Genomic DNA, 72,089 nt, shown 5'->3' on the forward strand with positions numbered 1-72,089 from the left:
TTGGTAACTTTTGGTTGAAAGTTGATTTTATTCAATATTAGAATGGCTAATCCAGCTTGTTTCTTGGGACCATTTGCTTGGAAAATTGCTTTCCCGCCTTTTACTCTGAGGTAGTGTCTGCCTTTGTCACTGAGGTGCGTTTCTTGTATCTAGCAAAATGTTGGGTCCTGATTATGTATCCAGTCTGTTAGTCTATGTCTTTTTGGGGGAATTGAGTCCATTGATGTTGAAAGATATTAAGGAAAAGTGCTTGTTACTTCCTGTTATTTTTGTTGTTAGAGGTGGAATTATGTTCGTGTGGCTATCTTTTTTTTTTGGAGTTGTTGAAAGATCACTTTCTTGCTTTTTCTAGGGTGTAAATTCCCTCCATGTTTTGGTGTTTTCCATCTATTATCCTTTGTAGGGCTGGATTTATGAAAAGATATTTTATAAATTTGGTTTTGTCATGGAATATCTTGGTTTCTTCATCTATGGTAATTGAGAGTTTTGTTGGGTATAGTAGCCTGGGCTGGCATTTGTGTTCTCTTAGGGTCTGTATGACATCTGCCCAGGATTTTCTAGCTTTCATAGTCTCTGGTGAGAAGTCTTGTGTAATTCTGATAGGTCTGCCTTTATATGTTACTTGATCTTCTTCCCTTACTCCTTTTAATATTCTTTCTTTGTTTAGTACATTTGGTGTTTTGATTATTATGTAATGGGAGGAATTTCTTTTCTGGGCCTAAGAGATGCCGCTTGTGGTAACCAAATGTGATGCTTATAAAGAATTGAAGATAATTAGGCACAGGTAACCCAAAATTTTGAAACCAAATGGAGAAACGCTTGGTTTTGGTAATGAGGACACCATACATTTTAGAAACAAGTTCCTACAATATAAAGAACAGAAAAAAATGTTATTTTTTAAAATGTAGGAAATAAATAAGGGAGAAGAGGTGAAGAATCTCTGCACTGAGGCTGAGATAATGAGCCTGGGGCCTGGAGCAGTAGAAGGTGAATCTTGATTTCTGCTTTATTCCTGTTGGGATTTAAAAAAAAAAAAAAATCACATAACAAGGCTGGGGTGAGGAGCCAGTAAGCAGAACTGAAGTGGGGAGATAGCTCAGTGCGTAAGGTGCTCACCTCACAAACACGAGGACCTGAGTTCATCCTAGAATACACGAGAAACAAAATAGAGCGTACAAGTAACAAACACAAGTCCAGGAATGGTGACTAATCATTCTCCCAGTGCTGGGAGGCAGGCAAGGGCAGGGGGGCTTGCTGGCTCATCTAGCCTGGTTGGTGAGCTCCAAGCTAATGAGAAACTCTGTCTCAAAGAAGAAGCATGGCATTTCTAAAGGCTGTGCTCTAGTCTCCAAATGCACACACACACACACACACACACACACACACACACACAAACACAAACTGTCTCTACCCTAGTCATCTAAGTGTTAAGTCTGCACAAACCAGGCTATACCCTTCCCTTCTCCCTATGGGATTTTTGCATTGCTCGATCCTGAGAAAGATCTTTCTGTTTCTGGAATCATCTCCTCCAGGAAACATGTATAAATGAATGAACTCCATCAATTTCTCCAGTGGCCACCCCAGTAGGAGGATTCCTTCTTGTGCCTCCATTTATTCTTGAAGCACATGATAGCAATGGGACAGATGTCTACAATCATACAGATGCAAATGCCCAGCGTGTTCCACAGCAGTAGGGAACACTTCACAGTTGGTAGTCAGACAGAATTGACTAGAGATGATTCTAAAGCTGGAGTGATAAAGTGAACCCTGGGGCCTCACAGGGTGGGTAGCCAGACAGGGCTCTCTGATCTTAGGAGACACTTGGAATTCCTAGGGGGAGGTAGAAGGATGTAGAGAAAGGATCAGCAGGGTTGAGAGGATAGAAGAGAACGAGGGAGGGGGAGGAGGGGCAGAGGAGGAGAAGGAACACACAAAACATCAAAATGCAGACAGTATCGACAAGTCAATTTTCTTATGATGGAAACCTACAGTGTACTATTTTTTTTTTAAAATACTTGACTAGCCCCACAGAAGGACAAGAATCGGGATCTTTGTTTACAGGAAATTCAAGAACATTGGCTTCTCAGTTTACAGGCAATGTAAAGTTCAGATTAACGTACCAATCCCAGAGTTGAGCCTCACAGGAACACTAGTAGAATTCTTGCCATTTATCAAGTCTCGAGGAAAGATTTGTGTTCATAATTCGGAATTATTAGATGTTCTCTGCTGACACTGAGGGTAAGACTGAAGTTTCAAAATGTATGCTATTTTAATATGCAGATGAATCTATATATTAACATAATATATGGATTAACATTTCCATCTAACATTGCAAATCACTTTATAGAACATTGCATTGAGAAATTAGTCTAGGCAGCATATTATACACAGAGATCAATAATTTTGTGGCTCATTGCTTAATCTTTCTAATATAGGCAATTCTATACCTAAGCCATCAATGATAGTAATGGGTTTCACTGCCTAAGCCAGGGGTGCTTGACCCCAGGGACAGTTTAATTGCATAGGGACAGTTGAGATTAAAAGCTATCGATAGCTTCCAAAACGGTCCTGTCAACCTGTCAAAAGAATTGTCAAATCCACAACAGTGCATCTTTTTTTGTTTTTTGTTTTTTATTTTTTTGTTTTTTGCTTTTTGCTTTTTACAGCAGAGGGGTGAGGAAGGAGGTCATGCCCAAACTTAAAATTGCCTCCTCTGAATCTCATCTTACACAGCTTCCTCAATATCCCTTTTTCATATTTAGAGATGTCAAGAGTTGACAGGCCCTGGAGAGACAGCTGGGGTCTGAGCATGCCCAGTAGACAGCCTCTCTTTTTGTGTGTGTGCACACCGAGAGCTTCCTTTGGCACAGCAGCTAGCACTAGACCTGAAGGCAGCAGGCTTGTGCGCAGCTGCTGCTCCTTGCCGGGAAGCCGATCACTGCACCAGGATCAGCTTTGGATCCTCCTCAGCAGCAGCAGCTGAGCAGCCAGGGGTCGCGGGCATGCACCAGCTGAAACTTGCGCAGGCTGCCTGCTAACGGGTCTTCCTCCTCTGGTGCCCACGGGCCCGCACAGTCCTTAAAACAGCTGCCCTGCTGATGGAGCAGAAATAACAGGCTCCGGATCTCGGCTCACCTGAGGGGGCCGGTGAGAGGCACAGAGAAGGGGTTATAGCGCCTGGAGGAAAGCGACTGTCACGGACCTCTTATGACCATGCTTTCTCGTGATCACGTTTCCCCATTTCTTGGGACTCTGAGGTACCCCCCGCTCTGGACCTGAGGAAGTAGTTGCAGCAGTGACTAGGTTTGTGCATTGCTTTTACGGCAGGTAAGGGGAGCGTCTCTGCCGGTTTCGTTAACTTAAGAGGGTTGTCAGATCTCAGAGGGATGGTTAAAGAGCTTTTATCTATTGAGATCTTCACCGCAGCGTTAATAGTTTCTTCTTAAAGGAGACTGGGGAAGGGATCTCTTGGGGGATTGATTAAAAAAAAAAATTCTGACAGAGATTAAACACAGCATTCTTATTCCCTCTGACTTCTACCTCTTTGGACTCCAAAACTGGCCACCTTGGTAGAATTTTGCCTTGATCCTGCCATTTAACGTTCCATTGGCAAGATCAGGTTAAAGATAATTTATTATATTTAGAAATGAAGCTCCCTGCTTTTTTTTCCCATTAAGTAAAAGAACTTGGACTATAAGTAAACTGATTAAAAATAAAACATAAAAGCCCTAAAACTTCAAAAAAAATTACCCTGTCAGCCAAAAAGAGTACAGGTGACGCTAACACCTTAACATTAACTTATGTAGCATCAACTTATGTAGCTGGCTGTGTGCACACCGTGTTCACCTGGTGTTTGTATTGCTGTCGAGAGGTGCCCAGTATTTATTTTTGAGAAATAAGCACATAACTTTGTACAGAATGTTGGGCAAGATGGGATATCTTCAGAGACATCAGCTGAAAAGAGCCATTTTCCAAATGCAGTTAGGTAGGTAAGGGTGTGTGAGTTTGTGTGTGTGTGTGTGTGTGTGTGTGTATGTATGTATGGATTGGAAACTGTGGAGTCAGACTTCCAGATGGTTCTTCATGTAAAGCAAGCAGGAGTGTGGTGAGCTTTTAGAACTTAAACCAGAAGCAGTTGAATCAAATCTAAAACACACATTTCAAAAGAAAAGGCACCCAAATGGCCATTTAATTGCAGCGACAACTTCCGTTGCTATCACATTGCCTGGATGTTTTAAAGAAGGAAGCACTCTGCAAGCAAATGAAATGGTTATAGCTTCCTGAGCCTTACCTGACCATCGTCGACTTAGTCAGTGGGTTAGGAAGATGCCTTTGTCCTACTTTGGTATTAGATATCTTTCATCCTTACTAAAATAATTCACATTAATAGCTTACACAAAATAGTAACTTATTTCCCTTAGATGTTGAAGAATTGATTTCCTTTCCCCCTGTATCAAAGCTAAAACAGTGCAAATACAGAGTAAACATGAAAAGATGAGGAGGAAGAAAACGGCGTGGGGGTGCGTGATGCTCAGCTGTTAATTGTCGGAAAGATGAACTTTGTGGACAAGGCTTTTAAAGTCTTTATTAAAATGTCAGCTACTGCTTGCAAAACATTCCTCTGTGGGCACATTTAACAATAAGCAGGTGACACTATCAGTCTTGACACAATCAGCTATTGCTTTAACACCTGCTTTATTTTGGCATTGATGTCCCCCGTAAGCACCTGCCGTCCGCCACAGCAGATCTATACCAGTTGTGAACATGGACCTGACACACGAAATTAAAGCAGGTGGGAAAGGCCAGAGCTGTGTGTCCTAGCCTTGAAAAGGGCCAATTAAAGATAATGATGGAAACTTCGAAACACATTGTAACCTCTAGATGAAATGGAATAAGAGGCACAAATTTGAGCACCTTGCTTCAATTGAGAGAGTTGAAACTCCCTGTTTCTAGTTTGTTCTGAAGTAGAAGATTCTAATTAAAGTTTTTTTGTGTGTGCAAAAGAAAAACCCCTTTTTACAGTTTGATTTCCCTGGAGGAGACCTATGCTTTCCTTTTGTTGCTGCGGCTAATCATTATCATCATCATTGTTGTTATAATTGTGGTGGTGGTGGTTTAAATACACAGGTAATATCATGAGCAGCAACCCTACTCTGAGCTCTCTGCTTACCCATGACCCTACAAAAACTACCTGTAAAGGACAGGGCTCAGATTGACTCTCGCTGAAGATCTCCAAGGTCTCCTCCATTTACAAGTCTCTGTGTAGTTAATACAAGCCGTACCCTTGTCAGAAGCTCCCAATAACCTAAGGTCTTGAGAAAAGAACAGCCACAAGATCAAAACCATCTCCCAGACCCTTTCCTTGGCTGGTTCTTGCTCTCTTTATGGGACTTTTGGAAAGTATGTTTATAAGTCCTTACTGAACAGTAACTGTCTTGAGTATAGTTTGACTTTTCAAGTGCTCTCTTGTTAAAAATCTCATATGCAATCACCTGGAATAGCTTCCTCAAAAGGAAGAAGAGAACAAAGTCATTTGCATATTTGAATGGTCAGGACAGACAGTGCTTCTGGCTCTCCTCTCCTTCACCATCTTTGAATTATGACTCCGGAGGAAGAGGCAAACTATTCAGTTTTGTCTCTGTGCTTCTGTTTTAGGACTGTGAGACCAAGGGTGTATGTGGGGGCGGGGGTCCTCCTCTTTCATTGAGATCCATCTTCACTAGGCACCAATAGTGTGTCTCCAAAACCGTACAGGAAAGAGGGTTTGTATGGTGAGCTAAGCTGTGGAGCACATGCTAGAAATGCTAGAAAACTTCATTTTCTCTTAGTAATTCAATGGGACTAGATAGGTATCGAGTTCTAACACAGCTAAGCACATACCTTCCTTGCTCTTCATTGTATGAGAATGCATTCCTGCCTCTACTACTTTTTAGAAGAACTTAGTATGGTAAAAGAACAAAAGTCTACCATATTTTGAGACGAACTCAGCTAGTGTTTAGCATGAGGATCAAGATTAGCTGTGGCCTGCTCATTCTCAAATCCTGTACTAGGAAATAGCCAAGAAGTTCACTGAAAGTCTTCATGAGTAAGAGTAGTTTTATTTCATTAATGAGGTATCCATCCTTCACCACCCCCCAGCAGATGGTTCCAGTCAGTTTCAAAGAGCTAATCAATTATATTTGTGTAACACACAAGATTTTAGTCCCGGTTCTCAGCTGCTTCATTTTTTATTAAATGAGACTTCTTTTGCTTAGTTTACCCATAGCTTTCATTTTATCAACGTATAAAAGGACAATGGTCTCTGTCCAGGTTGAGAAAAATGTTAACTGGGATCTAGGCAAAAATCCTAAAGTATCCAATTAATTCTAGGATTGATGTACTCGTGTCCAAGTTTGCCAGGGAGTGTACCTTATCCTCAAAAGTGGTGTTAGCTTCAGCCAGGACGTTCAGGTTGCCCCTGCTGGAGATAGTCTGAGAATAAAGGCACAGGGCTGAGCTTTGAGAAAGCCTGGTCCTGCTTCTGTGTGTGCATGGTTTTGGTCAAGTAGGCCAACAAAGGAGGATAGGCATAGGTCATGCCTAGCATCCTTCAAACATCCAGTTCACTCAGAATCTGAATATTTGAACTTTCTTAGAGCCGTAAAGAACTTTAGGCAGGTTTACAGGACCCCACACCTACCCCTATGCATGGCAGGAGCTGGGGTTGATCTGGGAGCAGGGTTAAAATCAGGGAACATATTCCTGTGGTTTTTGCTGCTTTGCTTTCTTTGCCTTTGTTACAGAAATGCTTTGTTACACACACAGAGTGGAGTTCATTGGAGAATATGTGGTCACAATGTGTGTGTCTAAAATAACGAGTGTCAGTAAGCAGGGCTAAGGAGATAGGGACCTTCGTGTGTATGGGCTGAAGATGTAGGAGACCAGGTTAGTCGTGGGCTTTCTGTAGAAACTAAATTTCTATTTTAATTTAAAATTTAAAATTCTTTTGAGAGTTTAGTACCTGATTACTGTGTTTACATAGTTTTTATCCTCCTCTCCACGGAAACTCCTCTTCATATCCCCCACTCCCTCTTTTTATGTATACATATACATACATACCACCTATGGCACCCATCTAGTATTGCTTGTATGTGTTTGTACTTGAGATTTGATAGCCTATCAAGGGAGCTTTTCCCTGAGGGAAAAAATGGAATCTCCCTCACTTGGCAGCCATTGGCTGCCTGTAGTTCATCATCTAGGAGAGGAACCTCGTGAAGTTTCCCCCAGTTGTAGTGGCATGTCACTTGGTGACTACATTCTTCAGGTCTTATTTAGGCAACCATATAGTTAAGATTCCATGGGCGTAGCTCCCTTTTGTATGCAAATAAATGAAACTCGCAGGTAAATGCATAGAATTAGAAAATACTCTTGAGTGTGGTAACGGAGACCCAGAAGACAAATGCAGCTTGTTCTGTCTTGAGGAACTCGGATCCTGGTCTCTAGACTTGAATAAATAACCTGGAGGAACTGCAGAAGCCAAGAAAGTAGCAAGGAGCCTCAGGGAAGGGGGAGGCGACTGGAATTTTAAAGCAAAGTGGAATTTATTGGAGGATCTGGCATTTGAAAGTGCTGTGGCTGCCACAAGGAATGAGTAAGGGCAGAGTAGGAGGGATAGGAAGCTGTGTGATCAAAACCTATGTGCCATGGGTATGTGAGCATCATGCCTTGACTGGTACTTAAAAATAACAGCAGTTTGTATTTTCAAGCTAGAATGGCTTTTCTTATTTTGTGGATCGAAGCTGTAGTGGTTTGTTTCCAGACATCTAAAATCCAACCTCCTCCATGACAGGATGTTAATTTAAGCTATTCTTCATATTGTATTCCCTGACTTGGGAGTTTTAACCTCCCCAGCCCCCTTTCATTTATTTTTTAGAGTGTGGTCTTGAACTCATGGTTCTTTGAGCTAAGCCTTCCACTCAGTCAGGAGTCTTATTTTTTATAAGCCTTTCAAATGAAAAGGAAGAAAGTTCTTTAGCACTTCCTCAAAGAAAGAGTATCTGTGCAAATAAAGAAAAGCCACACACAAATGCTTCTCCCTTTCATGCTATAAGCTGTGGCTTTGGTTCAATGAACTCTTGAGTCCTGGCTCTGTTAAGCACTGTCCTGTAGTAGTTCCTGCTGACATTTGCATATAAAAGTATCCACAGGCTTAGGTGTGAGCATAATTGTTCCCCAGCTGGTAGCACTGTTTTGGGAGGTTGTGGAACATCTGAGTTTGGAACCTAGCTAGAAGAGGGTTTGAACTCCTCCACATCTGGCCCAGGTCTTTGTTTCCTATTCTGCAAGATCTAAGGAGTCCAAGCCACCATGATCTTATGACCATCAACCACACCATGATAGACTCCACCCTCAGAACCATGAGCCAAAATTAACCCTTCCTCCGTTAAGTTGCTTCTTTTCAGGCTATTGATCACCGTGACAAAAGGAATACAATACCCAAATTGTTGTTCTCTTTAAGATTGGTCTTGGCAGTGTTAGCCTGTTCAATACCACATATCTAGACTACTCTATAAACTACTCAAAAATACATGGTCATTCTTGGCTTATCCTCATTTTCTGTCTCCTTTCCTCTCTTACTATTTTGTGAGTTCTTTCTTGATGTTCCCAATATTGAGCTTTAAGCCACTGTACCTGCTATTTCCTTCAGAATGTGTGTGTGTCTGTATATTCATTCCAGCTAGAATATATAAATAGATAAAAGTTAAATATATATACATTTAATATATATTTATATATACATATATAATATATAGGTCTATATTATATTTTCTATATAAAATATGTAGATTTATATTGTGAATTTATATATGTATATATGACCATATAATATATAGCAAATTATATTATAGTAAATATATAAATAAATTATTAAATATCTACTAAAATATTTATATATTTAATTTAATATAACATTTTATATTTACATTAAATGATATGTTTTCTATATAAATAAATGTATATATTTAACTTTTAGCTGCTTGTAGCATTATTCTACCCATTGATTGATTCATTTCTTGGACAAATGTCATCCTTTTGTGACTATAATGCTTAGCCTCACCATGTCCTCGCTTGTAGGATAATGTGATCAATATTAAAGCATTGTTTCTGGATGCTTAAAGCATTGTCTTTTATCAGACTGCCATCAGTATGGCTTCTCCTTTGATGTTTGACTCTGTGCATATGGATGGACCTAACCGGTATTAATTGCTGAAAAAGTGGCAGGTGGACAAATGACATTGAGCACTTTTTTCTTTAGAGTCCGTCTTTGAACGGCTTCTAGGCTGGGGATGTTTGTGCTTGCCAGAAGGTGCACATTTCTGGGTGTGGTTTGCTCTGGTTTTGTCTGTCTTGAGCTCTGCTGCATCCTTTTTTTAAATTTATGAGTTGGATAAATTATAGCTCTGGGTGAAATCTGGTCTGATAACCTGTTTTTGTAAATAAAGTGCTATCAGAGCAAGCTGTTTTTGTTCACATTCTGCATTGTATAGGGTACGTGAGTGTTTGTGACAGAGGCCATATGACCTGCAAAGGAGAACGTGCTGACCTGGTAGCTAAAGTTTGTTGCCCTTTGCTGTGACCTGAGAAGGAGCTGCAAGCTGAGGTCTGGATAGCAGCAGCAGGCAGCTGCCAGGCCCTTTTATGGAGTGATAATGCTGAGGTCAATGCTACTGTGACTACAAAAGGCTCATGGAAACTCTGAGAGCTTTACTTTAGCAATTATGTAGCTAGCTCCTTCACCTGGAGCTCACCCTTTGTCCTCTAGGGTCCCAAGAATCCTTAACTTACTAGATCTGAGAGATGCTCTACTTTGCGTTTTGAGCCTGTTCTCACCTTGGGGTGCTAGTCTCAGAAGCATTAGTTTAGAACAGTGGCTCTGAGATCTGAGCTGTGTTTCAGAATCACCTGTGGAGTTTAAAACGTTTTCTAAGAATAATCTTAGGCCTCACCTGGAACTTTCCAAATCAGAAGTTCCATGGGGGTCCTGCATTTTAAAGAGAAGGATCCTGGAGCGTTGGTCCACAACCTTCCTAGTGCTGTGACTGTTTAATACAGTTCCTCATATTGTGCTCACCCCCAACCACAAATTATTTTGTTGATACTTCATAGCTATAATTTTGTTACTGTTTACATAATATACATACCTTTGGAAATAAAGGCTGAGAACCACTGTTAAATTTTGGCTGTCTTTCTTTTTGGACTGTCTTTTGATGTGGGCTTTGACTAAGGTACATTTGAGATGTTTTTACTCTAGGTTCAAAGTGTCAGCCTGGTAGAGATTTTTATGACATTCATAGTTTTAGGAACAACTTGAACCTGGGGTGGTGGTTGTAGTGTGGCTGCTGGGTTGAAAGGTATGCTGTGTCCAGTTCCACAAGAAGTCTTGCCATTCATAGTGGATTTTATAAGGATACATCAATGGTTGTCATTCCATGTGTGAAATTTTATTTTCCCCTTTCCTGGGAAGGAAGGAAGCCTTTCTTTTGAAGGGGGCATTGGCTGGCTCCCAATTGCCACTCTCTCGTGGGGCTCACGACACCAATGGGCTGCTGGAAGTAGAAACAGCACTTAGGGACTCTTTCCTGGTTCTTCCTACACTGCTAAGAGAAGGACGCGCCCATTCGCTAGATAGTTAGAGGCCCTGAGCTCTGGATGCATTTTTGCTTGGAGATTACTTTCCTGTCCCTACCACAGAATCGACACACTCTATCACTCCCTTTTTAGAATAAGAAAAAAATAAAAAGATCCTTAAATGTTTCTTTCTGTGTGTGTATGTGAGGTTCACATATCCGTGCAGACGTGTAAGCACACGTGTGCCAGCCAGATGCGGATTTATCTTCTTTCTAAAGCAGCTGCTCCCGGTGAAACTGGAGTTCACTATTTTGACTAGGTTGTCTGGGAGATAATCCACCAGGATCTTCCTCTTCGATAACTCCCCCCTGCTCCCTCCCTGAGCTAGATGGTGTCACGCAGTCCGTACACGGTTTCTGTGAATCCAAATTCAGGTGCTCATGTTTATGAAGCACGTTACCCACTGAGTCATCTCCCCAGTCCTCGTTTTAATTTTTTTTTGTTGTTGCTATTTATAATGCTTTGAAGTAGACTATTAATGCCAGAAAACAAATAAGGAAAAACGATAACGAAAAAGGAAATGTAGATGTACCAGCTCATTGGTGCTTTGGTAGCCATCATAGTGACCCAAATAGAAGCACACACAAAACTCCTAAGTTTTGTTTATAAGGAACAATCATTTCTGCCATGCTTGAACTTATATGCTGTTTTTTTCTCTCTCAAAAGTATAGGAATAATTACTGAAATATTAGTTTATAGATCACCAAACCCATCCAACTAAGTAACTACCAACTCCCTAAGGTATACAATTCTATATTATGACTCATAGTTACTGATGTGTAGGGATATAAGCTTGACAGATGTCTGAACAAAAACAATGATCTCGAGATTGGATGGGTTTGCATATTAAAGGCATTTGGATTAATTCAGGTTTTGGCCTGGCTGGTTTCAGTAAGCATTTCCATGTTTTCTTAGACATTTCATTAAGATTAGAAAGGGTGTTCAGAAGCATTTAAGGGAAAGTTAGTTCCTTTCCAGTCTGTAATTGCATCTTGTACTTGCCTTGTTTTGCTGTACAAGCAGGGGCTCTTCCTCCCAAGGGATTTCTCTGGGGGAAGGGGCTATGGCATCTCTATGATGCCTGAATTAGTCATATTCTCATGCATTGTGGAAATCCACCCGCCTCAGCCTTCCATCTAGCTGAGACTTGGACACCACTGCGTTTGCTTCTTTGGGAAAGCCATAGTCACTCACAGAGCAAGAGAGAATGTCAGCTCACTATTGTTACTCTGAGTCTGGTTATGAGTTTTTGTTGTTGTTGTTTATGTGATTTGGGGGGGGGGGTTGTTTTGAGACCTAGTATTACTAGGTAGCCTTAGCTGGCCTAGAACTAGTTATATAGGTCAAGCTGGAGTTATAGAGATCTACCTGCGGTTGCCTCTCAAGTGCTGAGATTAAAGATGTATGTCCCCTGCCTGGCCATGTTGGTGAACTCTTAAACACACCCATCTAGAAGTACAAGATTCAGTGAATTACTCAACTGGAAGAACTAATTAAAGTGTTTCCTAGGATCGTTAGTATCCTGTGATTAAATTATCACTATTTACCTGTTAGAAGAGTTGATTTCCTCAGTCAAGAATTTCTAGATTCCTTTTATGGGCTAGGCCAGTAATAAAGATGTGGCTCTGGGGACCCGCTTTATTTCAAGGACAAAATTAAGTGACTTTTGGTTTTCACTCTGCTTGTAGGAGGTATTTTTAGGCCATTGGATAGGAACAAGTTTCCCGTCTGCATAGATATAGTCAGCAATTGTTTTTGTGTTCCACTCTTGCTTTCAGAACTCTTACTACCCTCTTTACAAGGAACTCTGCATCATATTTATTTTTACTAATGTCCATAACTCATAGGGTTGTTCCCCCCCACACACACACACACAGACTGTATTGTATTTATCTTTACTTCTTTGTAGAATTTCAGCATGGTGCCTTTTGGACGAATGAATTAACCTTTCTTTTACTGAGAGCAAAATGAAATATCTACCATTGTTTTTGCATTGTTATAGATAGACGGTTTAGGTCACTGCCTTCTAAGATGAATTCTGATGAGTCCCAACATAATGAAGGAATGATTGAATGTTTTGAGAAGTACTGAGACCAAATAAATTTTAAGAAATATAAGTGCATTTCCTAGATATTAGATGGATAGAAAAATCTCAATCTGTCATCTCTCTCTCTCTCTCTCTCTCTCTCTCTCTCACACACACACACACACACACACACACACACACACACACACACAGGAGAGCGCGAGCATGAGCACTTTACCCTACCTCTGTCTTCCTGAGTCAGAATTTCTTGAAACTAGAGCCCAAAACTCTGTATTAAGAGACTCTTTAGTTGGGGGTATGACTGTGTATGAGTTTTTCATCTTCCTTTGTAAAGATCTTCTGTAAAGTCTGAAGCTCTGTGCCCAGCTATGCATGAGTTTTGATTTGACAAGAGGTTTGCCTAGGTTGTTGCAGGGTGGTGGGGGGTGGGCTTATAATGACACCAAGTGAAACATAGGATAAAATAGGAACATTCGTGTGTGGGATGGGTTTGTGTGAAGATGAGGCAAGGTTGACACTGTCCAACAACAGCTATGTGTATCTTGTCTTATAGACAGACTTATTGATGCTTGGTCTTACAAATCAGGTCATGGTATAAAGTACTGGCCTATTGCCAGCTACTGTTCCCTTCATGTTTCCCAGCTGAACTAACTAGAGAATATAAATTATATGAAGTCCCAGATGGTCAGCCTGCTGCCTTTTTGGTACAACCTTGGCATAAATATGACCATAACAAAAGGTGTGTGTTTGGAGAGGGGGGTGTCTGAAGTAAATTGAAGTTGTGGTTTGATCTATCTGTCAGAGTGTGTAATGATGGTGATGTCATCCTTCAGAAAGCAAGGGTTATTACAGAAGTGTAGATTATATGCATCTCTTGATACTAGCTTGCTTAAGAGATGGAAGTGGCAGTACAGAATGAAACGTGTGACTCCGGGAATGATGGAAATGCAAAAAGCTGACATTCTAAATGAGAACATCTCATCAGTGAGTAGACACATGAGAAAGAAATCTCAAAAGATGCAGAGCTGTCCTGAAATGAGTCTTGCCTAGAGGGAAGGTCATATGCTCAGAGGGTATGTGTCTGCAGAGCTCAGAAGGAAGGAGCTAACTGATAATACCAAAATCATTGTCTACTATTGTGAAGACTTCAAAGTGAGGGACAAGAAGATTGGCCATAGTGGATAGAGAGACAGAAAGGACAATGCCTAGCTGCAAAGAGAGGAACAATCAAATGTTACCCACAAAGAGAGGCTATGCATCTCTTTGATTATATGTTCCGAGTCCCTAGCATATACATATTGGATAGCTAAACAGTCTAAATACCAGTGATAACAGAGATTAAAAGACAAAAGCAATTCCTGACTTCACAGAATCTGAGTTTTGATAGATAAAGAGAAAGATAAGATAATAAATACATCATGGAGTGTAATTTAGTACAGCTATTATGGAAAACTCATAGAGGTTCCTTGGCTTAAAAAAAAACTGCTGGAGGCAGAGGCAGGCAGATTTCTGAGTTTGAGGCCAGGCTGATCTACAAAGTGAGTTCCAGGACAGTCAGGGAACCCTGTCTCAAAACAAAACAAAACAAAATAACCAAAACCCGTATGGTCTGGCAGTTCCATCACTGGGAATATATTAAAAGATTGTGCAGCCAGGATGTAAAAAAAAAATCTATATTTCCATGTTCATGGTAGAATTATTCATGGTAGCCAAGAAATGGAGTCAGGCAACGTGCTTACCAGTGGGACAAAGAATAATACTACATGTTCTGCACAATACTATATGGCCTCAAATAAGAAAATTCTACTACTAGCAACAGAATGGAGGAACCTAAAAGGATACTAAGATAAGCCAAGCACAGAAACACAAAATACCATGTGATCTTTAATGGAATTGAAAAAAAGCCAAATCCAGAGAAGCAGAGAGTATTCATGGTACTTGTGAGTTGGCAAAGGTTGGGAAAGAGCATGCGTTAGTGATATGGCAGCTGAGAAATATAGAATTTACTTTAAGGATAAGTTAAAGAGGTCATTGTACATGATGATGACTGTAGTTAAGTATAATGTATTAAAACTAACAATAGTTTTAAATATTCTCACCACAAGGTAAGTTAAAACTAATGCATATATTGATGAGCTTAATCAGATATTCTGTAATGTACATATAGTTTGAAACAAGGTATAAATGGTAAGTGTATCTTACTTTGTCAATTAAAAATCAGAAGATAGGGGCTGGCTAAACGGTTAAGTGGGTAAAAACACTGGGTGCCAAGCCTGGCAATCTGTTACTCCCTAGGGTCCACATGGTGGAAGGAGAGAAGTGACCCCTGTGTGTTGACATCTGATCTCCATGTTCATGCTGTGGCATAGCCAACTCATATCCATCATATGAAAGTAAAATGTAAACAAAAATAAAAAAATAAAAATTGGAGAATGTGGCCAAGGAGATGACTCTATGGAATTGTACTTGTACAAGCACAGGAACCTGAGGTGAATCCTTGGAGCCTGTGTAGAGCTGGGCATGATGATATGCATCTGGAGTCTCAGTGCTTTGTTGGAGAGATAGGAGTCGGAAACAGGAGGATACCCAAGAGCTCTTGGGGCAGCTGGTCTGATTTATGCAGTGGTGAACAATAGAGAGACTGTGTCAAACAAGGTGAAAGTTGAAGACCAATCCCTAAGGTGATTGCCCTCTAACCCTGATGCTACGCTATATACATACACACAGTTATGCTCAAGAACGCGCGTGCTCACATATATGTGACCACACATAGCATGTATGTCACACACACATATGTGCACACACATGCACACACTTACAGGGTTGTGAATACAGAGGTTAGGTTCCATGCCTCTCTTGGTTTAAGTATGAAACTTTCCACACTTTGAGTACTTGAATTGGTGCTTATTGGGTGGGGAGGGGCTAGTAACTGACTAGAAGCAACTTAAGGACAAAAGGGTTATTTGGCTCACAGAGGACAGGACAGTCTATTGTGGAAGGGAGGCATGTTGACAGGAGTGGAAGGCTGGCTGCTCCTAGTCCACCTGCATGTAGGAAGCAGAGTATAAACGGGAAATGAGGCTAGGCTGTAAAACCTCAAGACCTGCCTGTAGTGGCCCACTTCTTCCAACCAAGCTCCATCTCTGAAATATCCACTAACTTTCCCACTGTAGCCACTAGCTGGGGATCAAGGGTTCAAATGTATGAGCCCGTATATTTTAACTACAGCAGAGGCTGAGGCTGTGGGATCTTTAGAGAATAAGGTCTAGGTGGGTCATTGGGGATGGCTGGTAAAGGTACAGCCACAACTTGTGTCTTCCTGCCTGTTGCTATGTGAACAGCCACTACCTCATTCTCCTTCCTCTACAGAAAAAGCCACTCTACAATGTTCCCTGCTGTGATAGACTAAAACTGTGAGCCAAAGTAAATATGTCCTCACTTAAGTCACCTCTAGGAGGTATTTTATCATGGGAACCCATTTTTAAAAATAAACAACCTCAAAACAACCTTACAGCAAATGGCCTCATAATCACAAAGAATTACCTAGATTTTCCAGTATGAAGACCTAGAACAAGAGTATATTTTTGAACTAGACAGTGGACCTTCACAAGGCATCTAGCCTGTCTCCCTGTGTGGGACTGTGAAAGGCAGCCTGTTTTGGTTAAGCGAAGCTTGCTCCACAGAACCAGTAGAAAACTACAAGGGACAACACACTGCCTTTCATGGTCCCATATCCCTGATCTTGTTAAACAATGAGTCTTATTTCTAATCCACCTAGTTTATAATTATAATAGGCAGTTCAAACAAATTAAAGCAAATGCTTAGCAAATGTCTCTATTTCCCATTCACATTATAGAGTAAAAACAGAAGGCTTACATCTTAGACTATCCGATACAGTCACTGCCACTTGCATCTAAGAAACGCAGAGATGAGTACAGTTAAACAGCTTGCTCTAGAAGACACATTGTTTTCCTTCCATGTGGGATCCCATTTTAATGGCTTGTAAGAAGAGCTGCAGCTTCTCCTCATTGTTGTAACGTTCCTGAAGTTTTGTCTACATGGGGACAGTTTTTGTGTGCATGCTAGACCAGAGTTCTACAAAGCTGCATTGCTGGAACTAAAACCTGTTCCTTGCCTTGCCCCGGAACACTAGCTCTGTAAATTCCTCCTCTAAGACTTTAGTAATATGTAGAAGTTCTACTATGTATCCTATATAGACAGCAACATTGTGCTATGTCCAGACTGGGCTACATTGTGTTGTGTGTTGACAGCTACATTGTATTGTGTGTAGATAGCTACATTGTGTCACACTTAGACAGCTATGTTATGTCATGTGTAGGTGGCTACATTGTATCATATGTAGATATCTATATTGCATTGTGCATTCAGGTAGCCAATAAGATGCAGGAGGAGGCCATGCTCTCTTGCCTTTCAGACTGTGATTAGAATAACAGTAAGTGCAAGCATGGTAGGGAGTAGACGGCAAGGATAAAGGAAATGATTATTTTTAAAACCAAAGACTTGAAGATTTTTCAAACAGGCGACAGTTGATCTGGTATGGCAATGTGTTCCTGTATTTCAACTACTCAGGAAGGCAAGGCAGGAGGATCTCAAATCTTAGGTGAGTCTAGGTTGCATGATGAGATCCTGTCTCAAAAAAAAAAAATCAAAGTTCTTAGAATAATATGGCAGAACACACTAACACATTTTTCTAGTTATTTGTGAATAAGCAACTCAATCTCTATACTGTAGCAGACTTTTATGGAATTTAGATTTTGGTAAATATTGGTTCTGGGACAGTATTAGTACATGTACCAAGTAAATGACATTTTATTGTTTGACTTAAGCTTATAGCTAATACTTAGGATGTTCTATATATGGTAGCTGAGATACTGTGCATGGTAGGTGAGGTATATGCGTCAATACACTCATAAGATAAAGCAATGCTGGTTAATAAGCCTATTGGAGAGATATTAAAATGTCTTCATAGAATTTTACGTATAAAGCCTGAAGTCACTGAGCCAGTAAGTGTGAAGAATGATGGGCTGAGTCCACACTGCTTAAATGCCCACTGCTCTTGCCCGTGACACTGTACTGCTCTATTAACCCAGGGGAAGAGCTATAAGCAAGCAATGCTGCAAGCGTTAGTTAACAGCCCGTGTTTAAGTTGTCCAGGAGGGTCACAATACTTCTGTGTTAGAGGTGGCTGTTGCTCAATAATGCCATCATTGATCATGAGCTCTGTTAAGGACTTAGTATTCTCTCAAAAGCGTTTCCCATGACCACTGTCAGAGATAGCTATGATGTATAGCTGACCGATATTATACCTACTTTATAGATGATGAACTGCAGTTGAATGAAGTATATACATTCCCAAAATTCTCAGTTATTGGTCTGTCTAACCAAAAGTATATTACTACTTGTGTGTGTGTGTGTGTGTGCGTGTACCTGTGTGAGTGCATGTGCACGCGTGTGTCTGTGGAGGTGGGGGTATGTACACGTGTATATCTGGGTACATATACAGAAGCCACAGAAAGATATCAGATGCTATGCTACTTTAGATTAAGTCTTACATCTCCTGCCCTGTATTATTCCCTGAGACAGTGTCCCACACTGCTAGGCCATCAGACCAGAAGCCCTAGCCAGCCTCCTGTCTCTGGCATCCATATCGATTGGATTCCAGGCATGCACCACCATGCCTGGCTTTCTCATAGGTGCTGGGACCTCAGTTCAGGTCTTTATTCTTGCACAGCAAGTTTCTTTATCCACTGAGCCAATTCTCTGGGCCCCCATTACTTAATTTTTTAAGTGAATATTTCATGTTCCTCGGTTTTGTTCTGCTGAAATCCTTCATTGGTAATGATGAGCAGTAGACATCAATAGAAAAAACAAGACTGTCCCTCCATGTCCCAGAACAAAGTCAAGTACCTGATCTATTAGTAATTATCTGAGTATCACTGCCAGAAAGCAGCGACTTCACTTCATGGGAAAGAACAAAGGCAGAGCATTGAATTAGGTTTGTTCTTTGTGAAATCAGGCTTCCATTTTCCTAGCCAGGCTTCCACAGGAAAACTTAGTGAAATATTCTCCCAATGGCCACAAGATGGCGGTGAGAACAAAAGAGACAGTGAAATTTATAAACCACATGCAACCCTCCTTTCAAACAGTTGTAGAATTTATTTTCTATGTGTCTCGTTGAATTCAGACTAATAACCAATGTCAGAAATATCTGACCTTCTATTTCTCCAATATGAAACTGTGTTTTATTTCCAATTTGGAATGGAACTTTGATAAATTTGAGAAAATAGCCAATTCTTTCTTTCTCTTTCTTTCTTTCTTTCTTTTTTTTTTTCTTTTTTTCTTTTTTCTGAAGATTAGCCAAAAAAAGAGAGCTCCTGGCATCATGCCTATTCAATAACTTTGGCCATCGCTGTAGCAAAATTATAGTAAATTGAATGTACGAAAAAAATAAGAGTCCTGTGAGCTCTACAAAATGAATTTCTATGCTATTTTGGATGACAATATATTTATTATCAGTAATATAGACTTCTGACATTACACAAAAAGTAGAGTCAAAATTCTCCCAAACTTCATGTTCAGAGATGAAACCAAAAACATAGGAGACTTTGTTTCTAGGCTGTGAAACTGGCCGATTGTGGTAATTTATTCTTATATCAACTATTACATATAATTTTAATTTTAAACATTCTCTTATTTATTATATATGTTATCATTTATGTGTGGGATCAGAGGCATGCAAGTGTCAGGGCACAAGTGTAAACCTCAGAGGACAACTTGAAGTTGGTTCTCTTTATCTAACACATAGAAGCTGGGAATCAAACTCAGGCCTTCAGGCGTGGTGGCAAACCCCTCTCCTCTCTGAACCACCTTGTTGTCATATAATTTTAATTTCTTCACTCTATCATCCCTGCCTCTTTTGAGACTTAGACTCTAGGGAAACAAGTGGAGTGAAAAGGTAAAAAGTAGAAAACAAAAAGCTAAAGGCTAAGGAAAACTATTGTGTAGCTGAGTTAAAGACTGAGTGTTTCTGTTAGATGCCTTAATTTGACCAGACCCATATAATTTTGCTTCATATACCGTATATCTCATATACCATAGAAAGAATGGCCATCAAGGTTAGAAGGATCGGTCTGAGCTCTGTCCTTTAATAAAATTAAGAGCTTTCTAGTGTAGAAGAACGATGGCGTCAGGAAGGGACTATGGGAAGAGTTGTCTTTCAGAATCACAGCTGCAGGGTGAAGCCATGAAACTCAAAGTAAGGGTGAGCCAATGGTTTCAAAGCAAGTCTGCGACTTGACCTATCACATGCTAACTGTGACTACTATTTGATGCTGTTTGGCTTCTCTCACTTAACTCCCCTCTCAGTTCTATGATGAAGGGGGCTTGAATATCTAATCTATCATCCATCTATCTATCCATCCATTCATCTGTCTATCATCTATCTATCTACTGATGGCCTAAGGACATCCTGCAGTCAGCCCACGTTCAGGTGGTTGCCAAGTGATGGCGCCAGCTCTAATTTCTTAAGGCCTGAGACATGGGAGCACATCCGTGCCATCTTGTAGAGACAAGTGATAATCACACATTCGAATTAGCATATTCTTCAGCTGTTGTCTCACCTCTCTGGTCCTTTGTCTTTCCCTCCATACCCCATTGACCCTAGAAAAAGAGATCACTTCAAAAATGTTGAAGCATCTCTGGGGCCCCCTGACCAACAATGAGACAAAGGATTTTTTTTTTTTTTTTTTTTTGTAACTTATGGCCCTTGAGGAGGGAGGGCCAGTTTTCTTCAGCACTGTGGTCCATGGTAGGTTGTCTGTTCTCCAGTGTATGCAACTCCCCATCCATGAGCAGCACTGACTAGACCCAGATGAAGAGAGAGGGAAGGGAGAAGACAGCATCAAGTTGGGAGAGTGATGGCAAAGATTCTTCAAGGAATTGGAAGGGAGAGGGCAGAGGGGGTAGATATGATCTAAGTACATCTGATAGTGTGTGAAATTATCAAAGAATTTTAAAAAATCAATGTAAATGAAAAATAAAAGAAGCAGTTTGAACTTTTCTTCTACAGATAAGAAATTGTTGGAACCCAAGTACTAATGTTTGTCAAGAAGACTTTTCAAAAAATTAAATTTGCTTTATCTCTTACTTTATGGATATTTTGCTTGCACGTATGTTGGTCTATCACTTGTGTGTGTGGTACCCATAAAGACCAAAAGAGACTGGAGTTTCAGATGGCTCTAAGCTACCATGTAGGTGTTGGGGATTAGACCTGGATCCCCTGGAAGAGAAACCAGAGTTCTTCACTGCTGCCCCATCTCTCCAGCCCCTAAAGTCAGTTTTTCAGGTGTTTAAGGTCAAGCAGTTTATCTTCCATCTCCAAAACTGTACACCATTGATTGTAATGATATGATCCTTTGTTCATTATTCTGATTCTCAGTGGGGAACAAATATTACACAAAACAAATTCAAGGAGGGAAATGCCTTATTCAAGTCTCCAGCTAGAACATTGCACGATAACAGACATTCCTAGCTCCCTGTCAACTTTGTCTAAGGAAGTTCTTCAGATACCATTACAGTAACTTAAGGGCAAAGTGGGCAAAGGATTGAAACCTTTGACTTTGGCACAAGCATAGGACTAGACTTGAGAGGGCAAGGGACGCATTCCCTGAACCTATGCTTCTTGAAGGTGAAATCAGGCAACTCCCTGATTGCACAGTCTCAGAAAGTGATTCTTTCCAATGTCAGGGAGGAGCCTGATGAACTTCAGAATCTAACCTTCTAGGCTTCTTAGGCCCCACACCTGAGCACAGTAACCAAAAGGAGAACAAAGATTTTTAATCAAAGCTAAAAAATTATATGAAGATCATTCTATAATTAATAACTCAAAAGTTCTTAGAGATACTCAGATAAAAGCTCAAAACGAAAGATGATCGTGGCTTAGAAAACTGCATGAGTAATTAATTGCAGGTGACTAATGCTCTTTTGTCTGCTGCCCCTCCCCCTCAGGAGCACAGAATTAGGGCTTTCTGCACACGAAAGAAGGAAGGGGGGAAGGGAAGAAAGAAAAGGAAGAGAGAAGGGGATGAAAGAAGGAAAGACAGACAGACAGAAAGAGCAAGCAAGCAATCAACAGCTAAGAGTTCTGATATGATTCAGTAGACAGTTTTCTTTTTGTCTTAAGTCAGTTCTTTTGAGTAAATTTATTTGTATGTGTGTGTGGTTACATGCATGTCTATGCTCCATGTGGAAGGTCAAAGGACAAGTTTTGAGAATCAATCCTCTTTTTTCCCCCAGCACATGGATCCTAGGTTTGCAATCCAGGTGGTCAGACTTGATGCCACTGTTAAGAATACTGTCACACTGTATCACTTTCTTTTTATAGTCACTGATTGGCAGAAAAGAAAAACAGAAGGTAGATAATTACATCCTGCCAATCAAATGAGCTGATATTGTCCCCCATTTATTTTCTTTTTTACCTTCTACTTCTGACCTGAGTTATAAGATCAGTTTTATACACTGTAAAATTTACAACATCTGACTGATCTATTACTTTCAAGAGAAAAGATGTATAGAATTAACTGTATTTTTCCCTAAAAAAAAAAAATTGCATTTTGGGATGATCTGATTATATATACTTTCACATTAATGCTAAAGATAGGAATCATGGTTATAGCAATTAGTGATCCAGTTGGAATGTAGTGTGCGTTTGTTGGGGAGCTGGAAATAAAGCCAATGTATTAAGACAGCTAAGAAGGGCCAGTGAGAGCAACAGGTTAGATCAGTGTCTGTGAAAACTCTTGCCTAAGTCTAAAACCACGTCACTGCAGTGCTCGGCCATCTCTGCTGCCAGGAGCCCTTCAGTAAACTGACTGTTCGGTCTAGTGAATGCCAGTGTCTCACTGGGAATGTCTTCTGCCCAGTGGTGGCTCTGTTAACTCAGACTGTATGTGCATGGTTTTGCAGTAGACCAGAAAAATTGCTGCCAGTTTGTAGTGGCTCTAGAATTTCCTGTCTTTACTCCTTTTCTCAGAAATATAGAGCAAACCAATTCTGGGTCACATTCAAGGACTCCTAAAATGTAAACCTAATCTTCTTCAATTGAAATTATTTCTGTATAGATTGGTTTCTTTTGCACTGGTCTCTTAAACAAGGTGGCTGCAGATCAGTAAGGATCATTAATTCATCCAACCAACCCTCCCTCCTTCCCTCCCTCCCTCCCTCCCTCCCTCCCTCCCCATCTCTCTGAAAAGTTTGAGTTACAGTCTTACTATGTAGCCTTGCCTGGTCTGAAATATACCGAACCAAGCTGGCCTCTTCTTCCTAGAGATCCTCCCGCCTCTGCCTTTCCAGTGCCACCACCCCTGGCTTTTATCTTCTTTTAGTAAATTAAATCTCTTTCTAAGACTTTGACTACTAGAGCTTATAGCAGATGCAGAGCCCCGAGGCCACACGCCCTGTCCTGTGTCGTGTCCTTCGGCACGTTATGTCTGTTCTTGTCTGGAATCTATAAACCTCTACAAGTGTCTACAAGTTTTACTATTTCCCGTATGAACATACACAACTCCAGTGAGTTTATACCTTCCTTTGTTTGCAAGCTAACTTTTAGGTACAGTAGTGCCTAATGCATAGTAAATGCCAAGTATGGAAATAGTGAGTGCTATTCTAGCTTCTCTCATAAATAATTCAACTAATAGGGAAGAGTAGACTGGGGCTTGTTTGTTTTGTTTGTTTAAACTCTACTGAAGTATAAGGCTTACTGGAAAGGGGGAAGTATGAAGCTCTCAAAAGAATTGCTATGATATACCGAAAAGATCAATTCTCAACTCTGCACCCAGGTCTTGCTAAGCTAGTCGTTTACATTGTACTAAAGCTAGAATTTTTTTCCCCATACTTCTTTTCCATTGCATCTTTTTTCTTTTTAGGTAAACTTTTAAAAGTACAACAGTAAGAAACCCTTAGGATACTTCTCCTTAAATACATTCTTGTGCTTAATAAGTCCGCTCATCCATTACAGCCAACAAATAGTAAATAGTCTCCATTCTGGTGTTGGGAAGCCAAGAGATGGTTCTGGCTCTATTACATGATAACCAGCAACCTGGCTGAAGAACCAGCATGGGGTCAAATATTAAAAAATTGACCAGAAGGCCACCTATGTGGGAATGATAAATGGATCTATGGATCATTGATATCAGGAAACAAACCGAACTTTCTATTAAAATACTGCAGGTAGGGCTGTCAAGGTAGCTCGTTGGGTAAAGACTCCAACAGCATGTTCCATGGTTTTACCTTAAGCCCCAGATCCCACGTGGTGGAAGGAAAGAACTGACTGCTGCAAATTGTCCTAGCGCTCCACATGCATGATGCAGTATGGACACACAAATGCACACACGGATAAACAAATGATAAACGTAAAATACTTCAGGTAAAGTTTGACTAGAAGCAAAACATTAAGAGCTGTGCAGGCAGGGGCAGAAGCCTCAAGACTACCAACGACTGATATTTTTGGCCTAGATTCTGGAAGTTGAGTGGCAGGGGTAGTTCTCAGTCATTAGGCTTTGTGGAGTGCTCTGTCAATGAGGATCAAAAGTAATTTTCCTGAAATGTTTAGAAATTGACTTTGTTTTCTGTTTTGTGACAAGGTCTCAATACATAGCCCAGGGTAGCCAGGAATTTGTGAGACAACAGAGTGGCCAGAGTAGACTGAAACTCACTGTGATCCTCCTGCCTCAGTCTTTCTGGATTAGGCATTGATTGTTTGGTTTTTTGTTTGTTTGTTTGTTTGTTTGTTTTCCTCTCTAAATGAACCTCTTGGCCATTTTTTTTTTCTTTTTTCTTCTTTGTGTGGTTAGTGAAAATGTGTGGCTGAGTAAAATGTTCATTAAAAATAACGAAAATTGTTTTGTGTGTGTTGCATGTAGGTGAGTGGAGTGGTCTGCACACACACTGGTGCATACAATTGCACACATCCTTGTGTATATATGCAGAGGCTAGAGCAAGATATCTGGCGCTTTCTTCTATTATTTATTTTATTGCCTTGAGAAAGGGTCTCTCACTAAGCTAGAAGCTTACCATTTTGAGCTGGGCTGGATGATAAGGAAACTCTCAACATCTATCCATCTCTGCCCCATAATGCTACGATCCCAGGTACAGCAATCATGACTTGCTTTTTAATTTAGTTGCTGGAGATTAGAACTCGGGTCTTTATGCTTGCAGAGTAAGCATTTCCTGTCTCACTGAACCATTGCTCCAGTCCCCAGCTTGGCAATGTCTCAGTGCTCATCCTTTCTTGATTCCCTGTGCTATGTATGGCGTCGCTTTGGTCTGGGATTCTGAGTTGCCTTGTACTGTGGGCCTGTATACCAGAGGCTTTCCACGGAGATCTCTGACCCTGCCTGGCTCGAGAGTTCCAGCGGAGGGAAGTGAGTGTGGGCTGGGAGGGGAGGGCACTTCCGTGCTTCTGCTACTGCAGTTGGCCCCACCTCCATCTCTGCCATGCCCTCCAGGTTACTCGGCTACTCCTCGCAGTCCTGAACTGAGTCCAGTCGGGCTGGGCCAACTAAAGACCCACTAGCCAGTGAGGAGTGTGGTGGAGCTTCAGGTGACGGATTGGGAGAGCAGACCTCTTTCCAAGTGTTACAGCAATTTGGACAGAAGGTTCGAGTGACAGAGTAGTTCTCAGACACTTTTAATCCTTCCGGATATGATTCTTATATACAGTTTTGGGGTGGGTAAGTGTTTGACAAGAGGTACTTCTCATTGGTTTGGTCTGAGAGCTTTGGTGAAACCTTATTTGTATGTGGGAGGGCTTGGTACTCCTCCTACGTGACTGGTGGCCACATACCTCTCTGCAGGGGCGCTGTGGGTGGTTGTAGCTATGACAGGAGCCAGGGACCCAGGAGGCAAGGCCCAACATCTGCTGTCCCATGCAGGTGGAAGTCACCACCCATCGGGTCAATGGGGTTCCAGACCTTTGTTCGACCGACCAGGGACCAGGCTGTCTGTGCACAGCCCACTGCCCTACAGTATATGTCTTCCAAAAAATCTTTCTATAGATCCATACAGTACACAAAAACGTACACATAAACAAGCAAGCTTGAAGTGTATTGTTCTGGAAAGAAAAAATGTGCTAGAGCTTAAAAGCTTCTGGCATATTGTTGAATTCTTGATTTTTATCATTTCCTGTTCACTGTGTGTCAAACTTTTATCTCATTGTCTTATCTAGGGTTTTAATGTTGTGAAAAGATACTGTGACAGTGGCAACTCTTGTAAAGAAAAACATTTAATTGGGGCTGGCTTACAGTTTGGAGGGCAGGTCTATTATTGGAGCTGCAGAAAGCATGGCAGATAGGCAGACATGGTGCTGAAGAGGTAGCTGAGAGTTCTACACCGCGATCTAGTAGCAGTAGGAAGATGGTGAGACACTCACTGGGCCTGGTTTGAGCTTCTCAAACCTCAAAGCCAGCCTCCTTGGAACACACTTCCTCTAACATAGGCCACAGCTACTCCAATAAGGCCACACCTTCTAACAGTGCCACTCCCTAAGGGTCTGAAGGGGCCATTTTCCTTCAAACCACCACACGTGCTATGGAGATTTTCTTGGCACCCTGCCTTTCTGAAGGGCCCTCGTGGCCCTCCGCTTTCTCAGAAACAGTTTTTTAAAACTCGAATTCTATCCGTGTGATTATATGATATTGTATGATCTCCCCATTTAGAATAATAAGTTTAAGGAGTTTGAATAGCAGGCTCACTCTTGGGAAAGATGCAAATGGAATGATGAGAGGAGACATCCAGCAGCCCGGTTCTCACACGCCGCCCACGTCAGAGGTCTCTGCACTTGTATACATACTGTCCTTTGCCTTTTCCTCAAATGGTAAAGGCGATACATGGCATTCTGTATCTCTCACCATTAGTAGCTTGGTATTGTCTATAGATTCCTTCAAACTTGGAGTTATTTAAAGAAAACCAAAGGATTTGTTGAGAGCAATGAAGCTCCCTCTCCAAGCTGTAAACACACTATACCTCCTAAGATGTTTGGGATCCATTCCTAGTTTCTCCTTCCTCGTGCTTATGGTGCCTTATCTGACGTGCTGTCCTTCTGAAGAATCTCTCCCCTATTTCATGGATTGCTAGTGGGATTCATTTTGTGTAGTTCTTCTCTTGAATCATGGCCCTCATACGTGTCCTCAGCTCTCCAGAAGTGTCTCTTCCTACCTCTTGAAATCGATTGCCATTGCATCTTAACAACTTCATACTCTATGTGGATTGTTTAGACTAGGAATTGTCATGGATGTAGCACGTCAGCATCTGGACTTTGGTCAGGTTGATATAATGAATCTGCAGTATCCAAAGTCAGGGATAAGGACTGTTGTCTATACTGTGAAGAGTAGGCTCAGACCACAATGCTGTCAAATAGTGTCAATTCCACCTTAACCAAAAGATGAGTCAGAAATTCAGGCATAGCTTCCCAGGGGCAAAGAAGTTTCTTACTAACTGTAGTGGTTTGAATAGGTTTGGCCCCCATAGACTCATGTGTGTGAATTGGCTCACAGAGAATGGTGCTGTTAGAAGGTGTGGCCTTGACGGATAGGTGTGGTACTATGGGGGTGGAATTTGAGGTCTCCTATGCTTCTGTGGAGTTACAGAGCCTTCACCTGGCTGCCTTCAGATCACGATGTAGAACTCTCAGCTCCTTTTCTAGCACTATGTCTGCTGAATGCTCTTATGCTTCCTGCCATGAAGATAATGGACTAGACCTCTGAAACTGTAAACCAGCCCCAATTAAATGTCCTTTGTAAGCGGTGCCTTGGTTGTGATGTCTCTTCACAGCAATGAAACCCTAAGACACCCACATCTATGTATCAGAGCTAGCTGGTTATATTTCTACAAATTTACCTAAAAGACTTTAAAAGAAGTTGGAAACGAACAAGTGAGAAGTAGTGGGAGTCCAGTTAGTGTCTGTGGAGTGCAGTGGTTCATCATCTGCCCAATGGGGAGCAGACAGGGAGAAACTGACATTGGATTTGGCCATGATAATTATATGCAAACTGTTGTGCTAATGTTTTTGCTCTGGGTTATCTGACTTAACCACGTGGTAGAGAAACAAACTCATTACTTTAGTGTAACAATAAACAGATTGCAGTGTGTGTGTTTTCTGTTGCTATTGCCAAATACCTGAGGGTGAATGATTTATTTTGTTAAAAAAAGCAGATGTTTATTTAGCTCATGGTTCTAAAGGATGATGGTCCAAAGAGCATGGGAGCAAACATCTGCTGACATCTGTCTCCCACTGGTTATCATAGTGCTTCCCATCATGGCAGAGTAGGGTGCTTAGTTGGCTTGAGCAATGACAGCTCTTCTGTCCTTCCTCATCTGAAGTGACCGATGGTGTCGAGGGCTCTACCTTTATGACCTTATCCAATCCCAATTATCTCTCATAAGACTGACTTACAAATATCACTGATATAAGAATTTGGTGACTAGCTTTCCAGGATTAACTTTGTGGGGAGGATGCTCTAGTAATAGCATATTTTAAAAAATATAAAAAGGCATGAGTCTGTGCCTTAATTTTTATAACAAGATGATAGTTATTAAACTAATCTCCTACCAAATCATGAAACTGTTATTTTTCCTTCCTTCTTTCCTTCTTTCTTTTCTTTCTTGTCTTCCTTCCTTTATTTGCATTTGATTAAGAAAAGGTAACAGCTATAAAGTTAAACAATAAATTCCAGAATCATTGCTTTTCTTAAAAAGTTCTTAGTCTGGGAGACATCGGTGTCTCCCAGAAAGCATCTTTCCTATTGCTAGGTGACCCATTTTATATGACTAGTTGTTTTCTTCTTGGAGTTGTTGTTACTGTTGGGTTTTTGTTTTTGTTTTTTGCTTTGTTTGCAGAGGGGAGGGCATTGTCAGCCAGTTCTCACTATGTAGCTCAGGCTGGCCTAAAATATGTAGACATATTTGCCAGAAAGATAGGAGTGTGCCTGTTACCACCTCTAACTATACTTTTCCCCACTGATCATGGTCTCTTAGTTATATGTTGCCTAGCTCAGAAAGAAATTCTGGGAAGTTGTAGCTGACCCATTTTTGAAAAATACTTTATTTTAAAGAATAGAATGACAAAACCATGATGTAAACCAAAATGTGTTGGGACTGTGTCCTGTTCACTGAGTTGATGACAGGTCAAGTGTAAGTATAGCAGTCTTTTTTGACCTACTTCACAAATGCTAGAGCTATGGGGTTGTTGGCAACCAGTTAATTTCTTCTAGAACACTCAACTCCTGTCAGCTGTCAAACTGCGAGATATCTTCTGGAAGAGCCTTTGAGCCACATTTAAGTGACGTCTTTCATAAACATTTTTATGGCATGTGAATGTATTCTACTGTGAAACAAGTTAACTAACTGGATAACCAACTGTGAGCTATAAACCCATCCCTTGCAATAAAAGTGGCACTAATGGGAATGTCATTTACAAAAACTCTGCTCTTACTTTCTCTAATTAAGGGCCTGTTTTAATTTCATAACAAAATTGTGTATCTTTGCTTCTATTGCTTTTTTTAATGGCTTTGCTTTTGTCCTTGACTCTGTTTCAATTTCATCAACACAATTAAAAATTGTTGATCTGACTGTGGGTAGTGACACACACCTCTAAACCTGCCAGTTGGGACATACAAGTAAGAGGAACAGGCGTTCAAGGCCGTCTTCAACAGCCTAGTATAAGGTCCATCCAGGTTCTATAGGATCCTATCTCAAAAACAAAATTGTTGACCTACTCAGTGTATTTCAGATAATTTCAGGTATTAGTGTTATTAGGTTTCTCTTTCTTGTAATACTCAGATAAATACGTGTCGGCTGTTTATTGTGACGAACTATTAACCACAAAATTGATCATTTTAACTGTTTTTAGACCTAGATTCAGTGGCCTGTAAGCTACTTTTCTAGCACCTGTTTCGTTATTAATATCTTTGTTGTTTGCGAGTTTCATACGTTTATACAGTGTCTATTGATCATACTTTCACTACCCCTTCTTCTACTCCCCCTATTGAATACAGTTGGGGAGATCTAGAGTCACTGAGAAATATTATTCTAATAGTAACTCACCATTGCTGGCAATTATGGTGCACACCTGTAATCCCAGCACCAAGGAGCTTGAGGCAGGACTGCCTTGACCTTCCCCACCCACCCACCCACTCCCATCCTCCTGCCCTGGCATTCCCATACACTGGGGCGTCGAACACCCTCAGGCCCAAGGGCCTCTCCCACTGATGTCCAACAAAGCCATCATATATGTGACATGGGACACCAGCACCATGCGTCCCTCCATGTGTATTCTTTGATTGGTGGTCCATTTCCTGGGAGCTCCAGGGGGTCTGGTCTGTTGACACTGTTGCTCCCTCCATGGGGCTGCATACCCTGTCAGCTCCTTCAGTCCCTTCTACAACTCCTCCATTGAGGACCAACCCACTCCAGTCCAATGTTTGCCTTCGAGCATCCGACTCTATTTGTCAGGCACTGGCAGAGCCTCTCAGGAGACAGCCATATCAGTTTTCCATCAGCAAGCACTTCTGGCATCCACAATAGCATCCGGGTATGGTGGCTGTATTTGGAATGGATCCCCACGTGGTGATCTTTGGATGACCTTTCCTTCAGTTTCTGCTTCATACTTTATCTCCATATTTCCTCCTGTGAGTATTTTGTTCACCCTTCTGAGAAGCACTGAAGCATCCATACTTTGGTCTTCCTTCTTAGACTTCATATGGTCTGTGAATTGAATCTTGGGTATTCCAAATTTGGGGGGCTAATATCCATTTATCAGTAAGTACATACCATGTGTGTTCTTTAATGACTGAGTTGTCTCAGGATGATATTTTCAAAGTCCATCCATTTGCCACAGCAAAAGTCTTACTGTTCAGAGATCTTAGATTTTGACTTGGATAGGGAATTATATTAGAAGATAGTTAATTACAGAAATGTCTATAATGAAGAAAATTGAAATATCCAGTGTAAGAATTAGGAAAGGATCTCCTAAGCCTCCTGGGTACAGCATTGTGGGATTTGCTGAAACTTTTCTCAGACCCCCTGAGACAGGGTTTCTCTGTGTAACAGCCCTGGCTGGCCTGGAACTCACTTTGTAGACCACACTGCCCTTGGACTCAGAGACCCTCCTACCTCTGCCTCCTGAGTGCTGGAATTAAAGGTGTGTGTGGAACCCTCTGCCCCCACTTTTTAAAATTGAAAATAGATTCTTGTGGCTGGAGAGATAGCTTAGTCATTAAGATTATGTATTGCTTTTGCAGAGGACCCAAGCTCAGTTCTCAGCACTCATGTCAGGCAGCTCACAACTGCCTGTAACTTCATCTCCTATTCTCATCTGTTGTTTTGAAGATTTGCAATCTTAGATGTGGAGCCTCCTCACTTTCCAGCTTTTGTAGGAAACCATGAGAAAATCTCTGACCGTGAAACTTACTCAATTCTTCTCTAATTCTAAAATTCTTTGATTAATTCATTGAGAATTCTTTATAAGGTATTCTAAGTTCCTTGCAGAATATCTGATCACACTGTGAACCCTGAGATTGTGTTATTACTGAAAAACACCTGTTTCTAGTTGTGGTGTGGTTCAGCCCTTAGCATTTTTAATCCCTCTGTCTGGATGAAATACAGACATGCCCTTAGTTCATGTCTTTAAGCCCAAACAATGAAGGTAAATTTAGTTTGTAGAAAGAAGGACCCATGTTGAAAATTGATGTCCAGTTGAGTGGCAGACAAAGTGGCATATCAGAGAAAGATTTGACAGATGAGATTATGCCTAACTCTCATAAGAAAAGAGAGGAAAGAGAGGCTACTTAAGAGAGAGCAGTGCAGGAGTAGGAGGAGGCAGTTTTACTGGGACAGTTGTACAAAGACAGGTTGAAGAAAAAACAAGTTATACACAGGTAAAAACAGAATAAACCAGAGAATGAGAAGGATCCAGAAGAATAAAACACATGGACTGAGTTAGTTTGAAGCCAAGCAGAGAAATTCAGCCAGAGAAACAAAGAGAAGCCAGATTGGATCAGTCAGCTTGGAGTGGAATTTGAACCAAAATAGCTGAATTGAACCAGCCAGCCAGAGTTCTGAAAGAACAAGAAAGGGCAAGCTTAGTCGACAGTAAGTCTAATAGGCTGAGAACATTCTAGGCCTAGACATAATTGGATGCAGGTTAGAAGCTTCCTGTACTAGGTCTCGGTTAGCAGAGAATGTCAGTCAGCCTTGGAGAAGACAATTACAACAGGAGAATAAAAGTTACATTTACAGATCAAGATGTAAGCTCTCAGCTACTGCTTTAGCCCTATGTCTACAACAGCATGCCTACTGCCATGCTCCCCATGCTAGTCATGGAGTCTAACTCTCTGAAAGGGTAAGCCCCACATTAAATAAAGGAAAATAGGTTCTTGGCTCAGTGGTTAAGAACATGCATTGCTCTTCAATTCCCAGCATCCATACCAGGCAAATCACAACTGCTTGTAACTCCAGCTCTTAACCTCAGATACATGAGCATATGCAGAGATGTACACATGTACTCATAAATAAGTAATTAAAAATTAAAGGAAAGTAGACTCTTTTCTCATCCAATATATCTTGTTTATGTATTTTGCCTCTCTTTACTCACCCCAGTTCTTCCTAACCTCCCCTCCCATTTAGATACACTTCCTCTTTCTCTCCCTCTTTAGAAAAGATCAGGCTTCCAAGAGATAACAACCAAACATGACAAAATTAAACATAATAAGATAAAGTAAAAATCATCAAGGCTGGACAAGGCCACCCAACAGAAGGAAAAGAGCCGCAAGAGCAGGCACAAGATTCAGAGACCTACTCGTTCATGTTTGTATTCATATTCAGGACTCCAATAAATATATTTGTTTATTTTTGTTTTTTTTTCAAGACAGAGTTTCTCTGTGTAGCCCTGGCTGTCCTAGAACTCACTCTGTAGATGAGGTTGGCCTCGAACTCAGAAATCTGCCTGCCTCTGCTGCTCCCAAATGCTAGGATTAAAGGTGTGCATCACCACTGCCCAGCTCCCATAAAGATATTAAATTAAAGTGAAAGCTACGAATACATGCAGAAGACTTGGTACAGAACCATGTAGACTTTGTGTATGCTGCTTAGTCTCTTGAGTTTACATGAGCCTCCCTCCACTGATTCAGAGGCCCATGTTCACCTAGGGTGTCCTCTTCTTCTCTGGCTCTTTGACTCATTTCACTTCCTCTTCCTTGTGGTTCTTTGAGTTCTGAAGGGAAGGATTTGATGGAGACATCCCACTTAGAGCTGTGTGTTCCAACGACATGCTCTTTCGGTAGTGTCTAGCTCTGCATCTATTGCCATCTGTTACAGGAGGAAGTTTCTCTAATGGTGGCTAAATAAAGCCCTGATCTATGAGTATAGCAAAAAGTTTTGTTTTTATTTTTGTTTGTTTATGTTTTGGTTTGATTTGGCTTGGTTTTTGACCCTAGTTTCTGGGCTCTCTAGTCTTTGGTTCTTGGCAACTTAAGCAGTGTTGAGTATGGCTTCCATTTCAGGACATGGGTGTTAAATCAGACATTGATTGGCTACTCCCACAAGGTCTGTGCCACCATTGCCCTAGCTTATCTTGCAGGCAAGACAGATTGTATTATTGTCATTGTTTGGAGGGTTTCAATGGCTGCTTCTATTTCACCATGGGTTATATATCAATTTATATATCAATTAAATTGTTCATCTTATTTTTATTTAACTTTGGTAAGTGGTGACTATTGAGAATATTATCCCTTTGTTTTAAATTTTCCAATTTGTGGGAGTTTTTAAAGTATGCACTTATGATTCTCTGGATTTCCTCATTATCTGCTATGTCTCCCTGTTTGTTTCTAGTTTTGTTAATTTAGTTTCTGCCTTTTAGTTACATTGGATACAGTTTTTTTTTTTAACTTTATCAAAGAATTATCTCTGTTTCATTGATTCTTTATATTCTTTTCTCTTTTTTTTCTGGTCTATTGATTTCGGCTTTGAGTTTATTTCTTGCCACCTATTACTCTTGGGTGTAGTTATTTTTGTTCTAGAGCTTTCAGGTATGCAAGTTAAGTTTGTTGTTTGAGAGCTCTTTAGAATTTTGGTGATGGTGGTTGTTTTTGTTTTTTAATGTAGGCACTGAATGCTATGAACTTGCCCCTTAGAACTTCTTCCATTATGTCCCATAAGTTGAGATATATTGTGTATTCGTTTTGACCAATTCTACAAAGTCTATTTTCTTTCTTTCTTTCTTTCTTTCTTTCTTTCTTTCTTTCTTTCTTTCTTTCTTTCTTTCTTTCTGTCTTGACCCATTTTTCATTCTGAAAAGCATTGTTCACTTTCCATGAGTTTGTAGACTTTCTGTTGTTCATTTGTTGAAACCCAGCTTCAATCTATGATGCTTTGATAGGATGCAGAGTGTTATTTCAATTTTCTTAACTATTGAGACTTCCTTTGTGTTTGAAAGTGTGGGCAATTTAGGAGAAAGTTTCATGCAGTGTAGAAGAAGGTATATCTTTTTGTGTTTGGGTGAATGTTCTGTAAATATCTGTTAGCTCCAGCATATCTCTTGTTTAGTTTTTGTGTGGATGACCTGTCCATTGGTGAGAGTAGGATATTAAATGTGAGGGACAATATGTGATATAACCTATAAACATAGATGTCCTTGTATTTGGGGCATAGATGTTAAGAGTTGAAATGACTGGCAAGAATGTGGAGAAAGAGGAGCATTCCTCCATTGCTGGTGGGATTGCAAGCTGGTACAACCACTCTGGAAATCAGTTTGGCAGTTCCTCAGAAAATTGGACATAGTTACCGGAGGACATAACAATACCACTCCTGGGCATATACCCAGAAGATGCTCTAACATGTAATAAGGAAATAGGCTCTACTATGCTCATAGCAGCCTTATTTATAATAGCCAGAAGCTGGAAAGAAGCCAGATGTTCCTACAGATAAATGGATACAGAAAATGTGGTACATTTACACAATGAAGTACTACTCAGCTATTAAAAACAATGAATTTATGAAATTCTTAGGCAAATAGATGGAACTAGAAAATATCATCCTGAGTGTAGTAACCCAGTCACAAAAGAACACACATGGAATGCACTCACTGATAAGTGGATATTATTAGCCTACAAGCTCGGAATACCTAACATATAGTTCACAGACCACATGAAGCTCAAGAAGAAGGAAGACCAAAGTGTGGATACTTCAGTTCTTCTTAGAAGGGGCAACAAAATACCTATGGGAGGAATTACAGAGATGAAGTATGGAGCAGAGACTGAAGGAAAGGCCATCAAGAGACTGCCCCACCTGGGGATCCATCCCATATACAGTCACCAAAATCAGACACGATTGTGGATGCCAACTAGTGCTTGCTGACAGGAGCCTGATATAGCTGTCTCCTGAGGGGGCTCTACCAGTGCCTGACAAATACAGAGGTGGATACTCTCAACCAACCATTGCCCTGAGCACTGGGTCACCAATGGAGGAGCTAGAGAAAGGACCTAAGGAGCTGAAGGGGTTTGTAGCTCTATAGGAGGAACAATATGAACCAACCTGTATCCCCAGAGTTCCCAGTGACTCAATCACCAACCAAAGAGTACACATGGAGAGACCCATTGCTCCAACTGTACATATAGCAGAGAATGGCCTTGTGGTGATCAATGGGAGGAGAGGCCCTTGGTCCTGTGAAGGATCTGTGCCCCAGTATAGGGGAATGCCAGGGCCAGGAAGCGGGAGTGGGTGGGTTGGTGAGCAGGGGGAGGGCAGAGGGAATAGGGGGTTTTCAGAACAGAAACCAGGAAAGGTGATAACATTTGAAATGTAAATAAAGAAAATATCTAATAAAAATAAACACATCAAAAAAGAGTTGAAATGTCATTTTATGGACTTTTATTTTGTGTATGTACTGTTTCTTTTGATTAGTTTTAGTTTGAAGTCTTTTTGTTAGATATTAAGATGGCTATATCAGCTTACTTCTTAGGTTCATTTCCTTGGAAAATCTTTTTTTAACCCTTTATCCTGAAGTAAGTCTATTCTTGATATTGAGGTGTGTTTTTTGATGCAGCAGAAAGATGGATTCGTCTGTGTCCTTTTATTGGGGAATAAGTACATTGATATTAAGAGATCAGTGACCAATGATTGTCCTACATAGTAGGAGTAGAGTAGGTGGTGGTGGTGGTGGTGGTGGTGGTGGTGGTGTGTGTGTGAGAGAACTTTTTTATTTTTCTGCTCTGAAATAATTATCTGTGTTTTCATGAGTGTAGTTAACATCAGTTTTCTTTCTAGTAGCTTTTATAGCACTGAGTTTATATAGAGACTGTTTAAATTTGGCTTTATCATGGAATTCTTTTCTCCATCTTTGGTGATTGAAAGCTTTGCTATTTATAGTAGTCTGGGCTGATATCTGTGGTCTCTTAGAGTCTGCAGCATGTCTTTCCAGATCCTTTTGGCTTCTAGAATCTTCATTAGAATCGGGTGAGATTCTAATATGTCTTCCTTTATGTGTTACTTTGTCTTTTTCCCTTGCAGTTTTTAATATTGTGTCTTTGTTCTAATGTTCTGATTACTATGTTGTAAAGGGATTTTTCTTTTCTGGTCCAATCTACTTGGTGTATTGTAGCTTCCTGTATGTTTGTAGACAATGTTCTTCTTTAGGTAAGGAAAATCTATTATGATTTTGTTGAAAATATTTTCTGGGCCTTTGTGTTACGATTCTTATATGATTCTTCTTAAGGGTATGCTACTTATCCTATTCCTATTATTTCTAGGCTTGGTCTTTTCATGATTCCCCAGATTTCCTGCATATTTTGTATCAGAAGTTTTCTATTTTTAACATTTTCTTTGACCAATATATACAGTTTTTCTATCATATATCCAATGCCTGAGATTCTTTCTTCCATCTCTTGTGTTTTGCTGGTGAAGCTTGCCTATGTCATTTCTGTTCAAATTCCCAAAATTTTCATTTCTAGAATTTCTTCAGTTTGTGCTTTTTGGGTTGATTTGTTCTCTATTTTCAGGTCTTGAACAGTTTTATTCATTTTCTTTTTTCTTTATTTATTTATTCACTTTACATCCCTCTAACTGTCCCCATCCTAGTCACCTTCTCCCACACACCTTCCCCTTAACTCCCCTTTCCCTTTTCCTCTAAGCAGGTTAGGTACCCCTGGGCATACCTCCACCTTGGCACATCAAGTCTCTGCAGGGCTAGGTGCACATCCTCTTTCCACTGAGGCCAGACAAGGTAGCCCAGCTAGAAGAGTAATATATCCCACATACAGGCAATAACTTTTGCCATAGTCCCCATTCCAATTGTTCAGGACCCACACGAAGACCAAGCTGCCCATATGCTACATTTCTGCAGGGAGGCCTAGGCCCAGCCTTTGTATGCTCTTTGGTTGCTTGTTCAGTCTCTGAGAGCTACAAGGGTCCAGGTTAGTTGACTCTGTTGGTCTTTCTGTGGACGACCTATCCATTTTTCTTATAATGTTTGTTTTAGTTTTTTCTGCATTTATTTAAAGCATTTATTCATTTCCTCACCTTGTTTGTTTTTCTGGATTTTTTAGAAGGATTTTTAAAATTTCCTTTTTAAGAACTATCATCTTTATACTCGTAGTTTCAAGTCTTTTTCTTGTGCTTCATCCTTGTTGGAACATTCAGGGGCTGCTCTGATTGTATATGTGGATATATTGCCCTATCTTTTATTATTATTATTATTATTATTATTATTATTATTATTGTGTTTTTATGCTGGCATCTAGGCATCTGGAATTGGGATAGTTATAGGACTAGGTCTTGATTTCTGGATTTTTCTTTATTTTGTCCTATGGATTCTGTTTCATCTCTGGGTTTTCAGAGTGTGATGCCTGTGTATTATTACATGGTAGGACGTTTTCTCTCAATGTGGAGGCCACTGAAAGTTCCAGGTAAATGTGTGTCTGGGTATTGTGAGCTGACACTTAGGGATGAGGTCAGGCAAGGGGTCTGAAGGGAAGCAAATGAAGTGTCCAACAAGGATCCGTGTGTTTTGTCTCTTTGGAATTTGGGAGCAGGTGGAGTGAAGACGGGTCACCCCAGAGGGTCTGTTATAGCACTGGGCATGAATCGTGGGGTTTGGATCTGGAAGTAACAGACAGAGAGAAGATCCATGGGCAGATTGCTTATTCCTCTGGCTGGAGCAGTCTGTGAGTTGGTCGGGGATGCCTGCTGGAGTTGGGAGCAGAAGAAAAGAAACAAGTTAGGAGAGGACTTTTGTGGGATCCACAGGAGATTGGGAACAGGGGGCAAAGAAGTCTACCACTGATGTTCTGATGTAGAGCTGGAGATGAGACTGAGGGATTGGATTGGGGGAAAGAGAAGAGCCTTCCTGGAACTTACAGAAGAAATGGTGTTTACTACCATAGTGTCCACCAGGAATGGAGTGGCAGTGAAGCCACCATGATGTCTACCAGGAGTGTCAGTGAACTTGCTGTGCTTGCTCACTGGGTCTTTGGGAGATTGTAGCTTTGAGATTAGAACAAGTATGCTCCTTTCACTTCCTGATATTTCCAAAGCCACAGCCTTGCTTTGAGATGTCCTCACTTGGGGTAGAGAAGCTTAGATATCCAAATACACTTGGTGTGTATTCTATAAAAGCATTGTTCTCTGTTGTGAGATCTTTAAGGAACTATTGCCCGCGCTTTTGTTCCACCGGCAAGAAAGACGCAACAAACCGGAATCTTCTGCAGCAAAAGCTTTATTGCTTACATCTTCAGGAGCAAGAGGGAGAATGGCAAAACCCCATCCCTTTTTAAGGAGAATTATCCTCCGCCTAGGACATGTCGCTCCCTGATTGGCTGCAGCCCATTGGCCAAGTTGTCGTCACGGGGAAGGCAGAGCACATGGAGTGGAGAACTACCCTTGGCACATGTGCAAATTATTTGTTTACCACTTAGAACACAGGATGTCAGCGCCATCTTGTAACAGCGAATGTGAAGGCGGCTCCCCACATCTCCCCCTTTTCTTTTATATAAGAGCAATAGGCCACCCATTCTAATGAGAGTGGAGATAGAGGTCAAATCCCCAGTGTGCAGGTAAAGGAGCCGTACACAAAACCTCCTCCCAGGCTCATCACCCAGAGGGGTCCTGGTCTGGTCCCATGTTGTTTTTCCTGGGGAAAGGACACTTGAACACTCAACCTTCTAGAAAGATGACATGTCTCCCTAGAATAGGCTCATATGTGCCGCAGAGCCCTTCTACTGCAGTGCTTAGCCGTGCAACTCTCTCGGGCTGCTGAAGCACACTCACTCTATCCCGTGCAATGAGACTAGCCTCGTGGGGTGCAAGAGCTGAATGGCCAGCGACCTATTGCTTAAGCATAGATAACCATATATCAGGGGAAGCACCATGTTCTAGTGCTGCAAGCGCCTGGGCAATAACCACCTTGTCTCTCCTAGTTTGGGCCTTAAGCTTACAGACCAACCAGAGAAGCAACACTAATCTACAGCAAAGTGTATCTCCAAATAATCCCACCCCCATCCATTCTTTAAAGAAGGAAAATGCTGAGGAGATCCAATTGGGTAATCCTTTGGTCAGGGACAGGTCCAAGCGCGTGGAGTTGACCTGAATGATGGCAAGTCTCAATTCCCGAAGGGTCTGTTCAAATTCAGCCGTCCAATTCTGTAACATATACTGAGAAAGACTTTTTGACAAATTAGCTGCCCTAGTAAATTTCTCATACTAAATGGAAGTAACACACAATCCCAGAAACTTTTGTTCACATCCCAGTTGAGCTATTTGCCATAATACATCTAGTTGTTTCTGGACAAGATCTATGCGTTGATTAACCAGTATGAGACCTCCCTGTATCTTGACATTAGCTGAGGCCTGTTTATCCATGGCTGTGGTCACCGAGGCTGACAATGTGTTAATGGTGTCAGTCGTCTGGACCTGTCCAGACAGAGCCAAGGCTGTCTGAACAATGCCAAACCCAGTTCCTTGTTAGTGGTAAAAAAGCAGGGGAATACTTGAGCATTATACATCACCGGCATTGGGAGTGGAAATGTCGACATTATCCCCCAACGCTGCTCTCTCTTTGTTATTGTCGCCCTGGACATCACCAAGATGAGGGGCATCAGTATTCCCTTGGTCAGTCTGGATTTTTCGGGTGAGTCTTTCTGGTATCCAAAATGGGTTGTCTTAATTCTGTGGAAAAACACAAACAGCTCCCCTGGATCTTATCAAAATAGGATCCGGTCCTTTCCATTTGTTACATAAAACATCTTTCCATTTAACCATCTCATTGGGCCTATCTGGCTCTGAACAATGACGTTCAGCCGCAGTATGGCCATGAGCATCAAGATTTAAAAAATTGAGTGTAAAGAGTGCCACAGACACAGACACTCTTGGTACTCGGGGTAGAGCCTCGACTCCCCCTTTCTGTTTTATTAGATAGGATTTGAGGGTGCGATGCGCACGCTCAACAATACCCGGTCCTTGAGGGTTGTATGGAAGTCCAGTCAGGTGGGTCACGTCCATCTGACGGCAGAACTGCTGGAATTTTTGAGATGTATAAGCTGGTCCATTATCAGTCTTAAGGAGTTTGGGTTTCCCCCAAGCACTCCATGCCTCAAGGCAATGTTGAATCACATGTGAGGCTTTTTCTCCGGTTAAAGGAGAGGCAAACATGATGCCAGAGCAGGTGTCAATAGAGACATGTAAATATTGATTTCTCCCAAAGGAGGAAATATGCGTGACATCCATTTTCCAGACCTGTAATGGCCTGATGCCATGGGGGTTTACCCCTACATGAGGAGTAGATAAAATTTGACAACAATCTAAAGGCATTATTAAGTAATCAGAATCATTTCCAGTAGAACCAATCCCTCTGGCAGCTCGAGGAATACCAGAGGAAGGAAAACAGCCATGTAGGCTTGGCAAAATTATTAGTTGAGCTATTCTGTCTCCTTGTGATATAGAAAAGACAACTTGAAGACAAGAACAGAGAACCTGAAGTTCCCCTTTATAATCCTGATCTACAACTCCAGGGTGGACAATAAGACCTTGTAGGCTGCAAGAGCCTGCCTCTGTCTCCCAAGTGCTGGGATTAACGGCGTGTGCCACCACTGTTCGGCTCCTTCAAAGACCAGAAATGCCTGTTGCATTTTCCTTTGTTCCTCTCTGGGAATGAATGAGTCTGCGCATTGCCTCTCTGTCCATTGCCTCTCTTCGCAGGGCTGACGCACTATGCAGGTCAGGGACTCCGCATAGGGCGGAGGTGCACTATGACCTTGAAGCCGACTGCCCGAGGCCGAGCAGCACGCTGGCCTTCACCAGCCGCTTTTGGCTTTTTCCTTGACTGATTAGCTAGCATTTTATCTGGCTGGTACTTTTCTCTCTCATTTTTCTCCTCTTTTCTTCTAATCTCTCCCCAGGTATTTTTACCTGACCTTAACTTTTCCTCGGGTTCAAGACCCATGGAAAGGCCTGTATACTTAATTGGTGCACCATGTTTCCTCTTTGCTTCTACTCTCTCTCCCCGATTTACTTCTGATAAACTGTCTTGAATTTCGTCCAGAATTCTCTACCCTGCCTTAACCACTTGATAACATGTGAAAAGGAACAAAAGGGCTCCTAACACTGGAGAAAGTTCAAGGCCAGACATAACCTTATAAAGCTGTTCCCCGCTTTACTTCTGATAGACTGTCTTGAATTTTGTTAGAAAGTTCAAGGCCAGATGTACCTTGTAAAGCTGTTCCCTACTTTACTTCTGATAGACTGTCTTGAATTTTGTTAGAAAGTTCAAGGCCAGACATACCTTGTAAAGCTGTAACATGACCGTGACCCGCAGTTCTGGTTCCGGAATGAGGGATCTTCCTTGTGTGATGGTAGTTCCCGGGTGTCAGCACCACTTATCGCCGAGCTTTTGTGTCCGCCGGCAAGAAAGACGCAACAAACTGGAATCTTCTGCAGCAAAAGCTTTATTGCTTACATCTTCAGGAGCAAGAGGGAGAATGGCAAAACCCCATCCCTTTTTAAGGAGAATTATCCTCCGCCTAGGACATGTCGCTCCCTGATTGGCTGCAGCCCATTGGCCGAGTTGTCGTCACGGGGAAGGCAGAGCACATGGAGTGGAGAACTACCCTTGGCACATGCGCAGATTATTTGTTTACCACTTAGAACACAGGATGTCAGCGCCATCTTGTAACGGCGAATGTGAGGGCGGCTCCCCACAAGGAACCACTGTAGTATAGGAATTCTGGTATCCCTTGAGTGAAAAGACATACAACTTTTCCTATGTACACTGAACACTCTCCTCCTCATCCTGGGAAAGTTGCTGCCCAGGGCCCCAACTCCTACTCATGCGCTTGACTTTTAAGACTCCATAGATTGTGGAACTCTTAAATGTTCAAAACCTGCAAAATCTGTAATCCTATTCACTAAAATTCAGCTGGCACAAGTCCAAAAAGGTCTCTGCAGACTCAGTAGGCTTTAAAATGTGATTAGATCTGACTGTAAATGTCACAAAGACCCTGTTCCCTTTATTTATTGTAGAAAACTTTAAGCAAAACATATCCTAGCTGTTTCTTGTCCTCTGGGTTTTTTTTTTTCTTTTCTTTTCTTAATGAGAAGGGAATCAATTAGAATTGGAATTTTTTATGTTGGAAGAAATTGTTAAATTTATGGTTAAAATGTCCTTATTAACTTGGGTTTATTCCAGTTACAGAGCAAGTAATTTATTTTGCCAACATAAAAAGAAAATATCCTCTGTGGTGGGACTATAAATTTTTTCATGCTTATTTGACTTTTCTGTAATTTTTTTTTACTATAAATACTTAACTGCTTGTATATTCAGGAAGTATATTAATAAAGACATTAAAATTTAATATAATAGGACATAATAAAAGAGAATGTCAACAAGGACTGCATCTAGAACATCACAATTAATATGTTTCTAGTCATGTATTTTATTCTGCTTAGAAGTCTATAGTCGCTGTATATCATTAAGTTTTCTCCTTTCTTAATACAAGCTTTGCTTATGGCTTGATATTCAGTGCTTAGGGTAGTTCCTGGTTGTAGAAAGGATTTCTTCTAACAGTTCCCATGCCTTTTTTTCCTTCAGTGTTGGATTTTAGGCAGGATTTGGGGTACAAAGAGCAGGTGTGCTAAGTGCTCATCTTGATGAGCATGTGGGAGCCTATATGATGCGCACTCAACACCTGAGGTCAGGACAGAGCCCACGCAGCACAGGACCGTTCTCTCCTGTGTGCATCTCTGTCAAATCTAGCTCCAAACCCATCATTCTGCTCTCACTGTCACTAGTGATTGTTATCTTGCTGGATTTTATTTAAAATAAAATAGATAAATTTGTGTTTAGCATTTTTGTAAGTATTTTTCTTACATGATTTTTTAAAAAATACTCCTACATTGCTTCTTGTTTTAAAAGATGCTAGGTTCTATCATTAAAGGTTTCTTATACTTCTGCTATCTTTTTAAATTATGAATAAATAATTTCCCCTTTCTTTTCTCCCTCCAAACCCTCTCATATGCACCCCTACCTTGCCCTCTTTCAAATTTTTTGTATGTGTTATTTCCTGGAGAGACTGTGTCTTTCATTCTCAACATTCATTAGTGGCCTACGGGGCTTTGTGTAAAGTTGACGTCCCATGATCTCTCCCTCAATTTTTTTTGACATGTCTATTTTTGCTGTCATGTTTAGTCAGTTATGATGGTGAGACTTTAAAGCCGAAGGATGTGAGTTGAATAACCAGAACTAATAAGAACAAGGTGAAAACATCATCAGTATTTTCTAAATGATGACTTCTGGTTGGAAAACTTGAAGGGACAGTTCTCAGTATATAGTCTATGATCATAGGGTCATACGTCCCTTACAGAATAGAATTCATGGAGCCTGTTTCCTTTCACTAATATGTCACTGAATCAGCCACTTCTAGAAGAATGTTTGATAGTAAACCACAGTGGTATTAAGAGACCATACTGTTCGCTAAGAGAGATTAAATATTTTCATATCACATAGCCATTGTTGCAAGTGTCCTAAGAAATTGTCCTTTACTGAGACTGTGGAGGTTGGCCAGAACTCCCATTAGTATCCTGGTTTTGAGTTCATCAGAAAGAAAATTTTAGGTTATAATGTCAGTTATTTTTAAAATATTTTGATAACTGTATTTTAAAGGAGTTGAGTTCATTTTTTATCATGTTCACTTCAGTTAAGAATGTAGTCTTTTAGCTGGGCATGGTGGTGCACGCCTTTAATCTCAGCACTTGGGAGGCAGAGGCAGGCAGATTTCTGAGTTTGATGCCAGCCTGGTCTACAAAGTGAGTTCCAGGACAGCCAGAACTACACAGAGAAACGCTGTCACAATCAATCAATCAATCAATCAATCAATCAAATTCTTTTCAGATTTCACCAGATGGTAAAAGGTATTCAGAACACTGAGTTTGAGAGCCCCTGATCCAGAGATATTTGTGAGTCTTGAGAGTCCAAGCTACTCTTTACAGCTCATGAGAGACTGGAGTGAAGAGCAAAAGCCCAGATGTTCAATTTGCAATTAGAAGTAATGACCACATAAAATTTATAGAAGGCTAGGTCAAAATGAACAAGTGTATAGCTATAACTGGGAGAGGAGTGTTTTTTTATATAGTGAGATATTATAGTGTTATTTGGAGTACTATATTAAAATAAGTATGGAATGGAAAAATAAAACACTAAAGATGGAGACATTTTGAATAGCATAATTAGCAAGCCTGACTTGGTGAAGGTACATGGAATCTGACACTTGAGGCATGAGACTTCTTTTCAATAAATTTCACAGGATTGAAATGTAGGCTCACCATTCCAGGAAGCTAGAAATGAATGACAACAAAAACAAACCAGAAAACTCATTTGATTGTGGGGGGGGAAGAGTGTGACCAGAATACATTTTACACATGTATGAAATTGTCAAGGAGTAAATTAAAAACACAAAATAGAAGAAGTAATTACTTGGTCTCTAGTAGTTCTTAATATTTAATCTAGAATAAGAACATAGCTTAGTGTTTTCTGCATACATTATGACAACATATATTGTTAAATGAAAGCATCATTAGTAAGGAATTATATATCCTTGTAAGGGGAAAATCTAAATATCAATCAGTGACAGACACTGGAAAAAGTACAATGAAGTTTATTCTTAAAATATAAATTAAAGATGAGGACCTGTGAGGCAGTTGCCTGGGAGAAAGATTCAGTTCCGTCTGAGTCCTACACCACAGGAGGAGAGAATTGACTTCCATAAGGTCTTCTTGGGCCTCCAATTATATGCCATCGTAGGTGCAACTCCATACATTAATACATAGCCACACACACTAGATTAATAAGTAGGCTCAAAAATAAATATATATTTTTAAAGCCAAATATTAATGACAAGACAAAAATAAAACTCAAGAAAACTGTATACTCTAAAGGAGATTCTTTGAGAGGTTCAATACAATGAAAAGACTTTCCTTAGAGTAAGACATGAAGCAATAGCACTAGTAATGAGGGGGGAAACCCACATGATATCCCTGTGCTTAGAAAGGGGGAGCTTCCGTCAGTAAATTTGTACTAATACATTTGAAGCTATTTCAAATATATATTCTGAGTAAGTGTAATCTTAAAAGAGAAAAAAGGCATTAGAAGGGAAACCCAGGAATTACCACATAAGTTGAATTTTTAATTACAGCTTCATTCACAGGAGTACCTCAGCCTAGATGGCTTTATGGAGAAACCCCACAGAACACTCAAGTTTTTGTTTTTGTTTTTTTGTTTGTTTGTTTGTTTTGTTTTTTTAAAAGAAGCCAGATTCAGAAAGACAAATGTTATACTTTTTCTCTCATACACGAAACAAACATATATGTGTGTGTTTGTGTGTGTGTGTGTATATATATATATACACACACACACATATATAGCATATATACATTATAAATATGTGTATATATACATTATATATATGTATATATACTATATACACACACACATATATAGTATATATACATTATAAATATGTGTATATATACATTATATATGTATATATACTATATATGTGTGTGTGTATGTATATATATGTATGTATGTATATATGTATATATATATATGAATGAAAAACTAGGAAGGGGATCATAAGGAGGAGGAGATCTTACAGAAGAGAAATGGAGAAAGGAATGGAAAGCATGTAATAAGATGGCGGGCCAGGCTAACTGGAGAATAAAAAGGCATTCCACTGCTGGACACAGGGGAAGGGGGCCTAGGGAAGATCCTGGGGGAGGGGGCAAATGAGAACTAAACATAATGAATCCTAATGAATCCAAAGATGCCATGATGAAGCTTATTAGTTTGTATGCCAACCTAAAACATGTTGATGTTTACAATGTCCCATGTGTATATTTTTAAATGAGTATTTTTCAGACATGAGACTGTTAGAATCTAGTGGGGAAACCCCCACCCAATTCCTGATTCAGTGTGCACCCAAAAAAATCACGAAGGGCCATCTTGATGTAAATACATGAGGATGTTTAATTACGGAGCTCCGGACTGACATGCATCCCACACAGGAGATAACGGATGTCAGCCATGGGGCTCGAAAGCTAGGGGTTTTTATGGGGTAAGGGGCTTAGGGGTGTGGAATTCAGCATAGCGACACACTATTGGCTTATTCAAACATTAACAGAAAGATTACATGTCAGCAAAAGGGCATCAGGACTTTGTTCCTGTGGGCTGGGGGCTTATCTTTGTTCACATAGCAACCAGTTGATGTATGACTTTACCCGGCGTCAAGGGGCAGTAGACAGAGGGGAGGTTCCGGCCAGGTGGTGTTGACCCAGACAAGATAGCCCTGCTTGTCCCTGCTTTTTTTTTTTTTTTCATTTTTACAGTCAAGCTGTTCTTAGGAATGTCTTAACAACAGCCCTGTCTGTTCTGCTTTGTTCTCGGCCCCAGGCAGCCTCTAGGCTCACAAACAACCAGCAATTTCTGAGTACTTTATTTGACTTACAGGTCTTGAAATTTCATCTTTCTTTCAAGGCAACAAAAAGGGAAGAGAACACTGAAGGTTTTTCATGAGATCAGAATAACCATGACATCACAGGACAAAAACATGACATCACATACTGAGAAAAGTAATTAATAGTCATGATATTACGGAATAACCATGATATCACACACTCAGACGACTACCCCCAGGAGTTAATGTGATCATCCCTTGAGTGTCTGTGTAGAACAGCTACCTGAGCACATGCGGTCCTTTTCTATTGAAGCTGTAAACAACAATGTATGCAGCATTTAAAGCATTCTGGATTCATTATATTACAGTTATGTGCACTACAAATGGAGCTTAAACCTGTGTAGGCTGTGTGCCTGCTGCAGGCTGGAGTGAAGAACTCTGACCCCTCCCCCCTTTTTTTTCTTATCTGCCCAGTCACCTTTATCAGAAAAACTAAGTAGCTTTTGAGTATCATTCTAGTCATTACTGTGTAGCATCATTTAGATCTCTTCCTCTACCTCCTCTCATTTCTAAGGATTTTTTTTACCTCGTTTCTGATTTATATGGATATCAATATATAAGCATATGAATGTGTTTTATGGATATATAAACATATAGGTATGTTTTATGGTCAGCAGATTGTCAACTTCAGTTTCTCATTGCTCTATAGTATGACAGTCACAGGTTCCAGGGATCAGGATAAGGACATTGTAGGGAGAAGGGTATAATTGTGTCTACTCTGACTTTGTTTAAAAGCCTAGCTGCACACCAATTCGGATGAAGTAAAGAAAGGCTACAATATAGCCACTAGGCAAGCTTACTTCAGAAACCTAATGTTGATTTAACACCAAAAGAACCCACATGAATTATCACATTAGCAAAAGATAAATGTCTAATTGGATATATGCAATGCTTAATAAAACACAACTTATTTTCAGATTGCCTCCACCCAAACTAGCATACATGTAATCTCAGCATTAAGGAAGCCAAGGTAGGACCATGAGCTGAAGACTGCCTTGGCCTACATAGCACTGTCCTGCCTAAATAAAAGTATCCTCACATAAAAAATTGGCTAAAGTTTGAAAGGCTGAGAACATCAAATGATGGCAATGTTCTGAGGTCAAACTCTTTGGAAATATTTCAGTAGTTTCTGCTAAAGTTGACGATATGTGTGCCAATCATCCAGCAAGATAGATATTCAACAAAGATGTGTATGTAGATAGGTTAGTACACACAGAAGAATATTCATCATGGCAATTATAAGAATTAAAAACTGGAAATAGCTCTAATTTCAATGTGTGATAGAGAAAATAAATAGTATTATACCCTTAATAGATGCTCTGAAGCAATCAAAAGAATAAAACTCATTTAAATGTTATGCAGATATTATAAGCATAATTCTAAGAGGAAAAAATGTTAAAGAATATATACTGAAGCTTTATATTTGTAGCAATTTTAGAAGTAAATCTCAACCACCAAACTAGGAGTGTGTTCTTAGCTCATAAGTCCTGATAGTAGAGACTGACTATTGATAAGGACGAGATGAAGGTTTATGGCACTGTCAATCACCTTTTTTTTTTAACTATGGTAGAGTAAGTAACGTAAATATTTGTGTTGTGATAAACTATGCCACTACACAGTTCTGGGTGGTATTGGCTTATTACAAGGGTAAAAGTATTTAGGAAGTTGTAGTGAAGTCCTGTTCTTCTTTATTTATCAGTGAGAGTGTATTGACATGTGTGTCCATATGTGACACCAGCTAGCTAGAAGAGAGCATCAGGTGTCCTCTATCACCTTCCACCCATTCCTGTGAAGCAGGGTTCTCCCTGAACATGGGACTAGAGGCCAGCGAGTTCCAGTGACCTTCCTGTCTCTGCCCTCCTTGTCATTTCAAATGTATGTGGGATGCCCTTGTTACATGGGTGCTGGGATCTGAACTTGATTTCTCATGACTTCACAGTGAGTCCTCTTTTTTTGTTTTGTTTTGTGTTTGTTTTGTTTTCAAACAAGCTTAGTGTTTATTGAATGTGTTTGTTTGTAATATAAATATTGCAAAGTAGTGAGAGGAGATGTAAAGTTAGGTGGGGGTGGGATACTGTGGAAGAACAGCTCTGGAAACAGCTACCAGTACCATGGTGTACAGCTTGGGACAGGATATATAGGAGAAACATAACAGTGAATAAGCTTTTGTCACAAGATCAATTCTGCTTGTTTCCCCAGAGAGTGACCAATCAGTTTCCAGTCACTCACAAGTAATCCAACTTTTGAAATAAACCTTTCCCGCTCCGAGGCTGTGGTAAAGTCTGTGATCTCAAAGACTTCGGACTAGGGCTCACTGTCCGCCGCCATCTTGTGGCGTCAGCCCAACATTGCTTTTCTCCTTCCTTCCTTCCTTCCTTCTTTTCTTCCTTCCTTCCTTCTTTTCTTCCTTTTCTTCCTTTCCCTCCTTTCCTTCCTTTTCTTCCTTCCTTTCTTTTCTCCTTCCTTCCTTTCTTTTCTTCCTTCCTTCCTTTCTTTTCTTCCTTCCTTCCTTTCTTTTCTTCCTTCCTTCCTTTCTTTTCTTCCTTCCTTCCTTTCTTTTCTTCCTTCCTTCCTTTCTTTTCTTCCTTCCTTCCTTTCTTTTCTTCCTTCCTTCCTTTCTTTTCTTCCTTCCTTCCTTTCTTTTCTTCCTTCCTTCCTTTTCTTCCTTCCTTCATTGGTTGGTTGGTTGGTTTTTAGGTTTTCTGAAACAGGGTTTCTCTGTGTAGCCCTGGCTGTCCTGGAACTCACGCTGCAGACCAGGCTGGCCTCGAACTCAGAAATCCACCTGCCTCTGCCTCCCAAGTGCTGGGATCAAAGGCGTGTGCCACCACGCCTGGCTCCGACATTGCTTTTCTTAAGAAAATGGTTTTTCCGGCTCCTGTTTGACCTACTACAACTGCAGTGACTGGGTCTGACTCTGAATCAAATATGTCCTGTACTGGTATTCTATAATTATCTGGAAGTTTCTATCAGGTATATGAATAAGTGTTGGTCTCCAATGTCCATATACTTTGAAATGTAGTCTTCATAATTTTTTGCATTTAGTTTGTTTATGTCTCCTCTTTTTCAGAGCCATGGTTGAGAGTTCTTCCCGATTGACTTGTAGAGACAGGCTCAACCCCATGGGATACATGCCACAATGTGTGCTCAATAGCAGCATTACCAGATCTTCTTCAGAAGCATTCTCAGTTTCATCCAGGATATTGGTGTGAATTTAAATTTCTCTGGCTCTTTCCTGAGAAGCTCTTCAAAACTACAGAACTCCTCATCACTCAGTCTTTGCAGAGGCTTCAGCAAGCCATGGCCAGATGAGTCCACCATCTTGGATAGTCATCTCCGATTCCAGAGCCTGATAAATCTTCAAAACAAAGACATAAGTGATACCTTGGTCCCAAAATTTCAACACTGGGAATCCATTTCCAAGCAACAACTGCACAAATGCTCAAAGATGCACCCAGTCTGGACCTGGTTGCATGGGCTGATACTTATCAAAGGACAGTGAGTACTCTTAACTGCAGAGCCATGCCTATGCTACCAAGTATATTAGAAGCCACTCTATTTGTACATTATGAGGAGTTAGTGGCACAGGTGCACAGTTTCTACTTCTAGGAGGACCAGCTCTTGAAGCCATGTTATTAAAAATAATTGTCAACAGAACCAAGGGTTCTATGCCTGCTAGCCTTAGGATGATCTTCTGAGTGACAAAATCTAGCTACCTCACATCCAGCTGGCATGACTCTTGGCCTCTAGACATTTTCCTGAATTCCTGTCTTGTGTTTGTCTCTCTTTTGTGAACTCCTAGGATCTGCATCTTTCCTCAGATATATCAGCTCAATGCATCTTAGACTAGTCCCACTGACTATCATTCTTGGGTCTTAACGACTACTCTGTCCTTCAGGGCAACTTTTGAGTCATGGCTAGCACATTTTAAATGCCTCTTGATATATCTGGTTGTAATTTTCACACCCAGGATGAGGAAAGAGTTGAGATGCCAAAGCTATTGGCATAGGCCGTATCTACCAAGTAGTCTAAAGTATACAGCCTGGCATTAAAGTGGAGAAATTCAGCAAGAGAAGGTAACAGGCACTGTGATCCCCCACTAGACCACAATTGAGTAATAGCAGCTCCAGTCTTATGCTGGCCCAGTATAGGCATAGTCAGCTGCTGTGAGATCATGACTGAAGTGGAGACGTGCCAGAAGGCAGCATTTCAAAGCCCTTCTCCATACCTTCTACCTTCTAGGTTCTTTTGATGGATCCTCAGGGAGAGGTGGTCTTTGTCTTTAGTTAAGTAGCCATGGGTTAAGTGATCACATCAGACTCCACAGGACAGAGATGCAGACAGCCTGCTTAGAAAAGCTCTGCCTTTGGATCACAAAACAGAAGTTGTGAATGTGAGAAAAGGGAGTTGTAGGGAAAAGTGGGGATTGAGAAGAGTGGAATGGAGATGGGAAAGGGACAAAGAACCAGAGAGTATTGTTGCATCTGCCTCGGCCGGCAAGGAAGACACAACACAGTCGGATTCTTCTCAACAGCCTTTATTGCAGGGACGCCTCAATGCTGCTACAGGTACCCTGGGCACCCAGGGAGTTCTGCTTATATACTCTCAGCCCCCATCCACTCACGGCAGGCCATGTCACCTCACCAGGCACACAGCTTCAGCCAATCAGGGCGGCAGGGGCATGTCTCCACCAAATATGGGCTTTTTTACACCACCAGCATCATGGTGCACCTGCACAGCTCTCACGATGGTCGTGGCTTATTTTCAGGTGTATGAGGAAGTCAGGTGCAAGTCATAAGACTTAGCTGCAGTCCCGGGCGCCATCTTGGGACTGCTGCCCCACCCGCTCCTCACATCTCTCCCCCCCCTTTTTTTGGCGGAGAGAATGTCTGTCTTAGATTGCCCCCCTGTGGCAATGCCCCTTACCCATCCTTGGGAGACAAACAGCATTGGTTTGATCCCTGTCTTAGGTTGGTGACACGCCCAGGGAGTCTTATCCGTCATTGACTACTTCTCTATCATGCCAAACCACACTTGAGGAGATTGTCCTGTCTGCATGTGGCAGGTGCACCAGAAGGCCAGGATGCTGATTAATCTATGGCCCAATTTTGATTGCTGCAAGCAAGCCTCATGGGTGAAGGTAGAGGTCTGATCCCCAGTGTGCAAGCATAGGGGCCCTACACAAAACCATCCCTTGGGCTCATCACCCAGAGAGGTCTTGGCCAGCTCCCGTGTCATTTTTCCTGGGGGAAGGGAACTAGGACATTGAACCTTCATGCAATCAGACGTGCCTTCCACAGGATGCCAACAGCAAGCTATCCTCTGTGCAGTGCTTAGCCTTGCAACCCATGGCATAACGCAGCATTATTTCTTTAGAGCGGCTAAGCCAAATCTGAGGAAATTGTCCTGCCTCCACTGCGGCAAAGGCCTGCGCCACTGCCACAGGCCCTCTGGTCCCCTGTGCCTGTGTAGAAAAGAGTCTCTAGAGTAGATGGGCAAAAATTAGGATGTATTGACAAGCAGTCAAACACGCTAGAATGGTGTTGGATCTGAATGTAATGTTCCAGTCGAGCATCAGACTTTTATAATACAGAATAAATTGCAGAACAAGGCACATTGAATTTTTCCAGGTGCAAAAGGAGTGACTTCAAAAGGAACCAGGTAAATGTATAACACTAGAGATTTAGCACAGATGCAAGGGGAGTGACTACAAAGGGAATTTGTAGGGACCAGATAAATGTTTACATTAGAGATTAGCACTTTCTGCCAGGCAAGAGTTTTACACTTAGAGTTAATTGCCTCAGGGTAGTTAACTCTTGACACGCCTCAAGAATAATGTAGTGTCACTGACCCCAAAATTCTCTAGGCCTCTAATTCTTATCAATATCTGAAGACTGTCTATTTTCAGTATAGTATACTAATTTGCTCTTGGCATGGAATGTAGTCTGTAATAAGAATTTCTATCTCAGTGAGAATTTTAGTCTCTATCTGTAAACAGCTGAGTAAAATGGCAAGTGCTTAATTGTTTACTGAATGGGTTAAGCTCCTTGCTGCTATCTGGAATCTAAGAACACTGGGAAAAGGCTTTAGCTATGTTAGAATACAACCTTAAAAGGCATTTACTATAAGGTGATGTTTAATAGAGTGCATGTGAATCTATACACTAGATTAATGTGGTGGAAATTTGAATATAATGGGTTAGGGAAAGAGATGCCATAACTCTGGGAGGAAAATTTCCCTGGACTCTTATCCTCGTGAAACAGCTTCCAGGCTTTTCACCTGACAAACCGATCCAAACTGGAGAGTTGGCTTTCGCCAGAATATCCAGGAGGAGAGTCCTAGAAATTTATTTCTCATGAGCAGCTTTTTGGCATTTTTGCCTCACAAGCTGACTCCACCAGAGTGCCCTGACACGCCACCATGGCGGAAGTGCGGGCCTGCACATGCTTCACCTGACACATACACCAAACACACAACACACACACTATTACAAGCATACATTCCAGGGCTTCCATCAGCCCTGAGGCAAGGGATCAGTGCAACTACCATTCACCCCACATAACAACCATACATATAAGAGGCACTGCCCAAGGTGGAAGGGAATCAGGAACACTCCTACAAAAAGGAAGGCCCATCTAGGTTGGGAGGTTATAGTGCCCTTGGATGTACTAGCAGGCCACACCCCTCGAATCCAGGTAGCATTAGCTTTAGTAGATACAGCTGAACACAATCACTCATCTGTGAAATATTTTGAATCATCTGAAAACACAACAATCCCTTTAGCTGAAGCAGCATAGAAAAAAGGCAATTGTAGTGAAGCATTAGATGTAAAGAATCGAGGAAACACTTGAATGCGCCAACGGCATGGTTTTCAGGAACACAGACATTATTCCCCAACGTAGCTCTTCAGTTCTCACTAGCGCGAGCATTCCCAGCCACAGGAACATCCACGTCCTCATAGCTCTGCTTGTTTTGAATTGCTCTGGTCAGCCCTTCTGGGACCCACAGCTGTTGTGGGTGATCCTGAGGAAACACAAACAGACCCTCTCGCCCAAACCAATTGAGAGCGCTCCTCTCTCACCTGATTCAGCACCTCATTACCTCTCTGAAGTTCTGCGCCACATCTTTCTCTTCTATGCAATTTCTCACTAACTTCCAGACCGGCAAAACCCCTTTTGGTAAAACCCTCTGTTCCTCTGCAAACCTCAAGTCCCAATGGTGCTTGGTGCAACTTGTCCCAAAGCCGGGAACCTTAACTTGTAAGAAAGGAAGAAACTTGTCCCAAAGCCGGGAACCTTAACTTGTCTTCACAATTTCCTTTTCTTTATCACTGATTCCTTTTATTTTCCCTCCCTTTTCTTTTCCTTTTTCTTTCTTGCCCTTTTTCTTTCTCTTGCTCATACGCTCTTTGTCCTCTTCTGACATGCTTTCTTGTTCCATAAGAATTTTCTGACCTGCTTTAACTGCCTCAACACATCGCTTGTCCTCTAAACAAGCATGCACCATGCGCCAAAGCGGTTTCACTCCTGTGGGTTTTTTTTTTTTTTTTTTTTATTTTTTACTGATCCTTTTTCAGCTTCTCTTTCTAGGTCTCTCCCCAACTTATCCCACGATCCCAAAGTTAGGGATCCGGTAGGCAAAAACCAGGGCGCAATGCGGTCAACTTCAGACAGAAAACTTGCTAATATTTCTTCTGATTTTGAGCTTCCGCTGACCAAGCAGATCTTGCAAAGCGGAGAAGAGATTACTAGATGGACACTCATGTCCAGGTCTGTGACAGTTCAAACAAATGCAAAGGCCATAAAATACAAAAAATGAAACTAGGATGAGAGCTACCCACGCTGGTCTATAGGAGGAAAAAACATCCCCCTTTAACCGGGAATCAATTAGGGAGACTTACCGGTACCGCCGTTCCTTGGCTGAAAAGTTCTGAATCTGCGAAGTCGTTGTCCTCAGGTCCCTGTACAGGCCACCAGATGTTGCATCCACCTCAGCCGGCAAAGGAAGACACAACACGGTTGGATTCTTCTCAACAGCCTTTATTGCAGGAATGCCTCAATGCTGCTACAGGGACCCTGGGCACCCAGGGAGTTCTGCTTATATACTCTCAGCCCCCATCCACTCATGGCAGGCCATGTCACCTCACCAGGCACGCAGCTTCAGCCAATCAGGGCGGCAGGGGCATGTCTCCACCAAATATGGACTTGTTTACACCACCAGCATCATGGTGCACCTGCACAGCTCTCACGATGGTCGTGGCTTATTTTCAGGTGTATGAGGAAGTCAGGTGCAAGTCATAAGACTTAGCTGCAGTCCCGGGCACCATCTTGGGACTGCTGCCACACCTGCTCCTCACAGAGTATCACAGACAGATATGAAACTGTCAGACATATTGAAAAAAATCATAAGATGGAGAGAAATTAAGAATAGAAATGACAGTTTTAATTTCTAATGCATAATGTGTTCCCCATCAATATCTACTTTTAACCATAACCTGGTTTTGATAGAAAAATAGTGAGCATTATCTTCAAAAAGTTTAAACTTGAAAAACCATTGTTCAATATAGGCTGTCAACATGAAAGGTTTTTTTGCTGATTATAGATGTTTTAAAACATTCTTCATTTGTATTGCCAAATTCTATTTCAACTGTTTCAAATTACTACTGTAATTTTAGCTGCTGAGGGATTCCAAATTTGATTTGCTTGAAAGACATCGCTTGAAAGATAGGAAAATAATAACAATTAGAATTAAATTTAGAGTTTTATTAGAAAATTTGAACTCAGAAAATTTTGCTTTCATTTCAATGTTATTAGAAACCACATCAAATATACTGCTAAAGTGTCAAATATATTCAACATTTACTGAGATTAAGACATACAGTCTACTCTCATTCTGTACATTTTTCTGTTCTTCTTGACACAAGGGCTGCTCCATTTTATATAAAGGGGTACTGGAAAAATCCATGGATCACAGACGCACACTTTCATTCCTCCTGAGTGTTTCATCTACAGCAAAAGCAAAACAATAAAAATAAGCAAAAAACGCCAGCTTATTTGAGTTTGATAATCTTTTCAAATACCTATAGTCATGTAAGTCTGTGTTTGTGTATGGAAAGTACAATTAACTTAAGTCCATATTCTGAGGCTTGAGGCAACAGTTCTAAGACCTGCCAATCAGCACAATCTTTACAGGCGACTTGGGCATTTGTCTATTGAGGACACAATTCCTAGAGTAACTTAAAAAGCTGAGATGTGACACCATCCCCTCTTGTCAGCCTACAATCTTGGATAACTATGGAGTATTGAGTATCCCAGTCCTCAGTTTCTTCATCTGTAAAATAGAATCCTAGTTCATACTGTAGCAATGATTAAACAACATATGTAAACCATTCATGCAATCTGATACATCTGAACATTAGACACTCAGTAAACATTTGCTGTTATGTATTTGTTTAAATGATGATTGAAAACAGTTGTGTGCAAACATGAGAGGCACGTGTGGAGACCAGATAACTGCTTTCAGTAGCTGGTTCTCTTGTTCCACCTTATGTGGATTTCTGGGACTGAACTCATGACATGGGGGTTATTGAGGCTTCTCAGTGGCCTTGGCTTACTTTCTTGAAGGTCAGTGTCTCAAGTTCCTTTCACTTTTTCTTCAGGAGGTTGGGTATAGAGAGAGTATCTTGTCTATTGTATGGATCCATCACCTGTCAACCAAAAAACCCTATGGCCTACAGTAAAGAGTAGAATAGAAGGTGGGACACCCAGGAGACAGCAAGCATTCTGGGAGAGAGTCAGGTATGGGAGATTTGCCCAGGAAGATGTGACAAGATGGACACATGGTACCAGAGGACAGGAAAGCAGCCATTTGGCAGAATGTAGATTAGAATAAATGGGATAATTTAGCTTATCTAATAAGAGAAAAGCTTAGGGGCTAGAGAGATGGCTCAGCGGTTAAGAGCACTGACTGTTCTTCCAGAGATCCTGAGTTCAATTCCCAGCAACCACATGGTGGCTCACAACCATGTGTAATAGAATTTGATGCCCTCTTCTGGTGTGCCTGAAGAGAGTAACAGTATACTCGCATACATAAATCTTAGAAGTTTAGCTATGTGGTCAAGGTATTAATATATTTTGAGTCTGAGTCTTATTTCTTGGAGCATGGGGCTGGGAGAAAGAACCAGGCATCACTTCTACAGTTGGCAATTCTGAAGTATTTTAGAAAAATGGAGGTTGCAATATGGCTATAAAATTTTCTTTAGAGTCTTCTGTATACACACATAATCCTATCATACTTCTCCCTTAAGGAGAAGGAAGGAACCTATCTTATTCTCTGATGGAAAAAGAAAAAGGTGTCTCCTATTCACCAATTCCCTGAGAGGTTAAATAAAAAGAACCAAAGTAGAAATATCTGTCAACTTGTTGGAACATTAGCTGTGATTTTCTGTCTATTTAATTCTGGACGGTTAATTTTTTTCTGACTTGTCTTCCTCGTTATTCACTGCCTTCAGTATCATTGTTTTGTTTGAGTCCTGATAACCCTGTGAGTCATAACTACCGCTTTCAATTATAGCCGTCACTGACGAGCATAAGAAATGATTCTGAAATGATACCCCTTCTAAAACTTCCAAGTGGAATCTCATCTGGGGACAATGATTTAGTGTGGCTTGACTTTTGGAAGGGTGCCGGAAAGGGGTTGTAATTCTCACATCTTTCCCGTTGACTCTGGGATATTTAGCTGACATTTGAACTTGGCCTGCAAGTTGACAGCTTTTCTGATTTGATTAAGCCATGTCGATGAGGACTCATGCGCTTCTTCACAGGACAAGCTCTCTACAATAACAGTCATTACATCTTGCCTATAGAAGTGTTTCTGCAGCTGGGCGTGGTGGCGCACACCTTTGATCCCAGCACTCAGGAGGCAGAGGCAGGTGGATTTCTGAGTTCGAGGCCAGCCTGGTCTACAGAGTGAGTTCTAGGACAGCCAGGGCTACACAGAGAAACCCTGTCTCAAAAAACAAAAAACAAAAAAAAACAAACAAAAAAAAAACAAACAAAAAAAGTGTTTCTGCATGCCCTGCTTTCCATGGAGGGAGCTGGCTTCCAAATTGAGAGGTTTTTATGGCTTGGAGCAAGCCTCCCTTTCAGTCTCTCTACAGGTTTGTGGTAGTTTGAGTATGCTTGGCCCAGGGAGTGGCACTATTAGGATGGATGGCCTTATTGGAGTAGGTGTGCCACTGTGGTCTTGGGCTTTAAAACTCTCATCCTAGCTAGCTGGAAACCAGTCTTCTCCTAGTGGCCTTCAGATGAATATATAGAACTCTCAGCTCCTCCTGCACCATGCCTGCCTTGATGCTACCATAGTCCCACCTTGATGATAATGGACTGAACCTCTGAACCTGTAGCCAGCTCCAATGAAATGTTGTCCTTATGAGTTGCCTTGGTCATGGTGTCTCATCACAGCAGTAAAACCTTAACTAAGACAAGGTGTTTCTCTTAGCAACCTGGCCTTGAGCTTCCTTTTGTAATGTGTAGGAATATTCTTCATAATTGTGATGGTATCATTATTAAATTTATTAATGTGGGGGGAGATGAATATGCCATGACATAAGTGCAAGACAGGAAACAACTATTTGTCAGTTTGAGGGTCCAACTCGAGTTTTGAGGCTTGTTAGGCCAAGTGCCTTTACCTGCTAAGCCAGCTCACTGACCCTCTGATCCGTGTTTCTTGTTTATATAGTCAAAATGATGGTATTCATAGGGAACTGCCTTGACTGATAATTTCAAGGCTAGCTCTACTTCCCTTTTTGCCCTCTGCCTACCCACGCAGCTGAACAGTCACTGATCTTTCTAATTAATTAGCATATTCACTTACATCCCACTCACTTTCTCCCTCCCAGTCATCCCTCCTACAATCCTCCCCCTTATCCTTTTTCCCCTTCTCTGAGTAGGCAGAGCCCCTTGGGTATCCCTGTACCCTGGCACATTAAGTCTCTGCAGGTCTAGGTGCTTCCTCTCCTACTGAGGCCAGATAAGGCAGTCCAGTGAGTAGAACACATCCCACATACAGGCAACAGCTTTTGGGATAGCTACCGACTACAGTTGCTCAGGATCCACATGAAGACCAAACTGCACATCTGTGGAGGCCTAGGTCCTTCCTGAGTATGCTTATTGGTTAGTGGTTCAGTCTCTGAGAGACCCAAACGGTCCAGGTTAGTTGACTGTTATTTTTCTGTGGCGTTCCTATCCCTTTTGGGTCTGCAATCCTTCCTCCTGCTCTTACATGAGGGTCCCCAAGCTCCATCCACTGTTTGACTGGGGTTGTCTGCAGCTATCTGAGTCAGCTGCCTCAATGAAGACTCTCAGAGGATATCCATGCTAGACTCTTGTCTGCAAGCATAACAGAGTATCATTAATAGTGCCAGGGTTTGGTGCTTGCCCATCGGATGTAGCAGAGACTGAGGGAATGGCCAACTAACTGGTCACTGATCTATCTTTCATCTCTATTCCTCTGTTCAGCTATAGCACTTCTCTGAGAGCAGTGGTTCTAAACTTGTGGGTCAAGACCCTTCGGGGGAAATAAGTGACCCTTTGACATAGGTCACATATCAGATAATCTGCATCTCAGATATTTATGTGGCATTCACATCAGTAGCAAAATTACATTTATGAAGTAGCAACGAAAATAATTTTATGGCTAGGGTCACCACAACACAAAGGTGTTAAAAGATCGTAGCTTTAAGAAGGTTGAGAACAGGGGTTGGAGAGATGGCTCCGTGGTTAAGAGCACTGACCACTCTTCCGAAGGTCCTGAGTTCAAATCCTAGCAACCACATGGTGGCTCACAACCACCCGTAATGCGATCTGATGCCTTCTTCTGGGGTGTCTGAAAACAGCTACAGTGCACTTACATAAAATAAAAAACCTTAAAAACAAAAAGTTGAGAACCACTGTCTTAGAGGTTAAACGTAAACAGTGCACAGTGCTTGGGCTTGCACACTGCTACTATTATGTGAGAGGTATGTGGAATTGCATGTTTTCTTTAACATCCATTAAAAAAAGAGTAAGACTCCTCCTTTATTAGAGCACCAGTGCTGCTCTCTTTCCCATTGTGTGAAGATTTAGTTAATATATGAAGTGCTGAGAACAGTGCCTGCGGAGGTTAATCCCTCAGCCATTAGCCGGCCAGTAATGCCTCTCCGAGACAAAAGGAGCCCAGTATTTATGCTCCTGTCCAGTCCGGCCGTGAGCTGTCTGAACTCGGCACTGGGCTTTGTGTATCTCAGGCGGCAGAAATCAGTCAGTACAGGGTGTCCACGGGGACACAGGTGAACTTTGAGTGTTTCCCAAGAGAAACATAGAACACCCACCCTCTCTCCTTTTATAACTATTTCAGCTGAAGGATCGAATGTTTAATATGAATTTCTATTAAAAAACCAAATTCCTGATCTCAGAGTGTTTATTGTATTTTGACTGGTTATCACTGGCGCCCCCTGCAGGATTGATGAAGTATTTTCTTGGCCTGCCTCGGCTTGGCTGGGAAATCCTCTGAATGCTTTGTGATTTGGCAGCATACTGCAGCTCTGCAGTAGGAGGCCTGCAGAGAGCATTTTCTACCCGCCGTAAGGTTACCTGGGCATTCCAGGGTGGTGGAAAGGCATGTGATAAGGAAAAGAGGATATGCTAGGGATGGAGAAATGCTCTGTCTGGCCTACTTCGGAATCCCTTACCACTCTTTGGTGGTATCCTCTGATGCCAGGAGTTGAGCTTCTCTTCTTCAAAATGGTGGGCTGTCACAAAGCTTATTGGTGAGTACGAGCAGCAAGGCATCTGGAGAATCCACTGTAGTGTCTGTCCCACACTACACATGTTTAGTATCCGCTCCCGTCCAGTTTACAGGGTAACCCAAGCTCATCCCCACTGGCTCTGCTAAGGGTAAGGCTTTCTTTTGTTTAAGCATGTCCTTTGCTGCAGAGGGATTTTTTTTTTTTTTTTTTTTTTTTTTTTTTTTTTTGTCTTTCAGCCAGCAGGTGGCAACCAAATTAAAGCTAAAAGCTCATCTTATTTCAACATGGGTAAAAACATTGGCTTTTGCATGACGAAATGGCAGGTTGGACAGAGAGCATTTGGAACTGAAGGAGTGACACCAAGGGAGTGCTCTCCACGCTAGACCATGGGTGCCGAGGCTGGCTTTCCTGGGCCTCCCTTTGATTTCGGTTTCTGTATATCCGAGATCCTGAAGGATCCTGCTTCTTACGACACTGTACTGTAAGTAAAATGACTCGCATGGGGAGTGAGTCCTAAGTTGACATGACAGGCTCCCTGGACAGATCAATGCTGTTTGTGGGTTTGCATATTTTGAGGTTTTAATTTATCAAACGGCGAAAATGTCACTGCTATCCTGAGTATTGCCACCATGAAAACACACACAGCATAGTTCATGGCACACAGCGCATACATGATTGAGCTGCACAGATTAAATGACTTATGCTATGCTTATAGACACATGTCCGGTGGATCATGGGATCACATGTAGTCTGACTAACCCTTTCCTCATTGGATGAGGACGTGGAGACCTAGAATGGTTAATTTCTATAAAGTTACAGAGATTAATAATAATAATAATGATTATTATTATTATTATTGATTACAAATTGTGGAAAGCACAATTCCCAAAGCCAATAGTTTTAATTTTCCCCCCAATACCCCAGGGTTCCTCATTATTTCTCACTGGTGTTTGATGGTACTGAGCCTGGCTTGCCATTGAGGGCTAACTGCCCTGTTTTTAAAGACTGGCCAGGATGGGCAGTGTGGTACCACCATAATGGCTGTATTCAGAAGTGTCCCGAGTCACCATCACATGATACGTGCTGCTAGCTAAGGTCCCTTGAGATAAAGTCAGTCCTGAACAGAAAAGATAACCCCTAATACTAGTTTTCTCTCTCAATGCCAGTCAGCCCTGGCTACGTGTCTCTCCATTAGAAGACGATTCCCACTGACTATTGTACCAGTGCCGTGTGATTATCTGATTGGCCAGTAGATACGTCTATTGCTGTATTCTAGGGAAAAGAACCAACACCATGAACTTGCTTACTAGCTGATCTGAAGGTTTGCTAGGGATTTGCCAAGTCCTCTAAAGGAGTAGCCAGAAAGGCAAACATTTCCTTTGTTTAGCTTGCTGCTTACCACTCTTGGTTTTATGGTATCCATAGAGGGAAGGGAGGGCTGGTCAATCTCTCTTTGCTTAGCTGATGACTGTTACCATGTAGCTGCCAGTGTGAGGTCTATTGGTTACCACGCAGATGGTGGTCCATGTCTGTCAACCGATCATGGATTCATCATATTGGAGATAAAAGAAGTTTGGAAGGGTCCCCAGTGGAAAGTGGCCCACTTTTTTTTATCTTATGTTTAACTCTCCCTGCCTGCCTGCCCCACCCCCTGTGTGTGCATATGTATGTGTGTATATATACTCCTGTGGTTGCATACATGTTCCTGGGTAAGTGCAGATGCATGCAGAGAGGTTATACAACAGCAGAATGTTAGTCTTTACCTTACATCTTGTTAGAGACAGGGTCTGTCTTCTGTTGGTTACCACTGTGTGTGCTAGGCTGGCTGGCCCATCAATTCTTGAGATTCTCCTGCTTCTGTTGGCCACCCTGCCATAGTAGAAGTTGGGACTAGTAGATGTTGGTTGCTGTACCTGACAATACATGGTAGACTGTGGGGATTTGAACTCAGTTCCTCATGCCTTATCCAGTGAGACAATTTCCTAACTCACAACCTTCGTTTTATATATGAAAATTCTCAGTGAGATATCATTGAACCATCAGGTCTCAGGTAAGCAGAATATTATTTTATGCTATTACTTAGGGCAGAAAAGACATAGTTTTTAGTCATTTCAGTTCTAGTTAAATGCTCCAAACCCAGTAGAACATCATCGATGGTTTAGGGAAGCTAAAAAAACAAGAGGTTTTCCGCCTCAGCTGTGCACTTGCACATAGTAGAGTTCAACTATGTATCTCCTTGAATCTTTCTTTCCTGTGTCAGGAGTCTCTCTGAGACAGGCTTTTATTAAATTTAGACAGCTTGGATGTATCACATCCTCATGGTGTATATCAGGAGATTGAATGAAACAAAATCTGAAATTCACAGGGATAATTTAAGCACAAGCAACGGTGAGATCTGGGTGGGCATCATGCAGGTACCCTCTCAGAGATGCCAGTTCATTCAGACGTTTGCTGCCTCTAGTCCCGGAGAGAGAGGCTCCTAATTACATGTCTACTTCCAGGCCATACACACAAGGTAAGAATGCATAAAGGAGGCTTCCAGCCTTCAAGTCATTTCAAGTAGCGAAGTTAGTAATGTGTCTAACATCTTGGACTTATAAAGCAAAGGTCCTCTAAAATTAGATTCTTGTAATTTATAATTAGACTTAATTATAGTTGTTGATTAGTTGAAAGTGGTAATTTAATGCTGTGCTCTGGAGGATTATGGACTTTGTGTGCTTTTCTTGTACATTTTTTTTTTTTAAAAAGAAGGATTCCAAAGCTCAATAAGACAAAGACAGGTTATGACTACTGACAAATTAGTTGGTTCTAAGTGGTAGTGAGTGATTCTGGGTTCTTTAAAAGTGGGAGATAAAAGCACAGAGGAAAAGGCTGGAGGGATGACTCGGCAGGTATGAGCACTTTCTGCTTTTGCAGAGGACCTGGGTTCAGTTCCCAGCACCCACATGGTGTTTCACATCATCCACATGTGCAGTTCCAGGGAATCTGATGCCCTTTTGTGACCTCTGACCTCTGCGTGTAAAGAGATACACATGGTACACACCTAGATTTTTATGAAGACACAGTGTTAATACTCATAAAATAAGCCTGTAGGAAAGAAATATAGATCCCTGACTTCAGACTGTGTAAGTGGGCAGTGGGTTTCCTTCTCAGCGGACATAATGTTTATCAATCATGACCAATTCTGTAATAGTTTATTAAGAATAAACTCCAGCCTTGCAACATTTATCTTACTAGGGAAGAATGGTCCTATCAGGAATCTAAATATGCGCCATTCCTCCATCATGCTCTCATAGCTGAGCCAACTTGTCTGCCTGCTTTCTAGGGAAACAGGACATCTGAAGTCCTATGTCCTTGGCTATGTCAGTGGCATTTGGATTAGCAGCAATATCAGCAAGTGACCATATCTCCGGTGGTGTTTTGAAGAGAGGGCTACAATAAATGTTTTATGCCCTCAAGAGATGTAGAGGTCTATGAAGCCTTGACAATAAGCTATAACTTCAACATGGCACGGTGCTGGTGGACTAGAGGGCTAGATTTACTGAAGAGGGATATAGCAGTGATGAAATGATTATGCAATGAAATGTTCAGGCGTCAGTGGTTATACTTTTTAGAAGAATGTTGACAGAGCCCTAAGTTAATACTAGATCATCTATGCAAGAGGATAAAAGCCTTTACCTTAGGAACTACTAGGGCCTGATGGTTTTAGTCATACTTATTTAAAGCACCTAAAACAACAGTCTCAAGCATCTGTGACATGGGACAAGACAGCAAGAAATGGGTATGTATTTCCATGCAATGTTGGCTTTGACACAATGTGATTGGATTATTGAACCCAGCATTTTCTTGGCATAATAGTGGGTCACTTTGGGAAAAATCATTATAAAAAGATTTTACTGCTGGACACAGAGGTGGGGGGGGGGAATATAAGCCCAGTACTCAGGGAGTTAGAGGCAGGTAGATTGTTCTGAGTCTGAGGCCATCTTGGTCTATGTAAGAAGTTCTAGGGCAACCTGCGCTACCTACTGGGCTACCCTGCTCCCAACAAATACAAAAGGTTCCAATGTTGTTATCATACCTTTAAAGTGTGTGAAGTCTGAAAAATACTTATGCTTAACACATCACAAATGTTCTTATGCTCACAGATCTCAAGGGAGACCAGGAATATTAAGCACACGGGGTTGTCTTTCAAATGGAAAGATGTACAACCTGTTCTTCTATCCGGAAAGCTATGAACTGGAAATGGTTACAGCCCACTGATTTTTGTTATCTGTTGAGTCAGGCCATATAAAGTCCCACAATCAGGGACAGAAAGACCTAATAGTCTAAATGACTCTTTCATTATCTGTATAGCCAGAGGTTCCCCCATGCTCCCATGACCAGGACCAGAAGTGGTTAATAGCTCAAATGACCTCTATGCTATTTGCATGCAAAAGACCAGGCCAGCCCCTTCCTTAGGCCCTTAAGTCACTACAGATAGCCTATCTCTAGAACTCATCTTCTTGGAAGAAATGACATGTATCCTGAGTCAAGTTTTGATGTAACCACACTTCCTTGTGCAGCAGGAATCGCATTACACCAAAATTTTTTTTTTCTGTATTATACTGTGTTGAACTTTTTTTAGGAATAAACTTTCTGTCATCAGATTCCCTGAAGTCTTGATCCAGGCTGACAAAGTCAATCTGAACCAGTTTTTCATTCACTCCTCCTTGTGGTTCACATTCCTGCTTGCTGTGAACACCTGCAAGGCCCTTTGTTTCTTCTCCAGAGAGAATATATTTAGCCCTTGTATGGCTATGTCTTGAATCCATGATGTTTCATTTGACAGATATAATATGCATGTGGACAGCTTGGCTTCTTATTTCTCCAAAAGGTCTTCAGAGGATTTGGAATGTTGTAGTTGCTCTGGTTGCTTTTGTACTTTGAGGTTTCATTACTTACACAAAAATATGGTAAAATCTTGCCCTGTTGTAGAGACTTCTGGGCCATTCTGTGAGGCAACAAGTGTTTAAAATGAAGAATATTGTAAATAAACCTAGAGCTGTGGTTGCTGAGCTGGGAAGACAGCTGTCTGTAAAGTCCTCCCCTTATAAGTATGACAACCAAGATTCAATGCCCAGAACCTATGTAAAAGAAAACCAAACGTGCTAATAGGTGCTTGGTAGGCCCAGCAAGGATGAGGTGAAGACAGATGTAAAGCTATGTAGATTCCCAGGTCTCTCTAGCCAACCAGGTAACCTATAACATAGCCTACTTGGTAAGTTCCAGGTCAATAAGAGAACATGCTCTAATTTTAAAATGGAAGGACAGAGTGAGTTCCAGGACAGCCAGGGCTATACAGAGAAACCCTGTCTCAAAACAAAACAAAACAAAACAAAACAAAACAAAACAAAACAAAACCGAAAAAACAAAAGAAAAAGGAGGATGGATCCTGAGAAATAACACCCAAGGGTGTCCTTTGTCCTCGATAAATAGGCATGTGAGCATATGTGTACACACATACATATGCACACATACACACACACATGCACACACAGGTCCATGCACGTGTGCGCACACACACACACATATACACACATGCACACATATACACACCCACACATACATACACATACATACTCACACATATATAAACACATGTACATGTGCACACACATGTGTACTGTAGCTGTCATTTTGAAATGAATTCTTTGCATTAAAGCCAGTTATTATGGATGTACAAAAAAGGAGGTAACTCCTTATCACTAAGCTTCTCTTTGTGTTAATCACTAAAAGGTTGACAGCTTGTTCCACTGCCAGAGTGAACTCCACGGTATGAGTTCCTCTTGTCTTTTCTGTCATCTTTCTTCATAATCAGAACATTTAATTACTACTTATAGGTAACATGGCATTTGCCTTGAGGGTCAGAACAGTGCACAGAATTTTAAAAGATCTATAAATTATTGACCAGATACATAAAAATATTGGCAGTATTTATCTATATTTGATTTTATGAAAAATGCAAAATACCTAGTAAAAGAAGCAATTTTGATGAAATGATCAAGCATGGTGGCTTCCCTCTATAATCACAGCATCCACGAAGCTGAGGTGAAAGGCCATGCAAGTGGGGGGGGGGCACCCTAAGATTGAAGTCAGGCTGAGCTGCCTAAGGAGTTTCTAGCTAGTATGAGCTGTAGACTGAGAGCTTGGCTCAACACCAACAACACCCGTGCCCCCAACATTGGTTACATTTGGTCATGTGTTAGGGATCCTGAGATGGTTCTTTTTTTACCTTAGTACTTCTCTTATTGGAGTACAGGCTACCATTGTTGGTTTCCAGAATATTATCGCCATGTTATTTATTTACCTGTGACATGCAAAGTATCAAGTAGCTACACCTAACAGCCGAGCTCCTTTTATCAGGTCACTATTGAACTCACTTTAAAATTGCCCATGATGTTTTGTAAGTAGGCTATAATAACGAGAAATCTAGACGTTTAGATCAAAGAATATTTATTCTGAGTTCTACCTCTGCGTCCTTTCTTCCTGCTTTTTCTCATTAAACCTGAACCACCACTCCTGGAGCTACAGCATTCTTACCTACGTGCTGGGAATGTAAAACAGCTGCCACTGAAGGAAGAGAAGCCAGGGATCAGCTGCCCTTTCTCCCCAGCTGCTCCCCACCTCACTTGTACTTTAGGATAGCCCTGCTCGCCATCCTTAGGCACCTGCCGTTCCCACAGGCTCAGAAGCAGAAACCTGATGGTATCAACAGCAAAGACAGCAGCCTTCCAGAAGCCTTGGATTCCAGACTCCCCACTCCCACCCCCATCTCCCCACCCCCAACTCCCACAGGCTTCTCCCAGGCTGTCATACACAAGTGCTTATTGACTCCTGACTTTTAGTCTCCTTAGGCAGAGTAACTTCACACAATAACTTCATGGCCATAACATGCACTGCATCCCTTTTGGGAAGAAATTTACCTCTTGCCCTCATCCTGTAAACAAGGAATGGCCTCTATTTAAATTCGAGGAAAAGGAAGAGGGAAGAGGATATTATATCAATTGGCCCGGAGCTTAGGGAGCAGATGTTTTTCTTGTTTCATTGTTCAGAGAGAATCCTCAAAAACACTGTCCTCTATAAATCAGTTCATACTTTTCTTTAACTTGGAGAAGACAAAGCCTTGAGGGGGGATTGGAAATTAAGGATAAGTACTAAGAACTCAAAGCTTGCTATAAAACACTAGCTCTCAGGTGGAAGAACTGTAGAGCTTAAACCAAGATGAAATCATGGCGGGAGTGTAGATACATCTGAGTCTAGCCTGATTTTTTTTTTAAGGCAGGGTTTTACTAGGCAACTGTAGCTTGGCTGACCCCAGTACTCACTATGTAGTCCAGGCTTGCCTAGAATTCTCAGCTGCTGAGATTACAGCCATGTGCCAGAATGCCAGAATGCCTAGCATTTTCAACTATGAGATTTTGTTTTGCCTTAGTATTTTTTCAAGTATGCTACGAAGTATCAAATAACAGGAAGTAGATTTACTTCAGCAATGAAATGTCAAACCAAAATGAAGAAGATACTGGTGCCTTCTGTTAGAAGTTTAGGTTAGGTTTCTGTGTGGTCTAGTCTCTGCCCTGACTACCGAGGCTTGGCTGTGTAATGTCAGCAATGGACATCAAGAAAGTGGCAACACAGAAGGGAGAATAGTCAAGGGCTTCTCAGTGCCTAGAACTTCACAGATGCCCAGTAAGTCCACATCTCTTTAGCCTCAGATCACAAAACAAGCAAACAGAAGAGTCTGAAGTTTAACACACTGAAGGGACCTCCTTAATAGACATTGAGCATCCTTGATGATGAGCAAATGCAACATTCGATAAGGCAAACACAGAACATACACTCTCACTCTCTCACACACACAAACTAACTCTCTCTCTCTCTCTCTCTCTCTCTCTCTCTCTCTCTCTCTCTCTGCATATAACGCTTACTCCCTTGGGCAAATTACATTTTGGGGGCCAGGTGTGGTGGCACACGCCTTTTATCCCAGCACTTGGGAGGCAGAGGCAGGCAGATTTCTGAGTTTGAGGCCAGCCTGGTCTACAGAGTGAGTTCCAGGACAGCCAAGGCTACACAGAGAAACCCTGACTCAAAAAACCAAAAAAAAAAAAACCAAAAAACAAACAAACAAACAAAAAACAAAAACCTTTCTCGGGGAAGAATGTCTAGAGATCTGAAGCTTTAATCATGAAAATTTCAATGCATTTCCTTTGCTTATCACAAAGGTAGGCAGTCTATAACCACAGGTTTTCTGAGGCCTTTCCACTGTGAGGTCACATCGAGGCTGTTCCACTTGCAGTGTGCTGGATGTCTGCAATCATCCAGGGTATAAACGTTGATAATTGTGTACATTCTTCAAGGTCTTGAGGATTCCTTTGTATCATCCCTGCCATGGGTGGCCCAGGCTGGGAGGAAGTGACAGGGTCCAGACAGGTGTGTCACTGCCGAAACCATGTCCGGATGACCCATGTTAACTCCAGGGACCTTGTTGCTGATCTCTGTCCTCTGTCTTCTGTCCATGTGATTCATAGCCAGGCAATGTCCTTTCTTTGCATAGATCTGGTTATGTGTCTACCCTGACCACTCTTTCAGGATGACTTCCCACTGCTTCCAGAATATAAATTGTTTAAGACACGAGAAGTCCCTAATGACCTGCTACATATTTATTTGTTTTTATTTTAGCCCCCCCCCCCCCGCCAGCTCACTCTTCCCAGTACGTTTTAGAAACTGACATATGGTATCCATGCATGTTTATGGGGTATAATATGATTTATACTTGTATACAATGTGCCATGATCCAGTCAGTGGAATTAGCGTGTCTGTCCCTTAGTGTATCATCTTTTTATGCTGAGAAACTTTGAATTCTCATCTAGTTCTTTGCATTGCAAAGCCATTTGCCTTTTAAAAATGCATTCCCTCTCTCTGTTTGAAATATACTTTTTTGTAAGATTGAATCAATGTTCAATATTATACCTTTGCCCACCTTCCCTCAGAGTAAACATCAGAGAGATGGGTGGTACCCGACTCACCAAGCCTAGCAGAGGTATTTGTAAGAAGCCAGCTAGAGTCTATGTAAGATGAGCCGGCATGTGGCTTTAATGGAGACATGTGCTGACAGGAATTTTTTTTTTTTTTTTTGATGAAGGATTGCTCATTTCCTCAAAGTTTCCCACAGTGGCCATTGTTGGTGGGCAGGTCTTGCTCTAGGATAGCAAAGAAGTCTCAGTGGGCTTCGTTCCATGCCTCTCATTCACATTTGAAAGGGTACAATTTTTGCTTTGGCCTGAAATCTTTGCAAAAGCCTTTTAAAGAAAATGTTTGATGGTGACTCCACTGACTTTGCTTTTGATAGACCTGGTGTGCACGTGCATTCCCATTCGGCTGTGTGGAATAAGGTAGAGAGGAAGGCTCCCTCGACAGAAATCAAACTACCCTCTTTTGGCTGCTTCACGGGGTGTGCGTGTGTGTGTGTGTGTGTGTGAGAGAGAGAGAGAGAGAGAGAGAGAGAGATCTTTTCTGGCTGATGTATTCATTTTGCTCACTACAGCTTTGTTTTGATAATCCTTGCAAGGTTAAGACAAACACTGCTTTTGAGCTCAACAGACTTACAGTAGGGGAAGTTCTGGAACGTGACTCATTTTTCTGACCAAACATGTGATCCTACTGTTTTGATTCAAGCCCTTGATAACTTAGGGAGAGATGCATTTCTCAGAACATCACAGAGTGAAGTTTAAATTCAAAGGCTTTGAAAGGTTGTATTCTCCTTCTGGAAAGCATTTTCTAAACTGCTTCTGCTTAAGCAGAAGGGGCAGCATGCTGTAAGATGTGTGTGCACAGACTCCCAGAGAACACCTTCCTTCATCACACCACGGCTTCCTGCTTTCCTGATCCCATAGCAGTTGTGATGGGAGCTGAGTTTTCTGAATGTCCACCGTGTTCTAGGCTGTTTTAGGAATGTATGAAAGGCATACATGCTTGGAAGGTGATGGCCACATGGGATTTTAGAATGTTTACTACTGCTTAATTCTTACCTGTGGGAATGGAAAGTATTTAATATTATAGTGTAAATTTTTATTGGGAAAGAAATAAACACATACACACAAATGACACTTTTAAAGGAAAGTACAGAGATGAAATATGTGGAAACAGGGTGATGGGAAATGGATTTTGTAGTAGAATTATCGTTTTTTCTTGCTATTTGAATTATAGACAACCTTACATTTCTGTGGAGATTTTCTTTTTCCCTAGGAGTTATGGTGTAGCACAGGCGCTTAAAAAACAAAGTTATTTAAAAGTGATTAGTTAGGCTTGCAAGGTGGCTTAGCAAACGAGGCTTGCTACCAAGTCTAGTGAGCTGTTAGATCCCTGGAACCTATCTGGCAGGAGATGTCCTCTGACTATACATTCATCTTGTGATGTATGCCTTCCCCCTCAACAGACAAGAGATAAGAAATTGTTTGAAAATTGATTCACCAAGGCTGTCATAAATTCTTACAGTAGGTTCACTTGACTACGTTGTGGCAGCTCCCAAAGATGAACATGTCTCTGGAAAGTGCATTGGTTCTAGGAGACAGAGATTTCCTGGTCTCTCAGCCTTGGCTCCCTAACCATTGGACCCGCTTCCTCCCCTTCACCTGCCTTAGTAGCTGCTTCTACAAAAAGAGTAGCATAGACTGGATGGAGAGAACTCTTGGATAGCCTCGGCCCTACAGTTTTGAGTCTCACTTTACATTTTCCTAAGGCTTACGACCTCTTAATTCTAGCTGTGTTCTCAGAGACTTTGAAAGAGAGAGAGATGTCAGCAAATTATCTAAACCAATCGTGGAAAATAGCTTCCTAGGTATTCAATTCAGGAGCACAAGCTGACTGGGTACGAGGGCATTTAAGGAGCTACATCTTCCCCAGACTGAGAGCAGGACATTTAGGGGAAACTCTTGGTAGTACCAAGTCTAAATAGTGCTTCTGGAAAGACTGTGAGAATATGTGGAAATTTCACAGTCAGACTTCAAAACCAGACCAATGGCCTATGTGTGTTCAACCAAGACTCAGGCCAATGGCCCTAGGATAGCCATAAATGAAGCCCAACACAAAATTTTAAGGTGACTTAAAACTATATGGGTGCATGTGTGATTTTTTTAAGTGAATTGTAAAGTTCTTAAGCATGCACTTTGTAGATGACAACTTCTGTTTCCATGTGAAACATTGAACTCTTAAACGAATTGTATTCTGAATGTTGTAAGTAATTCACTAGTTTTCCTGAAAATTATTTTCACAAAGAATATATAGCCAATAATACAAAGACATAAATTCAATGGAAAACTAATTATACCAAAATTTTGCAGAAATAGAAGTTTGTTTTCTGTGATTCTACGCTGCTATTGATGGATGAGTCAACTTTAATAGGTTCTTGGTAACTGAAAGTCTTTGCCACAATACCGAATTTTCTCAAGGACTTAAATGTATGTACCATATTTAAAAAGCAATTAACAGT

General features: G+C 41.3%; 1 long non-coding RNA gene across 1 annotated transcript; it reads left to right on the forward strand.

The window, feature by feature from the left end:
• The first annotated feature begins 2,835 nt into the window (after nucleotides 1–2,835).
• On the forward strand, nucleotides 2,836–55,831 carry Gm48893. Its single transcript, XR_003948859.1, has 2 exons — nucleotides 2,836–3,327; nucleotides 49,850–55,831. It is a non-coding gene; the product is annotated as a predicted gene, 48893 (long non-coding RNA).
• The last annotated feature ends 16,258 nt before the right edge of the window (nucleotides 55,832–72,089 follow it).

The sequence above is a fragment of the Mus musculus genome, chromosome 10 (genome assembly GCF_000001635.26).
Source record: "Mus musculus strain C57BL/6J chromosome 10, GRCm38.p6 C57BL/6J".
NCBI classification, from domain to species: domain Eukaryota; kingdom Metazoa; phylum Chordata; class Mammalia; order Rodentia; family Muridae; genus Mus; species Mus musculus.